Here is a 72,089-nt window from a genome sequence, read left to right as displayed (position 1 = left end):
ATGTACGTATCCCGTGCCACTTGTCCTCATAAACACTCCATAACAACCTACAGATAAGTAGTAAGTTAAGATAGACACAATATCAATGTCACTTACATTCTAGCCAATAGACTAGCGTTTCTCAGGCCTCCGACACTTACCACCACCTGGGGGAAACCATCAATATAAATGTTATACGACAATTCCACGCAGTTTCCTGGGCCCTCCATGATGTGATCACCCATCCCATCAGGCCTGTTACTACTAAGCACAATGGCAGTGATACCAGTACTAAATTAAAGGAGGAAAGCTCCTTATAAGGCTACTAATAAGTTGGATCAAGCCTTAGATCGATATGGACGAATACTAAGTGAAAGACTACCTATAATAGATCACTTAGGCTTCCTTTAAGCTGTATGAAGGACAGAGACACTTTCTGTAGGCTCCATACAAGTGAGGGATCTTTTATAAGACTGATACATTACACAGATATAAGTACAAGCTTATAACAAGACATGAGAGCTTACCATTTGAGCGACGGGAGTCTTTGTCTCTTTATTTCTTCGAAGATCCTTCCTAGGTGCCAAGCAATCCAGCTACATAGCTATACTAGCTAGCTAGAGAGTCCTAGAACGCCTAGCCTTCATCTAACTAACTTGTCTTCTCCAGAACATCTTTTACTAAGCTTTATGAGTATACGGAGGATCAGTAACGGTGTTCGCCTCCAACTTTTAATTGCTTCCGGAAGCAGGGGCGTAGCTTCATTGCATACTGTAGCTAAGTGACCTTTGACCTGCCCTTATTTGTAGAAAAAAATTAATGATACTGGCTGAAGAAAACAGATGATACTGGATGGATAAACTGATCCAAAACTGGGATGATACTGATAATAAGAAAAGTGATGTTTCTGGATGTGAAAACAAGGGAAAGTGATATGATACTGATGTTCCTGGATGGATGAAAACAATGAAGAGTTAATTAATCGAGTGAATAATACAATCATGATTGATGGATGGACAGACAGATAGATGATTTTGGCTTAGACTGGATACTGCATGTGTGGCAATGTCAGCCATTACTTGGGTAAAGGCAGCTTGTTTTGATTGAGGGGTTGACAGTCGCTCTCTCCACATGAACTCGTCAAGGTATGATGGCAACTGTTGTTCTGTCACCCCCCACATCCTCTTCAGCTTGATCTTAATTCTATTCCAATAGCTCTCAATGTTTTGTGTGTGTACCCCTGTGACGCTGTTCACAAACTCAATACTGTGGTTGACGGTGCCATGGGATCCAACATTTGGCAACGATGCTACATTATTGTAAGCGGCCCAACAGTCGGAATGTATCACTGTGCCTGGTTGAACATGTGCCTGTATTATAGGCAAGAGTGTGACTGCTCTTCTATCTGCCACTAACTGGACAAAGCCAGTGGCAGGGGTTGTTGACATGTCAGCCAACCCAAACACCCACAAGTCACTCCTGGGTCGCCTACCCCGTCCACCCTATTGTGTTTAAGTGTTTACAATATTATTGTGAGCACAATTTTACCTTAGGTTTGTGTCGGAACAGACTTTCATCGATCTGAACAATAACACCAGCTCCTCCAAGACGGATAACAGTTGCGATCAGCTTTGCTGAGCATACCTCTCTGAGCCATTGGTATATATCACACCCCGTGGATGGTCTCACCTCAGCCTCCATTGCCATGTCTGTCACAGGGTATTCTCTGGACCACCACAAAATGGCTACCAACCACTGTTGGAGAGTAATCCTACTCTTAGAGAAGAAACTGAGGTGTCTGATGCTCCTGGTGGTCTTACATTGTGGGAAGGACCAACAGACGCCATCCGAGCCTGCTGAAGACCTTCGCCATTCGATCATTGGAATAGCACACCTATTTTTGTTTATTATTTTGATCACACCTATTTTTCCTAATTATGCTTATTATGGATATCCCTTATTATAATATAAGATACCTACCTTGTACAGTCGCAGGTAGTTGCAAGCAGTCCTTTACCCCTAAGATAAATACCCCCTGTCCCACCTCCCACCACTGTTGACATGCTCAAGATAGACATACTGATAGTGGATGGATGGATAGATGTACTTAGAAATGCCATGTGTGAGCAAATATCCCGGCAGTAACGCACCAAGGTCAAAGGTCATTTAGCTACTACGGTTAGTGGAGTATGCAATGAAGCTACGCCCCCGCTTCCCGAAGCAATTAAAAGTTGGAGGCGAACACCGTTACTGATCCTATACGGAAGTGCCCGGAAGCCAATAATTGAACTTCAATTATCATGACGTTTGAGTGTCATTTACTCAAGAGGGCGTTGCAATACCTTCGTAGCGTTCCCTCGAACATATCTCCGGAAAGAAAGTAGCTAGGAGGTCGATCTTGGTATCATTTTGAAGCTTAAAGGACGCCCTATCTGATTCAACAATAAAAACTGATTCGAAAATGCCCGCGTTAAGGTCCCTTTTCATTGGCACTGTCACATATTACCAATAGGGAAAACAACACAGTTGTTGTGCTACGACATCAAGACAGAGAAGACGCTCGTGCAATTCCACAAATGGCTGCAGACAATTGACGGGAGGAGCAAGAAAGAGACAACAGCCACACAAGAGGCTCGAGATGTCAGCAAGTTCCTCCACCAAGCTCTAGACTGGGACATCATAACAGATCGAACCAAACTAAGTAACTATGTAGACACTTTGAAGAAGTGCAACCTCCAGCCATCAGGTATCATACAAAAGCTCGAGTATTTCGAGGATGGCTTAAAGTTTTATAGGATACACCTCGTTAAACCAGAGTCAAGGAAGTTCCGAGAGGCACTGCAGACCTCAGAGGTAATACGTAACTGGAGGTCGGTTCTCAGGAAGGACAAAGGCATGCAGCATATCCATAACATGGAGATCCAATCGGATGGTGCAAGGACAAGCATCCAGGACGCCACAGAGATCCTCCACAACACCTCAGTGTGGGAGTTCTACAGGTCGGTGGTGGCAACTGCCAGTCATGGAGGTGCAGGAGTCATGGACCAAAGGACGCTGGATTCGGCCACCTACCTCCTGGCGCATGCTGTCATGGTGAACTCCACACAGAGGTCTGGTGCCGTAATAAGCATGACAGTCGACGAGTTCGAGAACGCCAATAAGGAGACGTGTTTGGAGGGAGATGTGTGGGTAGTCCGGAGCCACAAGCACAAGACCCAGGCACAGGGCTCGGCCACTCTTATATTCACAGCCAACCTCTACAAGTACACGAAGGACTACCAGCAATTCATAAGGCCGCATCAACTGGGCACCAAGGAAACGCACACGTTTTTCTTGACACATGGAGGGAAGGAGATGGACCACATGGCCAGAAAGGAGAAGGTCGAGGCAAAGAAACACAACTTCCAGTTTGTCAACTCCACCGAGATGAGAAAAGCGGTGGCCACCGAGGCCACAAAACACCTGGATCCGGAACAGAGGAACATTATCGCTCAACAAATGTCTCACAGCAGGTACACAGAGGACTTGCACTATAACAAAGATATTCATACGACAAAGTCGGCTGTCGAGGCATACCAGTTGGTCAAGGCGGCTGGAGAAGCATCTGGAGAAGCATCTAACACCCCTGCCCCTGCCCCTCCTTCCCGGAAGACTAACAAGACTAAAACTACACAGAAAAGGCGATCCTTCACTGCCCGAGAAACAAAATTGGTTGAAGACTGCTTTAGCCAGAGAATCCAAAAAGGTCAAACACTATCCTTCAACAAGACGCAGTGAAGTTCTTGAGTGAACACCCAGAAATCGACCGGAATGCGAAACAAATCGTAGACAAGGTCCGAAACCTCAGTCATTATTATCAATGACCGTTAACTTAACTCTCTTGACTATTTACTAACTTACCAATGGTTGTAACATTTCTTATACCTAACCCTATATCATACATTGTTTTGTGTTAAGGTTATTATGTTAATTGCGTTATTATGACTGGTTTTGTCTGCTATTAACATTACTAGCACTGCATGAGTCAATCATTAATATAAACAGTACAGAACACACTGGGGATTGCTAATCTGGAGTAATCCTGGCCCAGGACAAAATTCATGGTTTGTCGGGGAAATTCTGTGGCCCTGGGACATATGTCATGGTTAAAAGGGCCAGGGACACTTTGGGGGTCATTGGGGGGCACCAAGGGACACTTTGGGGGACATTGGGGGGCACCAAGGGACACTTTGGGGGACATTGGGGGATACCAAGGGACATTTTGGAGGACACGAAGGGACATTTTTGGAGGGTAAAAGGGACATTTTGGGCATTGAGGGCCCGGAACATTGGTCATGGTTAAAAGGGCCAGGGCCACTTTGGGGACCAAGGGACACTTTTAGGGACACTTTCGACAAAAAGGGACACTTTGGACCCAAAAAGGCCAAAAAAGGGCCATTCGTCATGGCCTGACCCTGACCCCCTAGCCACCTTATGCCCTATAACCCTATCCCTATAACCTAACTAACCCTACCGTTACCAAACCTCTTATATTTATAACCGCCCGACACTATGCACATTATATGCATAATATGCATACACAATTAAGTATACCTGTAGCCACAAATTTGACATTATGCACAATTAAAATAATTATTTGACATTATGCACATTATGCAGCTCAATTATACATCAAATATAAAATTTGACGTTATGCATATTATACACCACTTACTAAAATGTGACATTATGCACATTATACATTTTTATATCAACATTATATGTTACATGTATAATGGGGGGATGTTATGCAATTATACATATAATGTCATGCTAATGACACCAATCCTGCACACTTATGCAGATCACAGCCAATCCAGTAAGCGATTCGGGCATCATCTTGTAGATCCGGTATATCTTCCTAGCCTAACTTGCACAATCAAAAGTCGAAGCGCTTTCGAGTTACGAGCAGTTTTCTAAGAACTAACTTTTTGCATTTTTTAAAAATTAATATGGCCGTGTTACGTCGGCGTATAATCGGATATAGAGGTTCTTACCTTCAAAGACACCTTCAAAGAAAATGTTCCTTCAATTCCAGTATCGAGTAAAAATGTACAAACTTGTCTGGTGCTGAACGTTTCAGATGGTAGGCCCCACCTAGGAGCTGGGCTCCCCAGCATATATAAACCAGTTCGTCTCGGATAAAGTGAAGCAATGGACGGATGAACTAAAGACCCTATCAATAATCAGTAGCTCAACCCCATGCCGCCTTAACCCATGGTATGTCTAGTAAATGGTCCTATCTCTCACGAACCACCCCATGCATTGGCCAATACCTCGAGAAGCTAGACAACATTTTGCAGTGCCATCTGATTCTAAACCTCACTGGCAGACCACCACCGAACGAAACAGAGAGAGATCTGTTTGGGAGGCTAGGTGGTTTAGGCATTATTATTCCCTCACAACAGTCGGATCAAGAGTTCAAGTCCTCCATGCTGGTCACTGCTCCACTCAGGGAGCTAATCCACTCACAAGACCATGCATATGCTCTAACAAACCAGATATCAGCTAAAGCAGAGATCCAGCGAGAAAGACGCCAAAACGCAGATTTGAATGCCAATCGCCTCAGAGAGGTGCTAACACCTACTCTCAAGAAAGCCATGGATCTAGCAAAGGAAATGGGCTCTTCAAGCTGATTGACGACGTTGCCTCTGGAGGAGCATGGCGCGTTTGTAGACGCTCTGGCCCTGAGATATGGATGGTGTCCGCCAAACACTGCTACAAACTGTGTCTGTGGTGCAAATTTCACTATCGAACATGCTCTCTCCTGCCCAAGAGGTGGATTCCCGTCAATACGCCACAACGATCTAACTTGCCACCCTAATGACGGAAGACGTGTGTGTGGAACCGGATCACTCTCCTCGGAGACCATGGCAAGACGCACCGCCATTACCACCGATAACGCCCGACTAGACATCGGGGCAAACGGCTTCTGGGGAGGAAGACTGGAGAGAACCTTTGTAGATGTCAGAGTGTTTAACCCCCACGCACCATCGAACAGGAACACGAGCCTGCCTGGAGCAGTGCGGGTGTTAACATACGTGCCTTGTTAGATACGCTGGATTTTTTCAGTGTATGCATGACATCTTGGAAGGCGCTCTTCCATTAGAAGTCAAGCTCATGCTTAAGGTATGTACATAATTATGTAAACTGGATCATACTTATATGAGCGTTGTGTAACCTCTTGGTATTTTCATCCAATAGGTCAATATAGGTTCATGAGTATAAATTTTTTAAACAAAATATGCTCTACCCTGTTCAAATAGCTTGACCTTGACCTTGAGCTGCGAGCAGTAACAAGTGTTACCAATCTAGAGTAAAATTTGTTTTTTTAAGTGTTCTAATGTCCAAAAAAACTGCACCTCGTCATGGGAGGGTCCCTACACAACATTTTCTTGAGTTTGCCATCTTTGTCGTAAAATGCATTAGCTAAAATGCATTAGCTAAATCTTCTTTTTCCAATACCATCTTGAAATCTGAGGCTGGGCTGCTTTTAATTACAACACCAGCGCAAAGGTGTTTTATGTTTTAGTTCTTGGAGGTCATCTCCTAGTACTACCGGGTGTCACCAAGTGTCTAGGCGGTAACCTGATGTATTTACTATTGTCATGTTGGTACTATTGTCATGTTGGAGCAGCTGAATATAGTCTAAACCTTGGACCGTCTGGATTGAACCTTAGTTGAAATCCTTTACGTGCACGTCTTGATGTTACCCCTTTATAACGCATAGCAGAGACACAAAGTTGGACAACTGTGCCATATGAAAATTTGGTCTTGTATTCCTTTTCCAGATGATTCTTTATTGACATACCGTATATGCTCGATCAGAGGCCGCTCTTCCGCTCTTGTATAAAGGCCGCACTCAAATAGTAGCCTCCCTTGCTAGCAGCCGCTCTCAAATAGTAGCCTCAGTGAACTTTGACTCTAGCATGTGGCAGCCAAAAAAATTATTACTAGCAGCTAGCTACATGTACGTAGCTATGTTGTTAGTACTTCACAAAGACTTTCTCATGGCAGAGTTCAAGTTTATGCAGGACTTTTGATGACAAACTAAAGCGTATTTTAGTACAGTATCACCAGTCTGTGGACTACACCAGAGGATAAGAAAATGTTGAAGTCGTTACTTAAACTGTGTGAATCTGATCGTGAGCACTTAGGTATGCAAGTCCTCTGGATTATCTTGACGTTGAGAGTGCTGTATTTATCAAGAAATGGAAAAACTAGCCAGAACGAAAGAAAAAGCTACTACGAGAATTCTTCAGAGTCAGAAAAATGCCATTGAAGAAAAAACTGCACCATTAGATTTTAATTACTTTCAAATTTGCAGCAGATGTGGTTCTGAATACATAGCAACGTGTGTACAGGACCTTCAACTTGATCAGAAAGAGGAAAGACAAATTAATACAGATATTCAATACAACTCTTGGTCTAAACAGCGACAGGTAAATAGTCACAGAAAGCGCAGATGCAATATTTTTGATGATTCTTTAAAAGTGTATGTCCATTCAGAGGCAAGTACGTCGCAGATTAGCTGAGCAAAAGTATTTGCAGAAAAAGCAGCCACAAATTGAACAGTTTCCTAACATTGGAACCACAATTGAAACTTTTGTGAAAAGTAACAATGTAGGGGCAGAAGCAGACCTAACGTTCGATGGAAACGTTCGATGGAAATATCAAAGATACAAAAAAAGTTACGTACCGTATATGCTTGCTGGCTACAATTCAAGAGGGGCCACAGTTCAAGAGCGTGCCACAGTTCAAGAGCGGCGTTTATTAGCTACATTCTGCATTTCCATTGAAATGCATTCGTAGACGTGCGTGATGTGGGTTGTAGTTTTTCAAGTCAAAATTCGATTGGAAGACCGATTATACAGACCGATTATACGCCGCAGACGCATAAATGCGTCATGTCACTATGACGCATTTTTGCGGCAGCTGTAGTTGAACGCCTTCTTTTTGCAAGATCTCGAAAGGAGGAGGCCTCAGCACTGCAAACGGCCGAGCTGTAGACTAAGCATTGCATGGGGGTAACACATAAAAATTTTGCACAAAAACGGTTTTTTAAATACAACAAAATACATGTAAATTAATTCAAACTATCTAAAACTTGACCAACGAGGAGGTACTTGGCGATATCTTGTCCGATGATGAATCTTGATGAGGAGGACCCAGAAGAACCTAAGGTAGCGACTATGAATTTTCAGACCTTGAGTCGGACAACGACGAATAATCATATTGATACAATCATAGAAGCACTGTTCTTATTATTTAGATGACTCAGGCCTAGACCCACCACCCCAACCTCAACCACCACACCAGCCACCCCCTCCCTCTCAACCACCACCACCGCCTCCAGGTAAAATAACATCAGAAGAGGCTCATAACAAATAATATTATATAAAAACAGGCAATGGTCCAATGGTCTGAGACTGTCACCTTTACATCCCTGACCGGTCCGAGATCTCTGATTGCCCGCTACACACTACACATTTTTCACCTCTTAACCCTTTAACCGCCACGGGCCACGATCGACTTTTTAGCGAAATTCTAATTCTGCGATACTTAGGAAGTAGCTCGAACTACGCACATCCCTGTATAGACATCCCTGTATAGAGGAAGAGCTGTAGAATCACGTGCAATTTAGTCTAGAATTTTCCAAGCCACGTTGCTATGTTAAAATTTCATTAGCATCTTACCGCACGAAGTTTATAGCTATGGCTAGATTGTTTACTTGTGCCGATGTGCTTGAACAGCTTGAGGACAGCAATGGCGATGTCTCCTCTGGTGATGACAGAGATAGTAGGATACCTCCCAAAGGCTACCAGCTTTATGCCAGACGCTGATGAACATGCATGACATGGACCTAGACGCTAGCTATGGACCAGGACGGTGAAAGACCAGGAGAGGGCTCACTGTGTGACTCTAGTAAGTAGTATAGTATAAAGTAGTATAGTATAGCTAGAATATCAGTAGTGTAAGTATAGTATAGCTAAAATAGAGTCTTTATGTGAGCTTGTAAATTTCATAGATCGTTCATCGAGCCCCACCTTCTCTCTGATGTCAAGATATGTCTTAGCACTTCATATGATGTGAAAATCAAGCTTAGTCAGCATATGTGACAGGGCGGCCAATGAAAACGGACCTTAACGCGGCAATAATTAAATTAAGCTATAGGCCAATTTAGTAGAAATGAAAAACATGGGCAAAAAATTTTTTTTTTCACAGGTGCTAACTTCAACCCTTCCTCTACCTACCTGTAAAAATTTGGGTCTCTACGAAGCTTTAAACAGGTCAAGCGCGGACGTTGAAGAAACTCACCGAACGTTCATTTTTTACAATGAAATTTACTGTCTACGTGAGGGGAAATTCCCTGGGAATTTCCCTATTATTGTTAATTATTTTTAACAAATAAAAGATGACAACTTGTACAGGACTATTTCATCAGCCCAGTACTTACAATCATCAAGAGGAGCCAGGTATATTATAGCTCCACTTCTTAACAAACATAATTTAGCAACAGAAATAGATTAGAAAGAGCAGCTATCTAGCTAGCTAGCTTGGCGTAGATCCACTCTTGTTTCTTTAGATGTACGTATCCCGTGCCACTTGTCCTCATAAACACTCCATAACAACCTACAGATAAGTAGTAAGTTAAGATAGACACAATATCAATGTCACTTACATTCTAGCCAATAGACAAGCGTTTCTCAGGCCTCCGACACTTACCACCACCTGGGGGAACCATCAATATAAATGTTATACGACAATTCCACGCAGTTTCCTGGGCCCTCCATGATGTGATCACCCATCCCATCAGGCCTGTTACTACTAAGCACAATGGCAGTGATACCAGTACTAAATTAAAGGAGGAAAGCTTCTTATAAGGCTACTAATAAGTTGGATCAAGCCTTAGATCGATACGGATGAATACTAAGTGAAAGACTACCTATAATAGATCACTTAGGCTTCCTTTAAGCTGTATGAAGGACAGAGACACTTTCTGTAGGCTCCATACAAGTGAGGGATCTTTTATAAGACTGATACATTACACAGATAATAAGTACAAGCTTATAATATAACAAGACATGAGAGCTTACCATTTGAGCGACGGGAGTTTTTGTCTCTTTATTTCTTCGAAGATCCTTCCTAGGTGCCAAGCAATCCAGCTACATAGCTATACTAGCTAGCTAGAGAGTCCTAGAACGCCTAGCCTTCATCTAACTAACTTGTCTTATCCAGAACATCTTTTACTAAGCTTTATGAGTATACGGAAGTGCCCGGAAGCCAATAATTGAACTTCAATTATCATGACGTTTGAGCGTCATTTACTCAAGAGGGCGTTGCAATACCTTTGTAGCGTTCCCTCGAACATATCTCCGGAAAGAAAGTAGCTAGGAGGTCGATCTTGGTATCATTTTGAAGCTTAAAGGACGCCCTATCCGATTCAACAATAAAAACTGATTCGAAAATGCCCGCGTTAAGGTCTGTTTTCATTGGCCCTGTCACATATGATAGGCAGATCCATGAAAAAAAATTTTTGGATTGTATCTCACCGCATTTAAAATGATAAAAACGGGTGGGCGCAATAACCGTGGTTGCTATGGCAACACCATTTTATTCCTTGTTGTATGGGCATTCTATTGGTATATAGTTGCTAGTTGCTCTGGAAACTGGAAACCCGATAGAGACATTTCACTTCACTGTTAATTAAGAATCCGACGGTTAAAGGGTTAATGGCTGAGAGCAATAGATACGCCAGGGAGAGATGACAAGTACGATAAATGGAAGACTGAAGAATTGGAAGCTTATTGGAGTTTTTGTATTCTTGTATTCTATTGTCCACTTACCATCTCTGAACAACTATTGGAGTAGAGACCCTCTTACGCACTACGCCCCCATCACGACAAGGAGGCGCTTCAGGGAAATCTCTCGGTTGATCGGCTGGGTACAGGTCGGTCCACTCTCAAGCAGTATATGCCGATATGGGTACTGGGACCCAATGGGTACTTCAGTCGTGAAGCAGGAAATAACACGTAGTGAAGAAATTGACAAGCGGGTTCACCACGTCTACTTTGACAACTTCTTCACCAACTTCTTCACCAACGTCAATGGGAAAAATTTTCCTCCTGCATTGAAAAAAGCTTCCCCAAAATAATTACACACACACCCACATACACTCACACACCCATGCAAAAACAAACTCACACACCTACACTCACACACCCATGCAACATGCACACTCACACAACCACTAATAATGCTACGTTACCTTTACACAGAGGGACAGTCCAGAAGGGCCCCCGTGACAGCAACCGCCTGGAAAGATAAAATCGTGAATTTCCTCTCCATGACAACACAGCCCACAGCTATAGGTTCCGCTGATGTGCCGTCGTACAACCAGCACATGGGTGGAGTTGACAGGGGTGACCAGCTCAGGGGCTACTACAGAAAGTTTCTTTTTGTTAGCTTTGTTTGATGTAGCCACCCAAAATTAAATATCAAAGAGTTCCGCGGCCTAGAATCTTCATATTGCAGTCGGAGGTCATTACGGTGGTGCGATTGTTCCTCTCCAACTTCCCCGTAAAAGATTCGAGTGGTCCATGTCCGTCAATACATAGGACCGAACTGACACGACATGGTTTTGCCAAGAATGTGGAGTGTGCTTTTTCCTATGGCATAAGAACAGAGAACAGTAGTCGTACTTGTGTACCCGTGTACCCGTATTTGGCTCAGTAGAGTCACGTCAACATACAGGCTCAGCCGCTGCCTTTGTTCACTGTCATTCACTGTCACACTGTACACATGATAATTATACATACATGTACACAGACACAGAGAGCAACTAATATCTACCATAAGCCACTTCTAGCGAATCTAAAAAGACTCCTAGCAAAGTACTGTACACAACTATGTGCTCTTTTTACATAATCAAAGTGTACAATGAATGATACAGGATAATGAATGATACAGGGCCTCTAAACATTAACATCCTCTAAACATTAACATATAAACTGCGCTCACACGAGGCTGCATCTGGTGATCAGCCACACCTCACAAGCTACTTCTCAGCACTACAAACTCTACAGCTATATACTTACTACAATAAGTATTAGACAGTATAAAGGTTCTAGCGAAATCTAAAGAGCCATGTAACAAAGCAGTATTATACGCAACTACTACTTACCTTACCGCTTGACAGAAGCAGATCACAGCCAAACCTTCGAGATAGTAAGCGATTCAGGCTTTGACTGGTATATCTTCCTAGCCTAACTTGTACCATCAAAAGTCTTGTACCATCAAAGTCGAAGCGTTTTACTGTTTTCTACGGATTTTGTGCATTTTTTTGAAAATTAATATGGCGGTCATGGCATCATTTTCTAACCATTTTCTAACACTAACTGTTCACACTCATTACATGGATGGCAGTGATTTTTCGAGTTTCCTCCCTCGTTAAATACAGTTAAATACACACCATTACATAGGGTTATAATAATCTGATAATTGAAATCTTGCCCGAAGTGAGGGGGGACCGGAAAAATACGATTCACTATCAATCAAGCAAGCAAACCGAGTTCCGATACTATCGAGCTTTCTTGAGTTTAGCTATTTCTGAAACGAGCCTATATGGCGCATAAGAAAAAAATGGCGACTGTTTGCGAGTCTTTACAAAACCGTCTGACAAACCCTACTTATGCAGAAATACGCCCCTTTTTGGGCAGCTAGGACAAGACTTAGTTGGCTAATCGTAGAAAACGACCGTTTTGACTTGAAACAAGCAAATTGACAACCTTTCTCTGACGCTGTAGAAGAGACACTAGCTAGTGCTGATGACCTTCTTGAGAGACAATCCTTTTACCTAGTTATATAGTCCTGTTCTATCAGGGATGTACATGATGATCAGACCTTGTTCATCACTGAGAAGCGCTGCATTTGATGACAGGGCTGCTCGGAGTGTTTGGTGCTCGGAGTGCTCGGAGTGTTTGAGTGTTTGGTTCGAAGTTGGCGACTGGACTCTGTGATTCAGGTAGTTTGTTTTAGCTTGTTTACACCTATTAGAAAGGGTCATCAGAGTCACTGCCGGCACCAGACTCTCGCGTGTTTGGAGGAAGTTGGCCGCACCATCACTATACTGATTAATTACTCTTTCACTTGTGCTGGGATCATTCCATCCCAGTACATACATCGTTCGCTGGACTGGGCACAGTTGGTCATGCTTACATCCGGAGAGGTATATATGACTTTCTCTTTCATAACAACAGCTACCTAGAGATTGTGGTCCATGCAGTCGGCTGTAGAGGAAGTCAAGGCAGTACGTTGTTGTACCGACGCTAGGCATGATTCCACGGCCAATGCGCATCATATGACTGTGCCTTGCCTAGCCTAGCGACAGTACGTGCCAATGAAAACGGACCTTAACGCGGAATCAGTTTTTATTGTTGAATCGGATAGAGCGTCCTTTAAGCTTCAAAATGATACCAAGATCGACCTCCTAGCTCCGGAGATATGTAGGCCATAATTTAAGTCAATTATTGGCACTTCCGTATATTCCGTATACTCATAAAGCGATGTTCTGGAGAAGACAAGTTAGTTATATGAAGGCTAGGCGTTCTAGGACCTAGCAGCTATGTAGCTGGATTGCTTGGCACCGAAATAAAGAGACAAAGACTCCCGTCGCTCGAATGGTAAGCTCTCATGTCTTGCTCATGTCTTGTTATAAGTTATTATCTGTGTAATGTATCAGAGATCCCTCACTTGTATGGAGCCTACAGAAAGTGTCCCTGTTCAGCTTTAAGTGATCACTTAGTATTTGTCTGTATTGATCTAAGGCTGATTTAGTAGCCTTATAAGAAACTTTCCTCCTTTAATTTAGTACTGTACTCTGTACTGGTATCACTACCATTGTGCTTAGTCCTGATGGGATGGGTGATCACAGCCCAGGAAACTGCGTCGTATAACATTTATTTATATTGATGGTTCCCACAGGTGGTGGTAGGCCTGTGAAACGCTAGTCTATTGGCTAGAATGTAAGTGACATTGATATTGTGTCTATCTTAACTTACTACTTATCTGTAGGTTGTTATGGAGTGTTTATGAGCACGGGATACGTACATCTAAAGAAACAAGAGTGGATCTACGCCAAGCGCTCATGTTTGTTAAGAAGTGGACTGTTCCTGTACAAGTTAAAAATAATTAACAATAATAGGGAAATTCCCAGAGAATTTCCCCTCACGTCAGTAAATTTCATTGTAAAAAATGGTAAAAAATGGACGTTCGGTGAGTTTCTTCAACGTCCACGCTTGACCTGTTTAAAGCTTTATAGAGGACCCACATTTTTACAGGTAGGTAGAGGAAGGGTTGAACCTATGAAAAAAAATGTTTGCCCTAAATTAAAATTATTGCCGCGTTAAGGTCCGTTTTCATTGGCACTGGCACTGTCACATATCTTTCTTTGTCGAGCAAAAGCTAAGAATCTTGAATAAGCTTGTGACTAGGTCTGCTTACCTGGATGTTTTAGCACTGCGTTTACAGCATGAGTAGCCTCCACACAACAAGTTAGTACTGATAGTGGCAGCTTTCGGTGTTAAAGCTTCTTTGTCTAATAAAAGCGAGCAAAATGTAGAACTTGCACATGCGTTACACTAAAGTAGAAAGCTGTATACCAGGAACAATGGAACAGGGTCACTAAAGTAGAAGCTTGAATTATAGCTAGCGCTCTTGCTGCTGACTGGGACTGGGATCCTACTCCCATACTTCTCTGACTCCAGACTGTGATCCTAATCCACAGTGCATATATCACTACCTGTTCTCAAATGAAATGTTTCAGCATGCCTCCAGTCTGGTTTAGTTTGTGCAAGTCATACATGACAACAACATCACTATTTATAATCATGTCACCAGCCGAGGGTTTAGTGATAGAGACTGCGTTGCCTAGATTCTCTTTACTTTTATGATCAGCATGCTGACTATAAATATAATCCTTCTTCCCAATCACCTTCCTTGCTTGCTTGTAATAAATGCAAACAGACTGTGATCCTAATCCACAGTGCATATATCACTACCTGTTCTCAAATGTTTCAGCATGCCTCCAGTCTGGTTTAGTTTGTGCAAGTCATACATGACAACAACATTACTATTTATAATCATGTCACCAGCCGAGGGTTTGCACTCTAGTTTGTTTAGTGATAGAGACTGCGTTGCTTAGTCTACCTAGATTCTCTTTACTTTTATGATCTCTTTACTTTTATGATCAGCATGCTGACTATAAATATAATCCTTCTTCCCAATCACCTTCCTTGCTTGCTTGTAATAAATGCAAAGTTGTGCCGCTCTGCAAGGCTCGGCAAGGCATTTAAGCGAATTTGTGTTGGCCAGTGTTGGCCAGCCCCTCACGTATCTCAGACCTGAGATTACCAATGCTTGGAGGCAATTGTCTCAAGAAGAAGCCGTCCAGCTGCAACCTCAATACGATTTACTTAAACGATTTGGTGCGAAAATCGTCCGAGAACGTAATGCTGTAGCATGCGTATGCTTTCAAGAGATACAAGCAAACAGCAAACACCACAAGCAAACACCCCAAACTCAGCGTAAAAAAGGTGTTGCAAAACAAATGCAAATGGATGGACAAAGAGGGTTAAGGGTTAGTTGGGATAATATCGACGAACTAATGGACTTACCACAACACCCAACCCTCAACCCTTAACTGTGCATCAAATTCTTCCATACCTAGTGCAGTCAACTGCTCAGTGAAGCAAGGCAATGGCCAGAGAATGGCCAGAGAATGGTCAGAGAATGCAAGTGAATATGGGTCAAGTTCAGGAATTGAAATTGCTCCAGCAAAAATTCAGAGCACATTCCAGGTACCTCAGTGTCTATGCCAATGCCTCCACCTGCAAATGTAGCAACGCATGAATAGATCAAATGGCACCAGATCAGTTGGAAACTACTACGAAGTTTTCAGCAAGGAAAGTTCCACTATTACATATCAAATAGCTACGGGTAAATGAAGCACAATTGTGGATCTGAGAAGCTGACAATGCTATCGAGGAAAATAAATTTGAAACTTTGGTATGATCAATTGCAGGGCTTTTTAACTCGTATTGCTCAAGAGTGTATGAAAGGTATTCGCTTTTTCCACGGTCCGTGGACATAAGCTCTATTCGACTGCTACCTCTCCAGTGCTACCTCTCCAGCGCGTATTTCCAGCTAGAATGTTTGGACGGTACGTACCGATCAGTACCCTTACTGCAGCGTCCTTTACAAGAAAGGATGTTCAACCAGCTAAAATCAATTACAACCCCACACACATTTTAACAAACCTAGATCACTCCCACAACGTGGATCCTGTCACTAATCCTGTTGTTCTTGTTCCAAGGTCCAATACCTAATTCGGCAGAGTGAAGAAACCGCACACCTTTCGTGCGTCACACATAGCAAGCAATGCACGCACAGGTCGTCTTCACTGTACTAAAGCTGAAGCAACTCGGGGTTGAAGCTTTGAATTGATATCATGCTTTGGCTCACGGGGGCCAATCAATAACACATTATTTTTCTCGTCTAAAACTCACATCACGGGGTAAGTTTATAAATAGCACCAATGCATAAATAGCACCAATGCACATGTTTGGATGGTTTTAACCAATCTATGTTCAGGTTCAGTAAGAAAAGGTTTTCCGTCGAATGTCTTGAACTCATTCAATACCATTGTATACCATTGTAGACCCCGGGCTTACGTGTTAAAAGTATCTGTCACGCGTTTTAATAAGGGGGTGTCTGGCTATGACTACGCATTTCCGTTATACCAACCACTGTCAGAATGTTCACAAGCTTTACAAAGTTTTCGTAAGATGAAACTAGCTGATGGAGTTTGTATATAGTAGGTGGGAATTGATTCGAAATAACAGAGAGCTGAGGTGCTGTTTTGGGCAAGAAATAAGAAATGGCGGATGTAATGCGTACCATAAAATAACAAACCCAAACTACCACCGGGTTTGACAGATCTTGACAGATCTTCGAACTTCATCTTCCCAAACTTCGACCTCATCATTATGTTAAAATGATGATAAATAGGAGTAGAGATTCACAGACTTACTTATTCCTTTATCACAAGGATCTTCTGAGCTCCGCAGCAGATATACATACAGGATACATTGTATTAAGATTATTCAACGCCGTAAAATTGTTTACATGTTTACATGTGCACTACACTAAAGTAGCTAATAATATTTACCGTATATAACTTGCTATTATGATGCCAAACACTCCGAATGCGAGTGTATAAACCAAGAACCAACCTGTATCAAAGTTCACAAGTGGTGGTGGTGGAGTGGTGTTTCATCAAAGTCATCTATAAAATTATTGTCAAGATGATTGTCTGCTATAATTATTGGCTCAGGTATATTAAGGACTGGGACCTTCAATTATTGCTGAATCAGCTAAAACGCAGCCACGCCCACGATTTTTAATATGTTTTGTGTGTAAAAATTTTGTGCAGCTACTTATCTTTTTTAGTTCTAAAAACGGTGTTCTAAACCTTCCTTTTAGTTCTTTTAGCTCTTAATTCTTAGTGTAGTAGGTAGTTCAAAGGCTTAAGCAGACATATCCGCTGGGAGAGAGCATTATGTTCTATTTAGAGTAAGTTATTAGCCTATAAAAATAAAAATGTCACTTATTGTCAGCTGTAAGGCTGTAAGACTAAGTTTTGTGCAAAATCTCACCTTTGGCCAAAGAAGTGGCTCTCTCCCAGCAGATACGTCTGCTTAAGCCTTTGAACTACCTACTACACTAAGAATTAAGAGCTAAAAGGAAGGTTTAGAACACCGTTTTTAGAACTAAAAAAGATCAGTAGCTGCACAAAATTTTTACACACAAAACATATTAAAAATCGTGGGCGTGGCTGCGTTTTAGCTGATTCAGCAATAATTGAAGGTCCCAGTCCTTAATATACCTATATACCTGAGTGCTAGATGTATTTCTTTTCTTTACCCAGGTGTCACTGTCTTCGTTATAGTATAAAAAAGTGGATCGAAACGAGAAAGTACTGAAGGAGGCTTAGGTTGTAATGAATATCAAAAATAAATGTGACTATGACCTTCACTAGTATGAAGGTACTAATGGACGTTGCACCTACCGAGTCACTAGCGTCTGGTGTACTGGTGTGGGTGTACGGTGTACTGCTAATTATTATTATTATTATTATTATTATTAAGACTTTACAGCCTGTAACGTGAATGATATAAAAACAAGTGATTGTTGTAGCAAAGACTATAGCTGACAGACTGTGCCGCTTTACATGTGAAGCTAGCTATAATTACGTGTGTAGCATCTGTTGCACATGTAGCATCTGTTGCATGGGCACATTAAGTGGTAGGTACATGGGATGTCAGAGACAAAGTTTGTTTGAAGTGCTCCCAGAAGTAATGGTGGAGTGTATTCTTTGTTGAAGTTAGTGGTGCGCTGATATCCATCAGCATAGTGGGCATCAAGTTCCATAACCTTGTGATACGATTGAGGTAGAAGTGTCTGCTTGCGCTGTAGTGATTGGCTTGTACAGTGAGTTTGTTGTTGCAACTGAAGCGGGTGCGACCAGTAACGAATTTGATGTGATCTCTTATGTTGAAGTTGTCCGAGGGTTCCTTTAGTGACTTTACTAGAAACATTATGTCCTGTATTTCAAACCAGTACATTAGAGGTAGTAGCTTCAAATCGGACAGCCTTGATCTGTATGAGCTTGAGTAATCATTGAGTATGAATTTGGTGGCTCTCCTCTGGATTCTTTCTAGTTTTTGAATGTCCTTGATCAAATTTGGTCTCCAGACTTGGGAGCAGTAGGTGACCTGGGATCTAACTAGGGTTATATATAACGATTTTTTTGTGCTGGTTTCTGATTTCATTGAAATCGTCCGTCGGATGAGGTTAAGAGCTCGGTAGGCCTCAGACGATATGAGGTTATAATGCAGTGACCAGGAGAGGTTGTTGGCTATGCACAAGCCTAGGTCTTTTTCTTTTGTAGCAAAGTTAAGGTGAGAATTGTGGATTGAGTAGAGTGTATTAGGGTTGTCTTCGTGCCAGCTAGGATGAGTTATGCGCAGCACATTACATTTTCCTTCATTGAGTTGCATGTTCCAAGTAGTGCACCAGGATGACAACTGGTTGATGTCTGTTTGTAATTCCAATTGGTCTTCCGTAGAAGTGATGCACTTTACTAGCTTTGTGTCGTCCGCAAATAGAAATGGATTGATGGATTGGCAGATGAGATGCACTCCGGTAGGTCATTGATAAAAATAATAAATAACAGTGGGCCTAGGATGCTTCCTTGCGGAACTCCTGACATAACTGGTAAGTAGTTGGATGGAGTATTAATAACACTTGTGAAGTGTATCCTGTCATGTAGGTACGATTTAAACCACAGCCAAAGAGGGCTTGTGATGCCTGTCTTCCAAAGCTTTAGCAACAGCTCATTGTGTGGGACCGTGTCGAAAGCTTTCTTAAAATCTAGGTAGATGACATCTGTAGGTTTTCGGTTTTCTATGTTGTCAAAAACTTGGGAAAAGAATAGGATTAATTGAGAAAGACATGATCGGTTTCTTAGGAACCCGAATTGTTGGCATGTTATCTTTGGTCTCACGAATGTAATAATTTTCTTGTAGATGATAGTTTCAAAGACTTTGGATATAATTGGGAGAAGAGAGATGGGCCGAAAGTTTTCTACAAGATGGGGGTCGCCCTTCTTTGGGATTGGGCAGATTTTGTGGACCTTCCAGTGGGGTGGGAAAGTATGTGAAGATAGGCTAGAATTGAAAATGTGTGTGACTGATCTTGTGAGAGCGGTAGCACAGCATTTGAGGGTTGACGCAGTTGACGCATTTAAATTATCGTGGCCTGGTGACTTTGTTGTGTCTAGTGAGGTGAGGGTTTCGTACACCTCACTCTTCTATAGAGATAGAGCTCAGTTGATAAGTGGGGGAGGGCATTTTGTCCCATGGAGGAAGTGTATAGTCACTTCTTGTGAATGTCGAGTTAAAGTATTTGTTGAAAATTTCAGCAATCTGTCCAGTCTCTGTGATGATGGAGCCGTTGTGGATTATTGTTCTAGTTTGTGGACTTTTCTTACTTAGGTCGCGCAGATGACGGAATAGTTTACTTGGGTTGAACTTAAAGCATACTGCCAACGATTTTTCGTACTCAGATTTGGCAGTTGTCATTAGTTCCTGGAGATGAGTAGACAAGTTAGATAGCCTTAGGGATGTACTCTCAGTGGGTTTGGATTTGTTTCTGCGTGTAAGCGTTTTGCAGCGATTGATAGTATGTCTCATTTCTGTGGTATACCATTTTGGGCTTTTTGACTTCTGAGAGTTAAATTTGGGCACAAATATTTCCTGTGCTCCTGAACAGGCAGGCTTGGGTTGGCAGATAAAAAACTCAGACATGGAATTAAAATTTGCTTTTTTAAAGTTGTAGTTGCTGGCTGGTTTGTCTTTAGAGAGTAGTTTTGGTGTTTTTAAGCCATCTAGTGAGAACGTGATAAGGAAGTGATCAGACATAGGTGAACAATTAGACGAGTCAATGTGCAGGTTGAGTATCCTGTCTGGTGAATTCGTGCATACTACGTCCAGTATGTTTCCTTTTGTGTGTGTTGGAGATGCAATCAGTTGGAGAAAGTTCTGAGCGAAAAGTGAGTTACAAATAGAAACCGAGAGTGGAGTTGGAGTTTTTCCAGACAAAGATGACCAATCTACATCTGGGCAGTTTAGGTCGCCAACCAAGATGGTGTTGTGGTTTGGAAGAGACGATATGGCGTTTGCCACTTCTAAAGAAAAATGTGCTGGTGGTATGTAGATACATGCCAGGGTTGTTTTGGGAGAAACAAGCAGTTCAATTACAATTAGTTCCAGAGATTCGTGCCTGCAGATTAGTTGAGAGGGTATATCTTCGGATATCAGAATCGCTACACCACCTCCTCTCGCACTTCTGTCTCTGCGGTAAATTTTGTAGCCAACGGGAGAAATTTCATTATCATATATCAAATCAGTGAGCCAAGACTCAGTTATACATATCACATCCAGAGATAGGCTCGCTATCATTGAGTGGACAAAATTAATTTTATTTGCAATACTTCTAGAGTTCCAAACGCCAATTGAGATGTGCCTTTGGTCTAAGGCTAGTCAGTTTGAGTCTGGCTCGGAGGGTTGGTCGTCCCCCGAGTCAGATTGTATGGGCTATATGGGCTGATTGTTTTCAAGTAAGGGTTCTATGTTGTGGAATTCCATGTTTTCTACGTAACCCTGTCTTTTGTTACTGATGAGTAGACTTTTGCCACGGATCTTGATTGTTTTGCTATCTGTACCAAGGTTTATCAACCTTCTGCGTTCTTTAAGTAGAATTGATTCTATTGATCGCTCCTCCTTGGTCATATCAGGTTTTACTGATATGTCTGGTGTTGCTGCGAGCTTGAACCTGTTTGTCAAGATCAGTAGTGGGTCTCTAGCATTCGACAGTTTTACGCATTCGACAGTTTTACTAATAAGGGTCTAGGTCTGGTTCTTTTTGTGTCGTACTTTCCCAACCTTATGCAGTCTTTGATAGAATTATCACTCACATTTGGGTTTGTTGGTTTTAGGGCTGTGACTGCTGACTCAGTGTCCTTGTTTAGCCTTTCATGTCTTTTTGTTCCCTTTTCGCATTCCTTTAGACCGTAGACCACAACATTAAATTTGCGGTCCTCTGTGCTTTTGACCTTTTGACAGTAGTGGGTCTAGTTTCCTGTCTGGGAGGCTCTGTGGAGACCTGAGTTTGTAGCACTTCAGTGTATGGAATGTCTATGGCAGGGGCCGAGGTGTTGTTGAGTTTCAGTTCTGCAATTTCCAATTGTAAGGCATTTATCACTTGCATCACTTGCATCATGTTTGATAGCTGTTCCCCCTGAGTGAGAAGCTTACAGTGTGGACAGATAAAGGGCTCGCTTGAGGCTTCAAAGTGAAGAAATGCTGTAGTAGTCAATGCTGTAGTAGTCAGCCCCGCACAGTAATTGTGGATCCAGCCATCGCACATGCCCTCACAGAAGATTGAGTCTTTGGTCTTTGACTGGTCAGTGACTTCATCTTCGCAGACTTTACATACTAGTGACTTGGCCTTTTTGCTTGCTTTCTCCTTTGGAGGAGGTTTTGACCCTGACCCTTGTTTGGTGGGCATGTTTGCTTGGCTTTAGTATTTTATGTATGAGCTACTACTCTTATGAGTAGGCCAGATAAAAGATAAAGAGGGACTACTACTCTTTTGAGGCCAGGCCAAATAATAAATAAAATAAATAATAATAAAAATAAATAATAAAAATAATAAAAATTTAATAATAAATTATAACTCTCCCTCTGATCACAGCAGTCTCTCCCAGTCTCACTCACCCTAGCTTTAGATCACTCTCTTTAGTCTTCTGAATATCCCAGGACAAATGGATCTAATTTGACAACAGTATAGATCCTTGCAGGGTGAGCTCACAATAGAACTTTTTCTTCTCTGAGGGTCTAGCAACTTAAAGTCTAGTCTAGTACAAAGCTTTGAATGTGTGTTATTCAGCCTCGTGTTCAGCAGAGCTAGCTAGCTATAGATATAGCTATAGTATAATTATACTCACTTGCCTATTTCAATTCAATATTATTGGATGAACTCTCCTAGTCACAAACTCTAATAAACACTAAACACTCGGTGCAGGGCTAAAGTTTGGGTAATTATGTTATGTCATATCTATGTTAACGCTAGAATTGTCATCAACAGCACGAAGTAAAGCACAAAGTAAGGCAAATTTACAAAGTCCAGGGTATGAAACACCTCGATTGCAATCTTAAATTTTCATTGCATTAGAATGAACAAATGAAGACAGAGGTCAAAGGACAAAATCCCACGTTCAATCCAGCACTTGATATATATTTGATGCAGATGCTGCATATCGCTTTTACAAAACTAAATGCGAAGAAGACTCTTTGAAAAGATCTGGAAAAATGGAAGAGAAGAAAATTGGGAGAAAGAATAACTCGGGTAAGTAGGTAATTTTGTATTACCGGACGGACAATGTATCATTTTTTTTCAGAAGCGTAAAGAGAGGGAGAGCGCTGTTCAGAAAAATGGGAAGATGAAGTGGCTGAAAGTCATGGACAACGTATACATGTAGAAGTGGTTGTGCCCTGGAGGTCTACATGGAGGTCTACATGCGTTAATCTAATGTTCTATCGAACATTAGATTAATGCATGTAGACCTCCAGGGCAAACAGTGAACAACCATGGAATCTTTTTCTCCACTTTCTTCCGAAGACATGTATACGTTCAGTAACGAGTGGACTTTCTCTCCTTGGATTCTATTTTTAGTTTGCCTCCTTGCCTGAGGTGTGAAAAAGTCACCTCAGGCAAGGAGGCAAACTAAAAATAGAATCCAAGGAGAGAAAGTCCAATCCCTAACTCGTTACTGTCTGTTGTACAGTATAATTATTACTTGATCTCTGATTTTTTGTACCTTATTTTGTGCGGTATGATAATAAGTTGACATGACCTTCGCAGACTCAAATTGTGTATGTTGATCATCTATCAGAGATCCTGGGAAATGTGATGTTTCCCTGAACTTTCAGCTGCGCGCCCTATACTATACCACCCTGTATCAGGAGAAATTTCTGAATTTCCGACATACAACAACCACTTCCCAATTATCTAATTTCACTTTTGTTGATTGTTACTTCATCTGTGACATTTTGGTCCCGGCTTTAATTAAAAAAACACATTTTTAAAGAAAAATACATATCTCATGAACAATCACTTGCAACTATTTCCTACAGGTAGCCCATACCTACAGGTGGCCCATATCCTGGGGGTACCATGACGTCATCATCGTTACCTAGCAACTGACCACCCCCCACTAATTAACGATTTTTTTTTACACATTTCACAATTATGAACATAAACAATATTGTCTAAAGACAGGCTCTTGGCTCTCTACGAAGCTTTAAACAGGTCAAGCGCGGACGTTGAAGAAACGTTCATTTTTTAGGAATTTCCCTATTATTGTTAATTATTTTTAACAAATAAAAGATGACAACTTGTACAGGATACGTACAATCATCAAGAGGAGCCAGGTATATTATAGCTCCACTTCTTAACAAAACAGCAACAGAAATTCATAAAAAGCAGCTATCTAGCTAGCTAGCTTGGCGTAGATCCACTCTTAGATGTATGTACCTCCATAACAACCTACACCTACAGATAAGTAGTAAGTTAAGATAGACTATTGTTTCTCAGGCCTCCGACAACCTGGGGGATGTTACCTGGGGGATGTTATAGGACAATTTCCTGGGCTCTCCAAGATGTGATCACTCATCCCATCAGGCCTGCTAATACTAAGCACAATGGCAGTGATACCAATACTAAATTAAAGGAGGAAAGCTTCTTGTAAGGCTAAGTTGGATCTAGCATAATTATAGACGAATACTAAGTGAAAGGCCACCTATAATAGATCAGACAGGCTTCCTTTAAGACACTTTTTGTAGGCTCCATACAAGTGAGCGATCTATTATAAGACTGATACATGACACAGAAAGTAAGTACAAGCTGATAACAAGACGTGAAAGCTTACCATTGGAGCGACGGGAGTCTTTGTCTTTTTATTTCTTCTTCTTAGATGCCAAGCAATCCAGGAAATCTTTTACTAAGCTTTATGATCTGCATGACGTTTGAGCGTCATCTGCTCAAGAGGGCGTTGCAATACTTCGTAGCGTTCCCTCAAACATAGTCGATCTTGGTATCATTTTGAACATTTTGAAGCTTAGAGATCCAATTCAACAATAAAAATAAACTCGGGATGACGCGTGAGTGTTTGCTTGATTTCTCCAACTTTTCAGTTCTTATTTGTGCAGACCAATTGACAAGAAGCCCGATAATAAAGAATCAGAGATGGACCTAGACAAAGACTGGGCGGAGAAATTAGTTATTCCTGTTCGCTTCTCTACTTCTACTAACAAAGTCCTCGATACCCTCGAGACAGGGTATCTTACAAAGAAAGCATGCGTGGAGATCGTGTACATCGTGCACACATCCCGGCCCACTCCTAATGACCGGTATGTTGGAGACTAGTCGAGAAGCATACAATTCTGCCGGACAAAGTGGACAATGGCGCTTAAGGTGTGTGATGAACCGTTTTTTTATATATTTCTCAGAGCTGCGTCAACTTCGTACCAAGTTTAAAAATATACGTCAGCCAGATAGAGCTGTTCCTCCAAGGCAAAGATTGATACGTCTGCAGAAACCACTTTGTCGAACGTCACATTTCATTCTTGAAGCGGTCATACCTCTCAAAGAACTCTCATGGAGCAGACTGCTCACATGCATACGTAGGGAGTGGATCAAGACAGAAGGACCAACCGTAAAGCAGATCTTGGAAATGTTCTTTTGAACCCTATACAGATGATCAAGGAGTTTTGCCAAATCACTGGAGCGAATTAGTTAAGTATTCTCACACTAAAGAAGCTGTTGTCGGAATATACATCGAAAGTGAATCAGCAGGTATTATGTACTAAGTCTTGTATGCATGCGTACAATTGGCAGTAACTACATTTCAACACTTCATGGGTTTACATGAATTATACTGCATCATATACGCTTCAGCTACTTGCTGTTTTTCTTGGTCGAGGAAAGGGAAAAGATATTCTCGAGGTAGGCCTGTAATGTAAGTATGCTTAGCAGTGTGCATGTTTGATAGTAGACTGTTTGCTTCCAATTATCAAGACCTGTGATTTTTAATATAGCTCTTAACGAAACACTGTTTATGTTTATTGGTCCTGGTGGAGGATAATGTCCTGGTGATGTAACATCAATCCACGTCTGCTTTGCTACATCTCTTTTCCTACCATTCTGTTATTTTTTGAAAAGTTTGTATATAGTCTTCTGTACCCAAGTCTATAGTTAATTTCCACGACAATCTTGAGTAAATTTTATCAACAACAAACTGAACTAACTGAAAACTGAACTGTTACGCATATTTTTTTTTTTTTGTGATTTGTGATTAATTTTGTTGTTCGTGAAATTATATACTAGTAGAACTAGTGTTCAAGCTGGCGCTGTGCTAATGCCTCTCGCCATGTTTTTGCTTTCGCTGAAAAGTATTAGAGTGTTATATTAGTTTCTATAATGAATTTTATATTAAAGGTTAGCTTATCTATATAAAGTCACTGAGAAGAAAAGACTTATTTACATGCATCTATTGTTGTATTATGTGGCTTACTAGGACCTCAAGAAAGAAGAAAATTGATTCTTCCAAGATCTGTAGTTCAGTGTATATAATATCTAAGAAGAAAAGACCTGTGTACATGCATATTGTTATCTATATTGTTATATGGTAGTGTTTTGTGGCTTACCAGGCCTTCAAGACAAAGATGATTCTGCCAGGAGGATCTGGATCTGGATCTTGGATATTATTATTTTCTCACACGTGGGGAATGAGCGCGCATGCGCATTACATACACAGGAATAATTAAAGGGTGTGTCCAAAGAGATCAATTTCACAAATGGCTACTGCTAGCTAGCTGTTTTAACAGATATTTTCTGAGTATTGTAGCTAACAAAAAGCTAGCGCTTTAGTGCAAGGCTAACTCATATGTTGAATAGAAAGTTTGTGCGGACAGATGATGCTATGAAAGATTCTGAAGAGACTGCAACAGCCTTCAATGTGAGTCAAACTAGCCATAACTCGAGAAAGAAGCTTTAGTTTGCAAATCCACGAATCAAAATCCAAGAGAACGTGGCTAGAAGCCTATAGAAGCTGTTAGTTTTCGTCGCATTGCAACCGTTGAGCAGTTACAGCTGGAACAGACACACAGACACACACACACACACAGTCAGCTTTACCGTATCCCTCGTGCGGCTACGCCTCGAGGCATAATAACCTGGTGCATGCTATAGTGTTATGGCAGCACCTGCCTTGACACCGGGTGTCAATAACTTGACACCCTTGATAGGGTGTCAGTATGGCATTGACACCCTATTTTGGTTTTACTGTGACACCCCTTTTTTTACAGTGTAAGCTAAGAATTCACTGCATGTAAAAGCAAATAAACGAGATAAAGTATTACGGAACATATTATTAGTAATTTACGGTAAGGATGCTTTCACAATTAAATATTCTGTGCCACTTCATAGTGTTCATTTGATTTGTGTCAGATGGTTGTGTCAGATGGATGGTAAAGTCAGATGGATGGTAAAGCTGGATGGATGGTAAAGCTGGATGGTAAAGCATGGTCCAGACGGCCAGATGGATGTGATATCTAAATTTGGCCAGTGATCTACAACTTCATCAAAGAAGCTATTGTCACGACATACCCACCGTCAAGACTTTCTTCCCAGGTACACAAAGTTTTTTGTGTGTGCTCAATGCAGCCTCTTTGATAACAAAACTATACATCGCCATCTTCAGAAATGAAGGCACAATGAAACCACAAGTTTGGCAAGTTCCTTCTTTCTGAGAAAGTGCGAACCAGGCTTCTGTGTTCGGTTTTTTGTTTTTGTTTTCGAGCTCTTTCTTCAACAATGCAACATTCCTCTCATAATTATGATTGCAAATTATGATTGCATGTCGTAGGCGATTGGTGTTTTGGCATCGAGTATAACCCTGCCAACCTCTCTAGATACAAAGGAATAATTACGTTTAATGAATCAGTAAAAAAATTAGATATAGTTATGTAGGAGTACAGTAGAACCTCGATTATCCGGACACCTTGGTTCCAGAAGCAGGCCGGATAAGTGAATATGCCGGATAATCGAATAGATGAACCACGCTTTGATCCACCCACTTTATTGATGAACAGCAGTGCCACATGGTTGTCTGCGCATGCGCAAAAGAAAAGCAGGCATGTCTCCATGGTAACAGCTGCAACGCGCATGCGCATTTGAGGGACACGCCCATTGGACACGCCCATTTTCTAAATTATGTAAAAAGAAAACTGCCAAGCCGGATAATCGAGGTTCCGGATAATCGAGGTTCTACTGTAACCCCTGTATCTGTCACAAGACCAATCCAACACAAGACCAATCCAAGCGTGGTTGAGAAAAGTACATGCTACGTTCAAAACTATCTATCTAGTACCAAAGAAACCCATGTCAAATGAAACCCATGTCGATTCATAGCTACAAAACCAGAACCAGATTAAAGAGTGGGACCGGGATACCGGAAGTTTAATGCAAGCAGCGAAACAATACTACACACACACACTGTACCAGAGTATACTCTCCAAGAAAAGGGTACTTCAGAGTCAATGCCTTTGCTCATTGTTATTGATAGCACCCTGATCATATAATTATTTGCGATCGTTCCGTCGTATACTTGGGTGTTACAGTATGCATGGACTGGTGGGTGCTTATTGCAGTGAACATGAACATGGACTGGTGGTATTGTTACAGTACGCATGGACTGGTGGGTGGTCGAGGTTTATTGCAGTACAAGTGAGCAATCATAGTGAGCAATCATGAACTATATAGTGGGTGGAGTTAGCATGGACTAGTGGATGTGAAGTATTGTTGCAGTTGCAGTGTGCATGGACGGTGGTCAGGTGTGTACATCAGATGTCAAGTATTGTACCATGGACTAGTGGGTGGTCAGTATTGTTACAGTGAGTATGGACTATTGTAGAGGTGGACTCTTGCTACAGTAAATACCAACTGGTGGGTGATGAAGTACACACTGCAGTGAGGCCTATATGCTAAGGATTTATGAATGACAGGTATAAAGATAAAGCAAAGGAAGTTCTACAGGAAACATTGCACTATCCTGTAGTAGTAAATGTGAAGGCAGGAAATGTGCACTAAGGCCAAGGACAGTTAACAAATCCTACAGATGTTGTGCGTCTGGACTGTTACAGGAAATTTAAATATTGCTGTGCAAGTTATACACACAGCACTGTAAAGTGTTAACAATAAAGAGCAAGCTATAATATAAACATAATTATGTTACGCTGGAGACGATTATGCGCCAATGACGCCTATTGGCGTCACTCTGGTAAGTGGCTGACACGGCCGTTGACGCCAATTGGCAGCGATCCGGCTTCTCTCTGCGGTAAAGAAACCAGGGTGAGGCTGCAGAAAAAAAAACCGTGTTCTAAATAGCTCTTAATTCTTAGTGTAGTAGGTAGTTCAAAGGCTTAAGCAGACATATCTGCTGGGAGAGAGCCACTTCTTTGGCCAAAGGTGAGATTTTGCACAAAACTTAGTCTTACAGCTGACATAAGTGACATTTTTATTTTTATAGGCTAATAACTTACTCTAAATAGAACATAATGCTCTCTCCCAGCGGATATGTCTGCTTAAGCCTTTGAACTACCTACTACACTAAGAGGTTTAGAACACCGTTTTTAGAACTAAAAAAGATAAGTAGCTGCACAAAATTTTTACACACAAAACATATTAAAAATCGTGGGCGTGGCTGCGTTTTAGCTGATTCAGCAATAATTGAAGGTCCCAGTCCTTAATATACCTGAGAATGTGTATAATATCACACTTCCTCACAACTGTACACTCAAAATAGTAGTATAATTATGCTTATTATACCACGTTATACACATGTTATACACAGTGTTATACAGTATAAAGTCAACGTATAAAGTCAACGTGTATAATATCACACTTCCTCACAACTGTACACTCATGCATGTTATGCATAATTTAGATCAACGTATATAATATCACACTTCCTCACAACTGTACACTCAAAATATCAGTATAATGTGCATAACATGCATAATTATACCACATGTTATACACAGTGTTATATACATGTTAGATATTATACAGTATAAAGTCAATGTCACACTTACCGAAGTTACGCACAAATGGGACCCAAAATACCAGTATAATGTGCATAACATAACATGCATAATTATTTACATGTTCATGTTAGACATTATACAGTATAAAGTCAACGTGTATAATGTCACACTTACCAAAGTTACGCACAACTGGGACCCAAAATACCAGTATAATGTGCATAACATGCATAATTATACCACGTTATACACATGTTATACACAGATGTCACGCCAGTGTAATGTGCATACATAATAATTTATTATTTACCCATGTTATTCCCATTACTGTTGTACACTGTGTTGTACACTGTGTTGTACACACATGCATGTGTAAAGCCATTAATTAGGTTAAAAGATTAATTAGGTTAAAAGGTCAAAATTAATGCCACATGGCTGCGTGTAATAAAGAAAATAAGATGGTGAGTATATATAAAACAGCACAGACCTATTATAGTATTGCTATAACAGTACAGGACTGAGGTTGTTATCTATATAAATAGTTTCAGGTTGGCAACTGATTCTCGATATCGGCGAGGGCAGATGAACTTGCCGAAATGTCAAATGCCGTCCAATATTTGTTGTCGCTGATATTTGCTGTCTTTAGCATTTTCCAGAGAGTCTGACAGTTTCCTCTTTCTAAATCGTGTGATTGCCCGCCGATTCGGGGTTGACACTTCAATCACCTCCCCAAAACCGAGATGAGCAGCAGTGTTCACTAGCTCTGTTGCCTTGCATGGACACAGGATAGCTAGAACCAATTTTCTCCGAAATATGTTTTTGACATACATCCGAGAGGTGGAGAATTCCGTCACCATATTTTGAGTGCATACTCAACAGACGAGCTACTTCACCATCTCCAAAGCCAAGAGCAATAGTGTGTGATGATACACATTGCTGCCTTGGGAGATACGTTTGTTCTCCAGGGTGGACACTCGTCGTCTTCAATGTCAGTGTTCACAATAGCCTGCAGTGAGCTATTCTAGCTAGGTACCCTCGTGCTTTGGGCAAAATTCCCTGCACATTCTCGTCCTTCGTCTTCTGCTTTTCCTGCACCAACCTGCACCAACTCATCGTGACACGTGCGAAACAGCTCGTATGCCTCACCTTCGAGTGTATACATCTCAGCAGATACGTGTGCCAGTCGAACTGCATTCAAAATGGGTCAGCAGGCATGGGATCGTTCAGCAGGAGCTCCCTCTCAGGAGGAAAATCAAACAACTGCCGATTGTTCAGTCCGTCGCTGTTCAGCATTTCAAATACAAACGCTGGCTGGATGAAACCAGTGATATTGAAAGCAGTTTAGCTCTTGAAATTTCTGGCCCAGGCCCAGCAATGTTATGAATGATTCAACTGCCGTTAGTAGGGGCCTAGGGGCCAAAAAATAAATTCGAGTTGTACTCCAATAGCGTCAGCATCGAGCTCCGAGCTCCAATGAGCTGTGTCATTCTCACACTTGATATTCTGTTGGACTGAGCCGTCTCAAGGAAATGAGCATTTGTGGAAAGCTTGCTGGCTGCCATTTCTGTGTAGTGTGCACATAAAGTGTTGGTGAATGTTTAAATAAAATTATTTAGCAGTACAGTAGCATGCGCATGTATGATTAACCCTTTCCCCGCTTTAGCCGACTATAGTCGGCATGGCATTTCAAAAAATCATTGTGCACGCTGCAGGTACCAGCACATGCGCATTGAGCTGCTCTTCCACGTGGTGTTTTTAATATTTTGCTTCGAGGTACGGTTCAATCAGAATAGTCGAAAGAAAAGTGACCGTTTTATAATTGCTACAAGATCTTAATTGCTACAAGATCTTCGTAGTACAACCTCAGGGAGGTTCTAGGGAAGCTAGAGAGTGAGAATAGGCTAGAGAGTGAGAACATCAATGCCTATGGCCTTGTAGAGTGAGAGGACAGTGACTGGGATCATAGCTAGGTAGGAAACTTCCTTTCCGAGGCCAAGCTAAAAAGAAAGAGCCTGAGAATCCTGCACTTGAGGTAGACCATCTTCCTGAACCTGGTAAGTCACTATAGAGTAGCATTTGTAGTCTTGATAGCTTCACTATAGGTTTGTTTAGGCTAGTTAGTACAACAGTGGACATCATGAGCCACCATTAAACTTGTAAACCTGTGTAGGTAAAGAAAATATTTCCCAGGAAAAGGGCGCCTGCCGATAGAACCTCAAATACAAGTTTCTGCAGATCCTGATTGAGTCCGAGCCATGTCACCGTGAGAACATTCTGAACACTTGTATCATGTGTTCAGTCACTTCGTAACATCATGCAATATTGTTTGTGTACATAATTGTGAATTTTTTAACAATTGTTATTTGTGGGGTAGTAGTTGGTTGCTAGGCAACAATGATGATTCCATGAATGCGACAGGTCCGGTTCTACCTGTGGAACTTTGTTACAAGTGTTTTTAATATACGATTCATGAGTTATAAATTTTTTAAACAAAATATGCGAAAGGGTTAAACAATGGAAAATAGGTAATAGGCACTTACTCGATCTTACTCGATCTCACTAGTAGAGTTGGCGAATGGCCGGGAAACAAAAGAAGTTAAGTATTCAGGGAGAGACTTGGATGTGCACTGGGGTTCTTGTCTTGCAAACAGCTAAGCAGTAAGGTTGTCTAGGGAATAGATGTGTTACTAGCCTCTAAGGCAAGAGTTCTGCTATTGCACTAGCTATTCTGGCCCTAGCAACAAATTTGTTGCACAGCTCTTCTTCTATAGGACGTCGATGAAGTCGATGAAGATACCAGTTGTAACAATTCCAACTCTAATTACAGCAGAGCTAATTACAGCAGAGAAGCACTTTCCAGCTAAGACACCTCTGAGGTGGCACCTTGTGAGCAAGTTTGTGATTAAGGGTTGTGCTGTTGGAGGCAATTCATGTCTGTATGCGATTCATGACTATTGGTGGTGATTCCTGCAATGCTGCTGCAGTTGAATTCGATGGAACTCATTCCCACTGCAAGACAGCTGCTCTGCAGCCATCCACGAACAACAGCACAGCATTGCCCCTTCGAATTCTTCATTCAAGCCACTCATTCTTGTTCCTCCCACTCAGGCATGCTGTGGTAAAGCGTTGCTAGTAAGGTGAGTATATAAAATAGACAGTTCATGGAATAATAGTTTAACGAATAATAGTTGCAGAAACAGACCATCATTCCCCATTGTATACACGATAAGCGGAACACTCGTTGCTGCACTTTTCTCGGGTTACTTTGTCGAAGCACATACCACTACAGCAAAAGAACATTTTTTCTATGCAAGTGACAGTGATGTGAAGTACTTTCAAACATCTTCGAAGACTGTTTTCGAGAAAGAGCTTCTGCGACACTTAACACTGTTTAGTGCTTGTACTTTTCAGAGCCAGGCACAGTGAAATGCATCGCAGCAGGCTGGGCATATTTTCACCTACGTTCAAACGACAAAACATAATCGGGGAGAATGACTGGAAACTGAATGCAACTCAAACTCGCCTAGAAGATAGCTGGTTTTTGTGTCAGTTGGTAGAGAAGTTCACAGAGAGTAGAACTATCCGTGAGCAGAATTTCAATATTTTCACCACAGGAAATCAACGTGACATTGAACAATTGTGCCAGTCGGTTATGCGAGGTGTTAATTCACAGACACCAGAATGGGTGCATCATGAGTGCGACGTTCCAGGTTGCAAGGAAGGCATGATTACAATGATGGAAACGAAAAGTTAAATTGAGCAATGTGTGCCGCTCCAAAAACTAAGGTAATGTGTGACGTGAGTGCAGTGTTGTGTTCGCTCACCGATATCTGGCGGTAAGCACCAGGAAGCGAGCATACATCCAGCAAAAGTTTGACGGTTTCGATCCCGATCGCATCTCTCACCAAAATCCCCTCCCCTCCCGCATCTGTTTCAGTTGTTTCCACTGGATCTGTGTTGGAATGTGGTAATTTTCAACTGCCATTCAGTCACCAGCAGCTTGGAGATCTGTCGGATGCAGACAGTGATGAGCAACTTGTTGGCTGTCGTAAGCCCCGTAATGTAAATCGGTACTTTGACAGGACTGCTGGAATTATTGCAGCTGTTCGACCCTGTGGACCCTGTGGAATTGTAGTCAATTTCACGGAAATGTACAGTCATATGTATATTTTTCTCTCCACGTTTGCTCGAGGAAACGACATAAAGCGACTGAAATACGTGGCTTATGATCGTGCATGTGATCTGCAACCTTTCCTAGCAAAACGCCAACGAAAGGATGTTTACCTACTCAGTGTTGGGATGGCTCAATTAATTATTGGGATTTATTGTGAATTTCTTGTATATGTGATTATGTCTTTTTGGATGGTTACATATAAACTGATGAAACTTTGCAATAATGTAGTCTTATAATGAAGGAACATGTTGAATGTGTTTTTAAAGTCATGTGACTTTCAGGGGTGGAGCTACAGTGAAATATATAACTTTACAATTTCCGGAATACAAACAAGTGCAGCCACACCCCCAAATTTTTTTTTGTGAAGAACTCAGTTTTACCATTTTTATGGCGCCCGGATATGATGTCTATCATTTTCGCTTGAAATACGCATATTTAAGTAGAGGGCATTAAATAGAAAATGCGACAGTTTTTTTCAAATTTTGTCTCCAAAATTTGAACTTTGTACCTTGATCTACAATGGTTGTGGTTTACTTATGTAAACTGTTACACTTATCTCAAGTGGTTTTTTGCAATTTACTATTTGCCCTAAACTGCCAAGTGAGCTGCAAAGGGCAGTAGAGGAAGGGGTTGAAGTTAGAAAAAAGCCCATGTTTTGCTTAATTTAATTATTGCCGCATTAAGGTCCCTTTTCATTTCATTGGCATTGGCACTGTCACATGTTGTCTACAATGATCTGAACAACTTCCATGCGCTCCTGGCAAGACTCCAACTGAGTAGTTGTGCATTGACAGTTATTGACAGTTGTCAGTTATCGTTTTGGGCCATCATCCTGAAAACGACAACAAGATGGAGTCAAGATGGAGTGTATTGTCATCAAACTGGATTTTCATCATTAGCGAATCATGCGAGGGGATGCAACGTTGAGATAGCCAGTTCACATCACAGCACCTGCTAGACAGTGCACGTCGTTGTATCTCGGAATGCAAAAAAAAAAGTATCGATACAAAAAATTAATATCGATACAAAAAATGGTTGTATGATTAGACTGTATGATTAGACTGGTATGATTAGACTGTATGATTAGACAATGAATTGTGGCTTAGCTGTGAGCTTAGCTGTGATCACACATTTACTATTTAGATGGAGTTTGGACAAAGCAATACAAAGGATTATTTTATTTTGTATTGTGATGCGAAAACGTTGTCCTTTGATAGTGTTGTTTGTGGACAGACGGAAGTGCTTGCCATTTTACTATCGGTGTGTCACTTTAGTTGCAACTGCATTTTAAGATGCCATGTGCTTGATCAATTTATGCAATACTAAATGAAAATTTGAACTTTTAAGGTTGAACGGTACAAGAATCAAGCGCACAGAGAGGATAGCCACTTACAAGAACACAGGTTAAGGTAAGGCTGACTATGAGTAATGTACTCTTTTAGCAGCTAGTAGCTAGCAAGCAGCTGTAGAGTGTAGAGTGTTTATTAAACTCTTGATGGTGGTACTGCACATGATATGGCTCATGATATGGCTGAAGGTGGATGTGTTGACGTTGAACTTACTGAGGATGACATTCCTGGTGAAGTTCCTGGTGCTTCACCGTTAGAACAACACAACAACCAAGCACTGAGGTACTGACAGAAAAAAGCGGAACTTGTTGAAAGGTAAATAGCAGATATAGGTAAATAGCAGATATAGGACGAATCTGTGTGTTTAGTGTAACTGTGTGTTTAGTGTAAAGTGTAACTACTCTCGGGAGCTGTAGTTATTGACGTTGACGGCTACCTTGCTGAAGGTGTTTCAGTAGCTCCACTGGACCTCCCTTCTGTACCACTTCAAGGTTGGCAGGGTGTTGATGAAGGCAACTACAAAGAGATAGCTGCGAAAATACCATGTGTTTCCTCAGCTTAAGTTCTTCGCTGTAAACTTTAATTAAAAATTTTATACAGGGTTAGTGTATTCATACTTGGCGGAAGGTACTGGAAATGTGTCTGGAAGTGGGGCCCTACAAAGAGGTTTCAGCATTTTTTCAGCATTTCCCACGTTGAAGTGAATGTTGAGCATCCTCAGTTTTGTCATGTCCTATGACCCCATCTATGAAGCCTGGTGTTTAAAATGTCTCAATTCGTGATAATGAGTTGGCACTCAGGTGAGACAATCATTTATAAGAAGAGACATTTATAAGAGACACTTCAACCTGCTGCTATACTTTTTTGATGAAATGAAACATTGACTTCCATTCTCTAAGAAAATATTAAAATGAAGCCACGCCCACTAATTTATAAGTGGGGGTGGTCCTTTTTGTCGAGGCACTATTTCACTATTTCACTTTTCTATTGAAAAATCGGCGTTTAAACACCAACTGCTGCTTAGTTCTACCTAAACTAAAAACTCACCCTAGCGCTTTGCTCTCCTGGTCTCTGAAACGGAGAAATAACAAAAAGTTGTTTGATGTAGCAGCCTCATCTTTGATAGTAGGCTTCCCAGGGATACGGTCAACAATTTTTCGACAAAGTACAAGGGCTTATGGAAGTCATCTATTATCTTACAAGCTTTACTAGAGGGTGTTTTAAACTCCGACTAAATCACTTCACTAAACTACATACTATGAACAGAATTACTGCAAAATAAAGGGGGTGTGGTACAAAAGGCAGGTATCTTATCCTTAGACACACCTCTAAATCGTTTTCAAAAGGCAGGTATCTTATCCTTAGACACACCTCTAAATCGCACCTCTAAATCGTTTTTTTTACACCTGCGCATGCACACACGTTTGTGCGCATAGCTAGTTATTCGCTGCAAAAGAGATTTTTCTGAAAAGCTTCAAGGTAAGTGGTAGTAAACAAACAAATATGAGAACTGTAATAAAAACTGTTTGTCTCTTTAATGTTCAGCTCTCAACTTGGTCAGCCACACTCACTCCAGTCCAGGCCAGCAACTGCATGTCTCACAGGTATATAAACTCTCCTTCTGAGGCGGGTCTAATTAATATTGACAAAATCATAACAAGGTTGTGGAGACCCCTCACAAGGCCAGCTCTACCCGCTCTAACGGTGTTACGCCAAGCACGTCTGCTGAAGTCCCTCTATCAGTCTCTAATGTCCCTATCCGAAGTGCGACTAATCCAGTCCACAGTACAACAGGCCTTCTGTTTCAGCCCACTTTCAATACCTTTCAGAGTGGAGAAGGAGTAAGTTCACTTATAAGCTTATAATTGTTAATCACCTGCACTGTGCCTGGTAGCAAAGCAAGTACCACAACAGAGTATTTGTGCCTGTACAGTATCAATCAGTTCCCGTTCTGTTTTATAAAATGCATGTTCAAACGATTGCGTTAAACATGCGGAGAAGCAATTGTTTGTTACTGCGGCTAGGCATAGAGCTACTGGTTATTGCAACCTTGGAGCTAGCCATTACGGCTAAGAGTATGTTGTGACTGCTAGCTACTATAATTACAAAAGCAGCATTAAAGCCAGCTGTGCAGCGACCTCGAGAACAAGCCGCTCAGGCTAGTACAAGAGCAAGACTTTTGATTATACTTTTGATTATATCCACACTAAAAACTAGGCTTGAAGTAGTGCAAGAGAAGCTTGGAGAAATCCAATTAGTGACCTTAATTAGCTATGGTCAAGTGGTTCCAGCCTCCTCTGAGCTTATTCATCAATTTTCCTGCACATGCGTGGATTAAGTGTTTCACGCAAACTTTTTATTTATGGCCTAGGAAAACCCCCCTTTAACGCGGCACTAATTAAATTAAGCTATAGGCCAATTTAGTAGAAATGAAAAACATGGCAAAAAAAATTTTTTTTCACAGGCGCCAACTTCAACCCAATTTGGGTCTCTACGAAGCTTTAAACAGGTCACTCACCGAACGTTCATTTTTTATAATGAAATTTACAAATTTACTGTCCCTGCAGTACTTTTTCTCGTTTGACGTTGACGTGTGTCAAACTGGACTTGACTATGCTGCTCTTTGTTTCTACTTTCCTCACGAGTGCAAAGTGTGGTGTGGTTTGGATATCCTACGGAAGTTTGGTCGTGTGTTACTTGTCCAGATGTCTGTTTCATACCGATAGATCATCTCAAGGCTTATTCTAAGCAAAAGGTCAACTTTGGTAGAAGGATAGGAGAAGACTCTGTTTTAATAATTTCACCCCTTTTATAGATAATAATTATGAAATTAAATGTACCTTATATATATGTCCAATAATTCATAGCATTCTTGTTAATGCACGCTATTAGGTGTTATACGTAATTTCATGTACTTTGTCCTTTCTTGTTAATGCACATTTCTTGTTAATGCACACTATTATAATTTATGATTTGATATCACGAATGAACATAACAATTATAATTATAGTACGGAACCTATTCTTCAATTCTTCAATAAGGCTTTCTGTACAATCTGCTCTTGAGGAACCTTTGCATACTTTGTTACGCCAAAAGTTCCGAACCAATTCAATCTTGTCATTTAGTTCATACACTCTTTTACGCTTCTCAGTTTGTATACGTTCGGCAAGATCCCGATAAAACTGGGCTTTCTCAAGGGCTTTTTTCGTTCTTTGACACTTGAAACAGCCACTCTATCGACCCCAGTAACATGAACATTCTTCAGAATGTCATCTGGTAGCGTGTGGTCAGTTGAGGGAACCAATTGCAAAGGAACTTTAACTTTAGACCTCTTATCAATCCATGTAACATTTCACGTACGTCATGCTTGCTAATTATTATTACAATTCAGATCAAAGTATTGTTTCTAATTATAAGAGGTATAGTAGTTTACAAGGCATTATTTCAACCTCAAGCACAATCTGAAACAATTCTTCTGGTCTTCTGGTCTCACTTTATATCAAACTTTGACTCTTTGTTCATATCATTTGAAATGTCCTTGTTGCAAATGCATACTTAAGCGTTAGCTAGTAAATATAATAGTAGTTTTGGTAGCCTGTTAAATCAGGATTGCCCTCAGCATCACTTATTTTATGTAATCATATCAAAATCTATCACTGTACATGTGACATATTGATGATTGATTGATTATGCTTACTTATATTATAATTATGCTCACTTTACTAGAGAGAGACTGGTGAACATCAGCGGCTTCAACTCGTTTTCTGGGGCTAAATCTGTAGAACAAGAGGTATTAGCAAAAGTATTCAAAGAGTACCTGCGCATCAATTCTTGGTAAAAATCACCCTGCACACCTGCACACCTGAATTCATAAGTGGCCAGTCCTGATTTTGCAGGCACGTACTATACGTGTCCGTAAAATTAGTGATGTACACACGTACATGTACGATGTCCGTGATTTTGCAGGCACGTACGTACGTAACTGTAAAACACACGTACAGTACATGGCTCTCACCTGCTGAGCAGAATAGTGAGGTGCCGAGCATAATTATGCATCTGGACATGCGGAGAAGAATGCGGTACCACCGTGACGATAGAGAGGTCGTACTGTTCGCAAGGAGTGCAAGAGAGGCTTCATGATTACCAGTGATGGTAGTAACCCAAAGGTACGGTTTGATCGCACTTAGATTTTCCATTTGGTCACACTAGAAGGAAGTAACTCATTGGTAAAGTATGAACATTTATAATTATTTGTTGTGCCTGCAAGTATTGTATTTGTGTTTGTTATTGTTTGGGGGAGCCGTAGACATTAGAGTACACGTATGTATAATGGTTGATAAAACACAAGAAAAAAACAATGTAACGTACATATAATAATTATAGTGAAACCTAAGCAGTATAATTATACCAAGTTTTGTACAAATTCACATACATAATTGAAGAACTTTCTTTGCTGAAGCACTCAGTTATATTAAGGACTGGAACCTTCAATTATTGCTTATTGCTGAATCAGCTAAAACACAGCCACGTTAATATCTTTTGTGTGTAAAAATTTTGTGCAGCTACTTATCTTTTTTAAAAACGGTGTTCTAAACCTTCCTTTTAGCTCTTAATTCTTAGTGTAGTAGGTAGTTCAAAGGCTTAAGCAGACATATCCGCTGGGAGAGAGCATCATGTTCTATTTAGAGTAAGTTATTAGCCTATAAAAATAAAAATGTCACTTATTGTCAGCTGTAATTATTGTCAGCTGTAAGACTAAGTTTTGTGCAAAATCTCACCTTTGGCCAAAGAAGTGGCTCTCCCAGCAGATAATTATGTCTGCTTAAGCCTTTGAACTACCTACTACACTAAGAATTAAGAGCTAAAAGGAAGGTTTAGAACACCGTTTTTAGAACTAAAAAAGATCAGTAGCTGCACAAAATTTTACACACAAAACATATTAAAAATCGTGGGCGTGGCTGCGTTTTAGCTGATTCAGCAATAATTGAAGGTCCCAGTCCTTAATATACCTGAGCAGTCTGACGGATACCATGCTTGTCATGGGCTCTTCATGTTTGTCTCCACATTCTTCAGCCTGGATGAATACATTTATAGGCATCATAATAATAATTAGACAGACAATTCGGACTTAGGTAATTTTTTTCACTCTATATTAAGGAACAACAGGAAATGTAAATATTTTTGGACATCCCAATCTAATTAGAACGAAAAAGAGCATGCGTAATGCGGGAGCGTGACTAGAAGGGGAGGGGCTGCTCGTTGCATAATCACAATAATCAGCAAGAGGGGGTTAGTAATGCGGGAGCGTGACTAGAAGGGGAGGGGCTGCTTGTTGCTTAGTGGAGAAAGCTCCTAGACACAATAATCAGCAAGAGGGGAGGGGGTAGGCAAAGGAACGGATCTGGATAGTCTAGTCATTCTCAACACAGTTTGCCCCTAACGTCAGCTTGGTAGAGAGCTTGGTAGAGACTCAAAACTCTACTTGAATCAAGGCCGCGTACGTACCTCATGTAATATTCGTTCTAATTAACTATGGGACACCCTAATACAAGGGACACTTCGACTTTTTCTTCAAGGTTCTTCAAGGTTCTTCAAGGGACATTGCAAGCCATAATTATTTTTAAAATTGTGTCCCGGTATTTCGGGTGAATACGGTATATGTATATATACTCACATCAAGAATTGACATTGTTCTTGGTTCTTATTCACTGGCATGGCATAGACATGTAGACAAGCTCCCTGTGTAAAAAGATATACCTCTATAGTGTATAACAAATGGCTGCTATTATCAGGACTGAGTACTCCTGGCTATATGGGGCTATATGGCTATATGTACAGCTGTCTTGCTTTGATACACTCGTGTCCTCGCCTCTTTGGGTGCTGGATTGATCTCTCTTTGACCAAAAGACCTTGGAGAACTGGTAGATACTATTATATCATTATATTATATCTAGACTAGATCAAGTTGTTGCTTCAGCTAGCTCCAACTTCTCCAAGCTGGTTCTCTTGAGTTTCAAAGAGAAACATGTGGCAGTGAAGTGAGAAAACTACAAACTAACCAATGAGATTTTAGAGCAATGTCATTGAGTAAAATTCTTTAACATTAGCACCTTGTACTTAAACTGTTACACACTGTGCAGTTGAGTGTTCTATTACACACAATCGAGTGTCAGTGAACACACACATCAGTGAACACACACACTAAAATTTAGTAGTGAAAAGTAGTGTGCTATTCAACACACTAGTGTAAGAGTCCAATATACTAGTCCTAAGTAGGAGTCCGATATAATAAGTAAGACTCCGATATAATAAGTAGGATACTAAAAAAAATTTCCCTATTATTATTAATTATTTTTAACAAATAAAATTCCATCCCACGTGGAACGGAATTATGCTGAATCAGCAGGCATAAAAAAGAAATGGCATCTGGGCCTGGGCCTGTCAATGATTATGAAGTAACCATTGCAGATGGAACTAGAGCACTAAAGTGCAAACCCTCGGCTGGTGACATGATTAAAAAGCAACCAGAAATATAATGCAGTGCATATAGTGATGTTGTTATCATGTACATGTATTTATCATGTACATGTATGACTTGCACAGCAACTCAGGAGCAACTCAGGAGCAATAAAACAAAACTCAAAACTAAAGTAACAACGTGCACATGGACTGGGATCACAGCAAAGAAGCCTGGAGTCTTAGACTAAGAGAAGTATGGCTCCTTCCAGGCTGGAGTACGTATAGGATCCAGAGTCAGTCAACAACCTTAGTCACACAATTCTACTTTTTCTTGACAGTATTCAATTGTTCCTGGTACGGGATCACTTCAGCTGAAAATACATAATCAAGCCTTGACTAGATATTTTTAGCTGAAGTGATCCCGTACCTTGACTCAAGGCCACGTGGCAAGTTTAAGCTTCTTAGCTTTTGCTCGCTTTTACTCGACAAAGAAGCTTTAACATCAAAATCTGCCACTATTTAAACCAAGATATTGTTGTGTGAAGACTACCTATGCTGCAAACGCAGTGCTATGGCATCCAGGTGAGTAGATATACTCGTTACAAACAAACAAACAGACAGACTACTATAAACGCGCCTCGGATTAATGAGTCTGTCAGTGTTGGACCTGAGTGTGGATTTTATGTACACCATACCGAGTTTCTCGGTAATTCACGTCTCTCTCAGGCAAGGACGTTTTTATTCACTCTCACCATAGCCTTCCAAAACACCACCACTCCATTCTGCTAGCTATAGTGTATAAATCTATAATTATTGTACCTTGTACCGGCTTTTATTATACTACAGGTCGAGGAATTCTGTAAGGTTGTATACGCGAGGCACCTGAGAAGTGTTCCAGAGAAAGGATTGTTTGGGAGTGGGAGTGGACAAGCCACTCGGAGGATGAAGATGACAATGACTATGATGGTGATGACAGTCAAAGCTCTAATGAAGAAACACCCCCCCAAAGTTGTGTAAATGCATTGGTGTTACCCGAGATCCAGTGTACCAGACCATTCTTGGCGATGTACGAGATAAGATGCAGTCAGGTGATACTGTACCAGTGAAGCTATTTCCAGAGCCAGAAAATCTCTATGATGCTAGTGCAATTGCTTTTAAATGTTTTCATGACAGTGAATGGTCTCGGAGATTTGTAAGGACGTTCAAGCTGCAATCGACAATGATGTTGTTTTGTCAGTCGATTTTGCATGGGTTAAGTACAAAATCTTGAGGAAGTTTTATGCAACAAAAACTGGAGAAAGTAAGAGAAGCAAGAAGTACATTTTCATAGCAATACATAGTCGTGTATATTCACACGTAGTCACACCCAATTGAACCGTTAACAGATAGCAATTAATGACTGTTCGGCTACTATAATTATGAAAGTTCAAATGTTTTAACAGATAACAATAAATGACTGTTCAGCTACTATAATTTGAGAGTCTGAACGGTAGGAATGTTCAGTGACGTTAATAGGAACACTGGATTGTGGAACCTTGCTCTCACATCTCTTGCTCTCACATCTCTACCACTTCGGCTCCTGCTTCCACGACTGGCAGTCGTTGGCCCTTCTTCTGCCTTGCTGGTTGATCGTCGAAAGAAGGTCTCTCACCCTCATAGTAGAATGGTAAGTCGGGGTTGCAACATATCTTCCTCCACCCGATCTGGGCCTGTTTGAGGGTAAAATTCTTGCCCACAAGATCTCTTGTGACGCTGAAAAAGCACTCCACATCATCTTGCACGAGGATGTTCTGCTGGCAATCCTTCCAGAAGCTCAATTCGTCTGAATTCAATAGTTTCGCAATCAAAACTTGTCGTGTAAATCCTCAAATACCAGTGATACTCCTACATATGGGCAAAAAAATGCTTTAGTAATGTAAATTACATAATTAAAATTATGCTGGTGTGAAAACTTACTTGTTGACCTCTAGGTTGGAATGCCACGGCATTAACTTGCAGACTTGAAAGCCCTCTTTCATCAGCAGCCCTCCTCCAACCATTGACGGCATAGATGTATTTAGCCTCTTCAGTGTAACCTTTCCGGTCCATGAACTCAGCTAGAGGCAAAGAAAACATCCTCTCCGCATCTCCGCATCTTGCACATGCTTGCGAAGCCCAACAAGAGCGGGGTAGGTGAGGCCAGTTTTTCTTGGATTGCCTCGACATATCGTTCAAACTTGACGGTTTTAGGTCCACCCTGTCTAGTACAATTCGCCATTCTCTTAATACAATGCATGTGCACGTACAACAGACAAACCTTCTCCACATGACCTGGATCTTCCCTCTCATACCAAGTGTGACCTGTGTCCGGATGTGTTTCTGGGACATGTAAGCACCTTTCTAGTCATAGTCACGGATAGTCTGGGTAAACTCCAGTTGGGCCAAAATAGACCTGAGTTTGTCAACATTCTCTTCACATTCAATCTTTTGTCCTGCGTATACATAATAGGTACGTACATTCCTGTACATGTATATTAATAATTATATTGCATGGTTGTGCATGTATACTGTGCATGTATACTGTTACAGGACGTTAAAAAGGTATATACTAATCATCGTCTTTCCAAGCATGATTTCCAAGCATGATAGACGTATCCACTTGGAACTGTTCGTGAACGAAGACGTGAAACAATGTCATCCCAGGAAAGAGACTGAACAGATCGCCACAGTAGCAATTCACAGAGCAATGATGGTGGTACCACTGAGTTTGGTTTCTCAGCTACAATCAGTTGACTTGCACATACTGGAAAGTAACAACGGTAAGCATGGCCAGCATGGTACTTTCGGACAGACGAGCATATTTAGCTCTAATTTTGGGACGGAGATGGGCCTTGTATATCCTCGATTCCTCATAGAGTTGAACTGCTACCACATCCTACAGGGTGTTAGGCTAACATTTATTTACATTTATTTACACTTACCAACGACTTTCATTCCTTCATGACTTTCAGTACTGCACGAACTATGATACGCATGGTATCCTCGTTGATTGGAGAAGCTGGATAGGGATAGCATATGGCTTGACCCGTCTTTGCTCGCTGCTAATCATTAAGACGTAAACATTACTAGCAGCTGTTCTCTTGTGTCGGGAAAGAGAGCGAATGAAATCTGTCAACTGTTGACGGATATTGGTCAAATTTCGAGCAGCGTTGCTGGTGTCTTCATTTTCAAGCAGGGTCGATAATTCAACAATTTTTGCAACTGTCCATCCTGTTGACATTGCGCGCGAGATTGGCGCCTAAAAATGTCTAGAAGATCGCTGTGGAAATTGTCACTACCTCACTAGAAGCAGGCATGTCTTCTTGCCATGAAAGGTCTACTAAGGCAAGGCATGCAGCACAACTCATATTGGACAAGCAGAAACTGAAAGAGCCAGAAATACTGGCAAGTTCAGCTCAGAACTCGTAAATTACTTCCAATCTGAAATAAAGTCTTCCACTGCAAGACTACAATCATTGAGCTCTAAGAAGGAAAGGCTATGGTCTCTATTTCATAGAATGAAAGACTGCCTGATGTGGGAAACATTGGCAACCAAACTTAATGTGAGTGATAACGACCCTCTATTAAAGCAGTCGCTTTGAAAAGGTGTATGAAAAATGCTTGTATACATACTTTGCTAAATATCGTTGTGCACTCACTGACGATAACGTTGAACTCACTACACATGAAGCTAACGTTGTTCGATAATTATGTTGGTGGTTATGTTGCCCGCACATTGCTCAAAAGACATGAAAAGAAAGATGGTGATGTAGAGTCTCAGTATATACAGTGTTTAGGTCAAAGAAGGAGAAGGAAGATGATCCTATACGCTAGAACAAACTAATAGAGGTGGTCTTTTCCCAATCAATGATACATTGTTTGCTCACATAGAAACTTGTGTTCGTTCTTTGCTCCCTACATATCTACATATCTACGTACCACATGTGATAAAGACAAATTTCAAGAGAATGTTCTCAAGAAAATATTGGAAAACGAAGAGTTGCAGTTTTACTGGGCTCTGTTAAGCCTAGATATTAGTAATCTTGAAGACAGTGAACAGCTTACAGCTTTGGATAACAATTCGTGGTTTCTCAATTGTGGCAACATGTGTATAAGACAGATCAAAAGAGAAACACCCAAAAATCAACAGGACTACGAAAGTCTGTCAGTGGGACTTCAAGTTCTAGTAGCTAGGTAATCACAAAAACTAATACTGTGATAAAATTAATTATTGAAAATACTGTGATTCTTTTGTGCATGGAATGATAATATTTTATAATGCTATTTCTTGTTCCGTTTGCGTTTAGGAAGCGTTTAGGAAGGGGAGTATCATCATGTAATGCTCTTTTGCGACCAGTATTACCCCTTACAGGGTTTAGAGCCTGGGATTTTTGCACTCTAACACACTGTTGCACTGTAGGATTCTCATTCCTTCCTCCTCCTCTCGCGAAAAGATTATTCAAACAGTTACATTAGTATTACCAGTTACATTAGTATTATTAGTATTAGATGGTTGTATTTGTTCCCAATGAACCTAAGACTTGTGTTTTCTTAATTTTGGTTCCAATTGTTCCAATTGCATGACGCAGTACAAGCATGAGCATTATCGTAGTGGACCTAGCTCTGCCTCTTCCTCTCCTACCTCTGTGCAAATAAATTATTTATTTCAGTAGTAGTACAAGCATGAGCATTACCTAGCTCTGCCTCTTCTTCTCCTACCTCTGTGCAAATAAATTATTGATTTCGTTGTAAAAGTAGTAGTACCAGTAGTAGTACAAGCATCAGAAGCATCAGCATTAGCATTACCTTGTAGTAGTACTAGACTAGTAGCACCGCAATATTAGTACACTTGCTTTTACCTTGGTCACTGGGTCACTGACAGCTTGAACTAGCTGTTGAACTAGCTGAATGTGGAGGGGGTGAGAAAGAGGATGTGTCTGGTGAAAAGATGTGTCTGGTGAAAGATAGTTTCTCGCACGAGGTCGCTCTCGTGATCCCGTCACCACTAATTAAATCACAAAAATGAATAATTAAACCACACATTACATAAGCTAACATAATAACACACTTTAAATTGACTGTTGTGAATACCCCTCTTCCTCATGCGGTCCATACCATCGTCGCTCACCATGGGGTCGTTACAGTATTCTCCTCTTTGTCACTGTAGCACTGTAGTTCACTGTAGCACTGTAGAAAATGTAGCACTGATTTTATTGTGATGTCTGAATATTAAATTTTTCCTCACTCTAAAATATCAGCTTATTTTTGATCTAACCTGTGGTGATTGGTGATGGGTGTATGTACGGCTTCTAATGACCTTGGGTGCTAGCTTACCACAACTGAGCTAATAGTGGAGTACTATGCAAGTGGAGTACTATGCAGCTGCCGCAATATTGCGTCAACCGCGGCTATCAGCTTATTCCGTAATGACGCAAATTTGCGTCAACTGCAGTTAATGAAGCAGACTTTCCCTAAGCCAAAAAGGTTTTCTCCGCACAAAATCTTACCAATAAAGCATAGACGAGGAGAATTGAATAACCTGAAAAATTGAATAACCTGAAGAAACAGAACTACACTACACAGGAGGAAACAAGGGAGTTCGTGTGAAGTGGGTCTGCTCCGCTCCACGGTTTCCATTCTTGATAAAGACGTTTCCAATCCTCCTAGTTCCTGTATTTTTATGTACCATGCACTGCATATATACTTGCAGCTGCTACATGGGGGCTATGCTGACACGGAAAAGAGTGTATACGACCAACTCTGATGTGCCAAGCTTCAAGGAAGAAAAGGCAGTACTCCTAAGAATGTGACAATTGAAGGAAGTATCGTGATGTTAGAGGTGATGTTAGAGGGAGTTACATATCCGTACTATCGCTACCGCCCCGAGTAGTTCGGCGGTAGAGTAGTTCGTTAGTTTGTTTGTTTCTGTGTGACATGTGAGTCTACAACAAGTTATTTAATAGTGGCCTTTAAAGTGAGCAAAAGCTAACTTGATAGTAAGACTATGCACCATATAAATTGGTTATTATCTCACTACGTCACAAATACTTGTAGTAGTGTAAACTGTGGTTGTACACATGACCATGTATGGCTGCGTGGTATGGCTGCGTAGGCTCAGTAGGCTGCGCCCTCGGCATTGGTTGGTTATAAGCCATAATTACTAGTCACTTAGAAATTGTCAACAAAAAATTGTCAACAAGTGCAGGCTAGGCTGAAACTATTATACAAGAGTACTCTTTAGATCGCACCTGACGAAGAGTCCATATATGTACAGTGTACAGGCACGGTACAGTGTTAATTGCCAATAAGCATGCATGCATGCAGAATATAACTTACTGAAGAATTAACCTTGGCAATTTGGGTTTGGGTGTGATGGAAGCGTGGATACAGATGCTTGAATTCATTGTGATGATCCGCTATCATTGAAGCTAGGGTGACAGCTTCATCCTCAGTAAACTCAGGTGCAATCAGGTGCAAGGTAAACTCAGGTGCAAGTAGTAGATCTACGAGATCCAAAAAATTTCATCGTCAGCAGGTACTACACATTTGAAGCTGCAGAATAAATAATCACACATTACACACATTAAACAAGTACGATGTAGTTTTCACTCAATACCTTTTTGTTTCAACTTGTGGTCTACACCATCAACAAGTGTGGTAGAGGTAACAGTGGATGGGCGATTTTTTGCCTCCATGTAGCCAAGGTCCAATGCTGCTATTTTTTTGTTGAAGAGAGTAATACCCTTCCAGTAACTCCAGTCCTTTGTTTCGTATCAAGAACACCTATATGCACATGTTAAATATTTTAGCCTCAAGACCAGGCCGATTAAAATACGGCCTGGTACCTATTGCATGGGTCTCCCAGAATATGGGGATTCGTTTACCTTAGTAAACTATCGTAAACTGATACTGTACTAGACTTCTATGCAACGGCGTCAACCGAGTTTTATCAAGCTGTGTGTTGGTCAAGAAGGCCTCACACTAAGAAGGCGCAAGAAGAGGCTCTCATCCACCTCTCGGGATGTGTTTGCTTGGTTCCCTACAGGCTATGGCTCTGTTTCCAACTTCTGCCCTTCAGGCGTTGAGAGAAGTGTATACCAGGCCAGGGGTGTCTCTGCTCTCTGGCAACAAAGGTAAACAGCCATAATACTCAGAGGCTCTAGGATCTAAAAGATAGCTCCCCATGATGTCAGTACAGGAGTGAAACATCCCGAACATTCTGTTGTCACTGATCTGTTCAGCTCCTGGAGGGCCAGCATCCTTAGGGGTAGTGAAGGTGCTCGTACAACTCGCACACATGTTTAACGACTGGCAGTAGATAACTATGCGTCGAGCCTTGATGTTCCATCGATGTCTTACCCTCATAACAGATGTTGGGCTTGGGCTTGTTGGGAGACTCAGATACCATGTAGTAGCCGAGCTTCTGATCACAGTGGCAGTCGCAGGTGTATCGAGAGGCACAAATGCTCGCAGGTCACAGAGACGATCAAAGGCAGCACATGTATGGTACCCGTTAAACGTAAATTGTACATGTATGTATATGCATGGTATATACAATACATGTAATTATGTGTATGTACATGTACATTATTCTGATGTGTGCGTGTATTAAAACTTAAAGGCAGTAACACTGTATTGTACATGTGTATTTAAATGACTCTTACCACTTGTACACACAGTGTGCTTCGTCAACCGTTACAATCCATGCTTCTTTGTCCTCGGGAGCACTATAACCCGAGGAAACGTCACTCACACTAGCCAAGAGATCCTTCTCGACATCTATGAACAACACAAGCAATTACATCTACAGACTGGACAGACTGGACATGTACATGCTACGGTGTTCATATCGGTGCTATTGGTATGGGGGTGGACTTCGTGGACTTCAGAACACTACTTTCAAAGCGGCCGAGCTGGTAGAGAGCTCCAGTATATACCGATCTGACTATCTCAAGGAATTTGGAGTTACGAGCTGTAGTTACGAGCTGTGAGAGAGTAAGTATTTTGATCCAGCTGTTGCTCGTGACAAGAGGTGGTGCTGCGACAATTGTCAATCCGTTGCTAGGTATGTAATGTACAGGGTATTAGAATTAGCGGCCTCAATATCACAAATATCTGAGGCCACTATACACGTCCGCATCCTCGGTGTCTGAGTCAAAAATCAAGTCCGTGCGTGGCTCCGTACGTGGCACCATACACGTCGGTGTCTGAGTCAGCATTCTTTAGCCTTCCTCTTGACCCATGTGCTCACCCATGTGCTCATTTTTTCTCTTGCTGGCAGTCTTCGTAAAGTTGGCACCCATGTTTGAGATGATGTTCTTGTTTATGTGCTCAGATCACATGGGATGTCAGATCACATGGGATGTTCCGTCCTAGGCCGCCATGAGTGTTGATGAAGCGGCCCCAGGTCATATTTCGTCTTTTTCTCAGCATGAAAGTGGAAAGTGGAGCATTACGCTCACCATCCACAAACAGCAGCACTAAGGAGGTGAAATGACATAGCACTTGTGACAGGGCCTAGGAAAACCCCCCTTAACGCGGCACTAATTATAGGCCAATTTAGTAGAAATGAAAAACATGGGCAAAAAATTTTTTTTTCACAGGTGCTAACTTTAACCCTTCCTCTACCTACCTGTAAAAATTTGGGTCAGCTTTAAACAGGTCAAGCGCGGACGTTGAAGAAACTCACCAAACGTTCATTTTTTATAATGAAATTTACTGTCTACGTGAGGGCAGGGAATTTAACAATAATAGGGAAATTCCCAGTGAATTTCCCTATTATTGTTAATTATTTTTAACAAATAAAAGATGACAACTTGTACAGGACTATTTCATCACTGAACAAACATAATTTAGCAACAGAAATAGATTAGAAAGAGCAGCTATCTAGCTAGCTAGCTTGGCGTAGATCCACTCTTGTTTCTTTAGATGCCCGTGCCACTTGTCCTCATAAACACTCCATAACAACCTACAGATAAGTAGTAAGTTAAGATAGACACAATATCAATGTCACTTACATTCTAGCCAATAGACTAGCGTTTCTACCACCACCTGGGGGAACTATCAATATAAATGTTATACGACAATTCCACGCCGGCCCTCCATGATGTGATCACCCCATCCCATCAGGCCTGTTACTACTAAGCACAATGGCAGTGATCCAGTACTAAATTAAACTTCTTATAAGGCTACTAATCCTTAGATCGATACGGACGAATACTAAGTGAAAGACTACCTATAATAGATCACTTACAGTGCAACAACCAAAGAGAGTAGATTTTTTTTTATATTATTTTTTTTCACATTTTGTGGCATATCTTCTGAAGTAAAAGTGATATGATCTATTTGAGTGCAGGTACTGAAAGTTCAATTATTGGCGCTTCCATTGGACCACCACCTGTTACATCATATGACATCATCACTATGAAATGGCTGTCTGAAGATGTGTACCTCCGAAAATATGTTAGGAATAGAAGTAGCTTATTTGTTTGAGTTAAGATCTGAAATTTATTGTGTATGTACCTGACTATATTGCTCATCTTTTGAGCTTCAACGGAAGTCTGGGCTGCTAGTAAGTTCTGAGAAATACTGAATTTTGTTGTTTTTTGGTGGCAAATATGTTAGGAATACAACTTTCGATTTTATGCTAGTTAAGGTCTGATTTTTGAGGAGCATGTACTACAATAGCATAGAATTCATCTGTACTAACTTACAGGAGCTAGACAAGTCTCATCTTTGCTAGAGCAGCCCTTCTTGTCAAAAATGGTGATTTTGCTCCGTTTTGCTACTTTTGCTGACGTATGCAATGATATTCATTGATTTGTGACATCACAAATCATCTTGTTGTTATTTGCTACATCCAAAGGTCATGTGATGTCTACCTGCAAATACACAGTTGGTGTTGGTCATTCTGTGTCACAGGGGCGTGGTAATTGAGCTTACTACGTAGCCAAATTGCCCCAAAAGTCATAAAAAGCACTGTTTTTGACAAGATGGGCCGCTCTAGCAAAGAAGAGGCTAGCCTAACTCCTGTAAGTTAGTACAGATGAAAAGTACACTATTGTAGTACATGCTGCTCAAAAATCAGACCTTAACTAATATAAAATCGAAAGTTGTATTCCTAACATATTTGCCACCAAAAAACAACAAAATGCAGTATTTCTCAGAACTTACTAGTAGCCCAGACTTCCGTTGAAGCTCAAAAGATGAGCAATATACTCAGGTACATGCACAACAAATTTCAGATCTTAACTCAAACAAATAAGCTACTTCTATTCCTAACATATTTTCGGAAGTACACATCTTCAGACAGCCATTTTATACTGATGATGTCATGTGATGTAACAGGTGGTGGTCCAATGGAAGCGCCAATAGTTGAACTTTCAGTACCTGCACTCAAATAGATCATATCACTTTTACTTTAGAAGATATGCCACAAAATGTAAAAAATGTGTACCAAAAAAAAAAATCTACTCTCTTTGGTTGTTGCACTGTAGGCTTCGTTTAAGCTGAATGAAGGACAGAAACACAGGCTCCATACAAGTGAGGGATCTTTTATAAGACTGATACATTACACAGTACAAGCTTATAACAAGACATGAGAGCTTACCATTTGAGCGACGGGAGTCTTTGCCTCTATATTTCTTCGAAGATCCTTCCTAGGTGCCAAGCAATCCAGCTACATAGCTATACTAGCTAGTCCTAGAACGTCATTCATCTAACTAACTTGTCTTCTCCAGAACCTTAATTAGAACTCTTAGAACTCTGAAAATATTAGAAAAAATGGGCGTGGTATTAATTTCTGACGTATTAATTTCTGAACTTCCTGTTTTGGACTTTTTTTGACTTGAATTATTTTTATTTTCCTGTTGCATAGAAACGTTTTTGTGATGTAATCATGTTTTGTCTACGTCACTGTTGAGACTGCGCACACAAATTAACAACAACGTGGTTTTGCGTAGGCCAAACATACCTCGTGGTTGGTTTGTTTATCAAAACAATCATACTATAAGTGGTTGTAGTAAAGACTTTGTAGTGGAAAGGCAGACCAATTCCTGGAATTGAGTCTACTATCATCTTATAGAGGAAGAGTTGCACTACTGTGTTAGATAATTTGCTAGCAGTGAGATATGCAACTCACTGCAACATTAAAGATTGATTAAAATGTACAATGATATAGATGTAAAATATAGGTAAACTATACATTACAATTCACAGGAATGAGCCTTAGAGAAACTATGGCCTTAGAGAAACTATGTAGAGTGTGTGGGAGAAGTCTCTTAGTCAGCGAACTATCGGACACATTCGGTATTGATATAAGCTCTGATAATCTCTCCATCCATCCTCAATGCTATTGTCATCCCTGCAAAAATATTATATATTTTACCCAGCGTGCAAAAGCCAACAAAACGGAGTACAACCCCGAGTGGGTTGATCACAACGAGCTGTGTTCAGTGTGTACGGCTAAACTGAAATCAGGGAGACGAAAGAAACCCTTCAAAGCTGGCAGACCACCCAACATCTCTCCACAGGCTAACCACATAAAACTGTACCATCAAGCTATAGCTAGCTTAGATTTATGCATTCATACTAAATGATGAAATTATTGTTGGCTAAAACAAGTTGTTTTCCCTATAGCAGTGGCGGATCCAGGGGGTGGACTGAAGCCCCCCTCCTTTTGAAAAAACTACCTATGTATTTCTACCTATGTATTTCTAGTCTGATAATTTTGCCACCAACCTATGCATCTGCATGTAGACTCACAGTCATACTGTACTAGCTAGCTAGCTAGCTACTAATAAAGTGCATAGGTTTGCTGTTGCTGAGTCAGCTCGCCTCGATCATATCCCAGGCCTCTCTTCCTAGGCGCTGCAACACAGAGCAGATCTCAGACTTTTTCAGCTAGTTGCAAGGAAACGGCACTCTCAGTGCAGTTCTGGTAGGCATTTATTTCTGGTAGGCATTTATGATAATAGAAAGAAAGGCATCAGAAACTAGAAGAGCAAAGAAAGGTATACGTAAAGGCATGGTTGACGACAGATGTGGTTGCTGTGGAAAGGAGGAAATATAAAAATGGATTGCTTGCGATCATTGGGACCTGTGTAGGACAACTATTGATACTTGACAGGGCCTGGGCCTAGCTAGGAAAACACCGCGGCACTAACACTAATTAAATTAACCTTTAGGTCACAAAGGTTGAAAGTGAAGTCAACAAATTTTTTCGCTTGAAGCGGAGGCCTTCCTGTACCTGCCTGTGAGTAGGTAGCGAGGTAGCGAGCAGTTTAAAGAGAGGAATCTGTGAACCCCCACGTGAAGGCCAATGCGCAGGCAAAACCTTGCAGGTGCTTTATTCTTGAAGAGCTAACAGAGCTAACAGAGCACAGCGTGCAGCAACTGCACCTGCACTTGCACTTGTTGAGGACCTCACAGCACCCAGTTCGAGGCGGAGGGAGATGAGGCCTCAACAGTGGAGGATTTGGAGGAGAGCTTATAGCGCAGATACCTATACTACATAGACCTTCTCGGCCACCATCACCCCCCCCCCCCCGACAGTCCCACGCTGTAATTATGTTAACAAAAACATCATTATAACTTATTCATTATAACTTCTTATTCATTATAACTTATTCAATGTAGATGGCAGTGGTTTGGACTCAGATGGCCCTCCACACGCACCTCGAGTGCCATGTACTGTGGAGTCAGCGGGCAGGAAAGAAACTGAAGAAATCTCAAAATTCATGATAGATGGGTGTACCTGCGGTAGAGTCACACTTCTTCAGCGAGATGCAAGTGACAGATTCTTGACGAGACTGTTCCGAGCTAGGAGCTGGATATGGTACTGTCCCACGCCAGTGAGAAACAATTCACTGTTACTGTTACTCACATAACAAAGATGAGAATGGCAACTTTCACACGAGGAACTCGACATGGGACAACTGCACTAAATCGTAGCGATGGTGTGGTGGACACGTAGCGCTGTTCGTTGCTACAGTCCACCAGGGGATACACGGTTTTTCAGATTTATCCATTTTGTAGGTACGTTTCGTACCTGTAAATTACACGTGTACTAAAAATACTTGTGTGTATTTGCATATATTTGCGTATGTATTTCTTGATTAGGTATTGTGCATTTATTTTTAACACATCAAGAAATCCACACGCAAACACGAAAAGCGTATTTTTGTGTATGAATTTCATGATGTGTACTCCCGCTAAAAATAATACAGGTACGCTTACATGGGTACACATATGGGTACACATAAAGAACTGACAAAATTTTAGGGATTTACAAGGAAGATGGACTGTACACAGCTAACACAGCTAACACTGCGAGTGCCAAAAACTGATGATCACCTTTGTGCTGAACTATGCTGCTACTCGGTAGAGTCCCTGGAGACGTTGCTACCCTTAAAGAGGCAAGGGGCATATGGAGCAATGGGCTACTCTACATTTTGCAAATGTGACGAAGCCTATGACTGATCTGTGCTGGACCTGCCAGCAGAACAGCTGCGCCACTTGCTGAGAAGAGTGCGACCCATCTGGACAAAGTTCGGAAGGAGAAAAGTAAGTTCGGAAGGAGAGATCATACTATAAGACAGTTGCGACCACGAGCAAGACGGAGAATTCACCCCCACCGCCGCTGTCTTCAATCTTTGGATATCGAGACTCAACAGGTAGTGTATAGTGTGTCTACTGTTTTTTATGGTATCACAGGTACACTATCCCAGCAATCCCCAGCAACCATCTTCTCTGGCGGGAAACTGTGGCAAGGGGGCAAACGTTGTGGTTAGCCAGCTTCACTACTACTTTGAGCATCATGGACACACATATCAATACACACATCCAATAATTTTACCAGGCTACAGAACACAGTATATGTAGAAGTTAGCTCTACAAGATGAGGCTGCCCTTGTCAAAAGGACCTGCAAAGCTATCCCAGATCCTGGACAACTCACCTCTATTGTAGTAGTATTAGAGGTTCTGCTCCATTTGGACCAGCTCAATACGGAACTCATTGTCTGCTGTAATTTGAAACACTCGACTAGGTCGAACAGTGAGAGTGGGAGCACATTGAGTGGGAGCACATTGAGTTTGATAAGGCGAGTCTTGTAGTCTGTAGTTCTGCTGTAGCTACAGTTCTACTGTAATTATCCGAGGATAAAATTGGTTGCCCTTGCCCTTCTAGTTTGGATAGTGCCAGGGTTGGCTGTCAATTTTGGCTATTGCATGTATTGAACTAAGGGAAAATTCGACATTGGCGCTCGTGCCCCTGTGAAACATGCACACACAAATTAGTATGGTTTAGTCACTCTGTCAGTAGATCACAACCTTGCAACATTGTCATGTCATTCTCAAATACACTAGACTAGACTACTGCTCAATAATGCCTCAAGCCAAAGACAGACCTTTAGTCTTCAGACTTCACGCCTGTCAGGATCCGCCCATCTACTGAAAGCCCACGCTCATTTTCACTGTGCCACCATCACGCTCTCCTTTTTCTTGGATTCTTTCTTTCTTTTATCTTATTGACCGTGTGACAATGTGACAATAACAGAACAGAAAAAGGAGAGGCGGCTATGTATTCATTATGTTACCTTTTTACATGTAGCTCATCTGGCAGAAACTGCACAAGGACAGTAATCTCGGCAGTCGCGAAGAAACCGAAGAATGACATGCACACATGTCAAGCTGCCAGTCTTCAAGGTGACAGCAGGCTGCTTACACAGCATACCGAATACTTACACCATAGGTGACAAAGAGGTAAGTAAACCAATCTCTGCTGAGTAGTGTGGTGGTGAAGGAGTTCACAGTGATAAAGTGTGACAGGGCCTAGGAAACAGGGCCTAGGAAAACACCCCTTAACGCGGGTATACCCGTTTTTGTTTTTTTGTTTTTGTTGAATCGGATAAAGCGTTCTCTAAGCTTCAAAATGATACCAAGATCGACCTTCTAGCTCCGGAGATATGTTCAAGGGAACGCTACGAAGGATAATTAAAGTTCAATTATTGCTTTCCGGGCACTCACAGGAGTTTCGATCAATGATATTGAAGGCCACTTAGTTTTAACAGGAAGTGGGCGTGCTCATTGCATTTTTTTCATACCTCAGTACACTTCCGGTAAGGCATTAAATTTCCTGGTTGTTTCAACAGGAACCTTGTGGTTGCACCTATCTACTGCAGGAAGCACTGCAAAGGAAGTACATTCCATTACCTCTTGCAACTTGCAAAAAAAACGAAGCACCCCAGCAAAAGTTACACCTACTTTCGATAAACCGCATGTAGCAGCCCTGATTGTACACACTAAGTTTAAAGAGCTCAATGTGGAAAATTTTCTGTGTTTGGTGTGTTTGGAATAAAGACTGAATTATATGGTAAGCGTAGTTCTAATTGTATAAATCTCATTATGCGCTAACTTTTTCTATAGTAGATATGAGCATTGGTTTGTAGACAATTTTTATCAGAAAATGATCATCTTTTTTTTATGACTGGCTTTAGTGAGAAGTTTAGTGGAGCAACATTTATAAAATGGTTCTTCATTTTGCTGTGAAGCTTCTCCACACTGTCACTCATGCTGCAGAATTTGTGCCCCTCTCTGTTGAACCAGTTGTGGATGCTTTCGGCTCCCTGTTCCCCCATGAGTCCAAAAGCCACACCAGGACCCCACTCTCTCAGCCATGGGATTGTGTGCTTCTCTAGCATGTGAAGTTTGGGAGTGATGGATGCCGTAGGGAACGTTTCCCGGTAATACTTCATGAAAGAAGCAATGTTGTTCTCTGAAAATCAAAAATGCTGTTAGTAAAGATTATCGTAGTTATCATTATAACTTACCGAGTGTATCTACTTCAACAGGTGTTATGTAGCGCTGGTCGTACATACTATGGCATCTTGAAAAGAGATTGAAAACAGAAAACTTCCTGGATGTTTCTGCTGCTTTCTGGGAAACTAGAAACGAATGCCAAGGTAACGAATCGACTCGCATAAGGTTTTCGTGTTCGTGTTCTCCTCCTATAATCATTTGGTATACTATAAAGTCAAAAGTTTTATTATTTCAGTTTTTTATTTCACCTTCAGTGTTCGATGAACGTGGTTCCCAACGAATGTTCCACTGTAGTAAGCTTGCCGACGTACATTAAAGGAAGCCAGAGCTGTATCGAGTTCCTTAACAAAAGGCCCGTCGTAAAGCTTCAGCTAGGTGGAACTCTTTTGTCTGAAGTAAGTACATTGTAGTTTAATGCATAACAACATGTAATAATTATGTTTACGTTTACGTATGCTTTTTTGTTCATAGCATTTGCCTCAATGAACAAATCCACGATTTGTGGATCCTCTTCAGGGTTGTCTTCCTCGGAAAGAGTGAAGAGACTGGTTAGTGAGTTCATCTGACAACCTGATATGTTTTAATTTACCGACCTTCTCCAATGCTTGTGCGTAGTGACCATAACTCGCTCCACCTTTCTCTGCGCAGTCTTCACTAGCCACCATTATAGCCACCATTATAGCCACATCTCATGGCATTCATTCTCAAGGAGCCGGTAGAAAATCCCGAGGGAAATGTGCAGACCAGGTGGGCATACCTACATGCATGTGTCATAATTATACATGTATCCACTATTGTAATTGTAACCTGTAATTTACATTGGTGAGTGGTATCCCAGGAAAGAAGGGTTGTCGAACAACATTATTATGCTGTTTTGCCTTCTTCAGATCTGCTCCAGCTGCAGTGAAACTCCAGCTGCAGTGAAACTCTTAAAGTCATCACAAATGCTCTGTGTGCTTCTGGCAGGAACACTCTGGGGTGGGTCTCGGAGCTGATCAGAAGTAACCAGGCACCCTGTTTTCAGAAGTAACATTGAAGCCTGTACATGTAACTATTGTAAATAATTATAGTACCTGATGCTCCTGACAGGCCATACATATGGCACAAAAATTCATAGTGGCCGCTCAAGAATGTTCTAATCTTCTTCCCTCTGCAATATGTTGTGTGTATCACCTGGTCGCTGTACCTCTCGAGTGCTATTCTGAGGTGTCAGACGCTTCAAAGATACAAAACAAGATACAAAACACGCAGGTGTTATTGGACGCATTAGGATTCTTGACGTTGACAATCTGTACAAGTGAATTTTCAATCCAGAAAATGTTTAGTTTCTAGACTGAAACACTAACAGTTTCCGGAGTATTATAGCAGTGTCCCAGTAGATGGGCACGCCCATCTACTGGGACACTGCATCTAGTGTCCATCTAGTGTCCCAGGGGTGATTTGAGATGTCCACGTTTGCGAAATTTTAGTTTCGAAACCACACCCCTTTAACCAATTAAGCCCGTGACGTCACCTAATGGGGACACTCCCACAGCCATTATTATTAATTGTCGTAGGTGTGGCTGATCATTTCTCAGGTGAAAATTACCTTACAACTTTGACCTTTGCTACATGTGACAAGCTAGCTAGCTAGCTATCTATTTACTTCTATTCAGCCAGGCTAGCTATAAAAAAGCAGTCGACAACTTGCTTTACAGTTCTTTGAGCAAAGGTATGTATGATGTTTTAGTACTCTGATATGTTGGGCTTTGTCCTGCCAGTCTGATGTGTTGGGCTTTATGGACACTTGTCTGTTGGGCTTTGTGGGCACTTGTATGTTGGGCTTTGTGGGCACTTGTCTGTCAGCCTGATATATATGTTGGGCTTTGTGGACACTTGTCTGTCAGTCTGATATGTTGGGCTTTGTGGGCACTTGTCTGTCAGCCTGATATGTTGGGCTTTGTGGGCACTTGTCTGTCAGTCTGATATGTTGGGCTTTGTGGGCACTTGTCTGTCAGTCTGATATGTTGGGCCGTGTGGGCACTATATCTGTTGGACTGGTGGAAGTGCATAAACAGAAGACAATTAATTGATCGCTTAGGTGACTATGGCTAAGGGATCCTTCAGTATATCGAAACTATTCCAAAAGAGAGAGAAATTCTGAAGAATACTGGGATGGCCAGTTGTGAGGAGCATATATAATAGTATCCAAAAATCGCCGCATAAGTTGAACGGAAATATTTCGATTCACGCAAACGCACACACACTCACACACACACGCACCTCACACACACACGCACACACAGTGGGCACACATATACTCACACACTCACTCACACACTCACACAAACGCACACACACACACACGCACACACACACGCAAACGCACACACACACACGCACGCACCTCACACACACACACGCACACACAGGGGGCACACATATACTCACGCGCACACACACACCACACACAGCACACGCACACACACTCACACTCACACCACACACTCACACCGCACACACACTCACACACGCACCACACTCACACACGCACACACAGGGGGCACACATATACTCACACACTCACGCGCGCACACACACACACACACACGCACACGAGGCACGCGTGCACACACGCGGGGCACACATACTCACACACACACACACACACGTACGCGTGCACATGCAAACGCACACACACTCACACACGCACACACAGGGGGCACACATATACTCACACACTCACGCGCACACACACACACACACATACGCACACACACACACGCACACGAGGCACGCGTGCACACACTCACACACACACACACACGCGGGCACACATATACTCACACACACACAGGGGGCACACATATACACATATACTCACACACACGCACACACAGGGGGCACACATATACTCACACACTCACGCGCACACACACACACACGCACGCACACACACGCACGCACACACACACACATACGCACACACACACACGCACACGAGGCACGCGTGCACACACTCACACACACACGCAGGGGCACCCACACACACACACATACGCACACACACACACGCACGCGTGCACACACACACACGCGGGGCACACATATACTCATATACTCACACACTCACACACACACACTCACACGCAGGGGCACACCACACGCGCATGCACACACACGCACCCACACACAGGGGTACACGCACACACAGGGTACACGCACACACACACACACAACACAGGAGGCACACACACGCACACAACACACACACGCACACAACCACACGCACACAGGTGGCACACACACACACACAAGTGGCACACACACACACACAGGTGGCACACACACATGCACACAGGAGGCACACACACACGCACACACAGGGGGCACACACACACGCAGCACACACAACAAAGGGGGCACACACACACGGCCTACAACACACACACACAAACACAAACATAGGATTGTACATAAAGATGATACACCAAATCACATGCGCCTAAACATAATCGTCATGGTACTCATGGTACTAAAAACTGCTAACAAAGGGAAAAGAAAAGAAAGAAATTGACGTTGTCACGTGGGTTACATTTTGCTCTCTTTTACATAACAATTTACATTTTGCTATCTTACATAACAATTTACATTTTGCTATCTTTTACATAACGATTTACATACAATAATTATAAGGTACTTCCTAAACAAAAATATTTGTTTAGCTTTTCAACTGCATGTTTTGTGGTCTATGGTTTGACAGCCACACCCAGACTCCGCATGTATGGGAGTGGTCCCGCCTTTCCTTGAGCAAGTCAGGAAATTAAAGGGACCGAAACTTGTGGACTGGTAATGACGGGTCTGGTGCTCATAATAAAACTCAAATGTGCATTCCGTTTGAGTCAATTTTATGCCGAGGTTCCATCCAACCCAGTTAGCACACACGTACTTGATACGGGCCTGGCTTGCCAGGCGGGTGAGTTCTTTTCCTCGACAGTACCTCGACAGTACCTTGGATCTAACGATCATCCCAGCATGTCAGAGGTCTATGTCGCGTATGTCAGCTGTAAAACCCCAAGAATCTATTGTTAAAATGCACAAAATAATTGATAGTGAGAATAAATCCTAAATAGTATCTGCATTCTGTCCCAATTCATAGGACAACAAATTAAGAAATACAACATAACAAAAAAACTGCTAAGAAAAACCATACAACAACAGTTTATTCAAGGAGGCCATATTCAAGGAGGCCAACCACTCATGTTTCGTCATTCAGGTATCGTCCCATTGCCCATTGACCATCAGACGACATGTCGTCCATAATTCTCACTGCCTCGGCACACAACTTCTGAGTGTGTAGCAGCTGGAGACATATCTACCTCCTTCATGGGTCCATTCCTCTTATACATTTGTACACGAGTCACTCTAATACCCGCCGCCTGAGTGAAAACAATAAAATTATATCAGAGGCACGAGGCACAATATTACACAATATTTATGCTGACACTTTTTATACGGAAGTTTGAACAAGTAGAGGGGTGTGTCGTCGGCTAATGAGCGTGCCCCCCCCCCTTGGCCTAGACCTGGCTGTTCCGGAGTGTACTTGGCAAAATCGATTGCGATCTGCAAAATTCAGATCAAAACGTCAAAACTGCATGCTCAGCAAATCGATCTGCAAAGTAAATCAAAACTGCACTCAGCAAATCGAAACAGCTAATTAATTCTGACAAAAAACATTCAGTGTATTAACTTGACAGTGTATTAACTTGACCAAGAAATTAAATAAATATATCTACAGTGGCAGTGTCCGTAAATTTTTTCCAAGTGAGTGTCATTGATAAACGAAGGGACTCTGATCATCTGAACTCTCGTCCTATACACACAACACTCCTATACACACAACACGATATTTTGTACCGTCCAGAATTATAGCATTCCATGCATCCAAAGCACGAGCTGAGCTTAGTGGATAATGTGACGACAAATGCAGAAAGTGAACGGTTAATGAGAGGAACGTAATGAAATGTAAACACAATAGGTGCATTGATCATCGCAAGATCATTGTAATCAAGATGATAAAACAAATGATACCAGTGAACACATCCCTCAAAAACCCCTCCAAAACCTTGGATACTGCCTCTTCCTGTTCCGCATAATTATGAAGCACATTTTCTCCACCCCTATCACACCGGACCCAAGTTCTTGCATGCATGGCCTGCATATATATATATACACGAAGCACGTCATGTATTTATAATTTTTTATTATATCATGCATGTCGAATGATAATACACAGCAAAAACTGATATGTAAAAATGACGTCATACTGTTACCAAATGTCAAAACGACAATTTAACCAAAAAATCCAACTGTATGTTAATAAATTATGACAATGTGTATGTTCAATGTACGTTCAATGTACATTTCGCTACCGGGTCAAAGTCTGAATACCAAAATGAAGTTCAATTATGCCCATAAATGGTGATGACCACTTTTAGTAAATGACCACTTTTAGTAAGAAAACTGCAAAAAGCGGATACCTCATACCACCCTCAATCCAACGGAATGGTTGAACGTTTTCATCGGCAACTCAAAGCCGCTCTCAAGGCCCAATCTCAACCAACGGCTTGGATGGATACTCATACTTCTAGGTATTCGGACTGCACTGAAAGAAGACATCTCCGCCACCACAGACCACCACACACCACAGACCACCACAGCTGAGATGGTCTATGGGACCACTGCCCGGTGAATTTTTTTCTCCTTCACCAACTCCTTCACCAACTAACTCTCTGCCAGATCCCTCCGAATTTATCAACCAGCTCAAAACACACTTTCGGAATCTACCTACCCGTTCCACCAATAGACACTCTCACATTCCTGACGGACTAGCGTCAGCCACACACGTGTTTGTTCGCCATGATGCTGTTCGGAAACCACTCCAACCACCTTACGACGGACCATTCCGTATTATCAAACGAACTGATAAACGAACTGATAAACATTTCACCCTAGACCTTAACGGTCGCCACACCTTAACGGTCGCCACACCTTAACGGTTGCCACGACACAGTCTCCATCGACCGCCTCAAACCAGCCCACATCGAATATCGATCCTCAACTACCCTCATAAACAATACCAATACGACTACATCCACACCAACCGCTAATTTGAACACTCAGTCTCCGTCTCAAACCCCACCACCCACCACTCGCTCTCCGACATACCTTTCTCATTCCGTGTCCTAATGCACTGGGAGGGGAGTGGTGTAGTGAACACTGGTGTAGTGAACACTTTACTTTATTGTATTAACGATCTTTACCATTATTGATTTCTGTAGTCACCTTTACCAGTTTTTCGTTATTATATCATGTTACGTAATACGCAATAAAATTTAATCACGCAATGCGCTACTACTTATTCATTTCTTTGTAGTCCTACCGCATTGCCTCTTTTTGTGATTCTTACTATTCTTTTGTTAGCCTCTGCACTTAGACGCACACACCCTGTTTCTGTCTCATCATTCACTTCACTTTATGTTTGTGGACAAGAATTTAGAATGAAATATTATTAGTAACTAAACTACTAAAAATTCTAGATCCAACTAATATCTACCATGTACAGTAAGTACCAAACTTATAACTTCTAAAAAGACTCCTAGCAAAGTACTGTACACAACTATCAATGGCTTATTACTATGATTATGCGTACTTTATAGGCTGCTCTTTTTACATAATCAAAGTGATAGAGTTAACATAATAAACTCTTGGCTAATTGCCACTGTTCTTTGTTCTTTAGGACTACACGAGGCTGCATCTGGTGATCAGCCACACCTAGTACCTAGGCACAAAAAAAGGCTAAATAACGCTTCTCAGCACTACAAACTCCTATATACTTACTACAATGAGTATTAGACTGAATCTAAAGAGCCAGTAACAAAGCAGTATTATACACGCACTACTACTTACCGCTTGACAGAAGCAGATCACAGCCAATCCTTCGAGCATCATCTTGTAGATTTTTGACTGGTATATCTTCCTAGCCTAACTTGTACTATCAAAAGTCGAAGCGCTTTCGAGTTACGCACTGTTTTCTACAACTAATAAATTTTGTGCATTTTTTGAAAATTAATGTGGCTGTGGGGGTGTCCCCACAACGTTACGTCATGGCGTATAATCGGTTAATAATTGCTTTGTGCTAGAAGAAGGGTTGGTGCATCCCTTTAACCGTAATTAACAGTGAAGTGAAATGTGTTTCCAGAGCAATAAAATGCCTAGCAACCCAAGGAATAAAATGGTGCAACATGTGTTGCCATAACAACCACGGTTATTACGCTCACCCGTTTTTATCATTTTAAATGCTCGGCCAGCGGTGAGATAAAATCCAAAAATTTGTTTTTATGGATCAGCCTATCATCGGTAGATTATCGGTCCCAAAGGTGCTTCACGAGTAATTGGCAAAGGTGCCAACGTTTCAGCAGTGTAAGATTTTGATGCCTAAATTCGGGATTGGCCAAGGCCACCAACGGTCGGCCAATTAAAAAATGACCAGGTGTCAATACTTGAATACCATCATCATCGTCACACGGAAGACGAGTTAGGGGTCTGCTGTTGAGACATGCTTCTATTTGGGTTAGCACAGTGGTCATTTCCTCAAAGGTGAGTTTAATTGTACCGACAATGCGCCTCAAATGGTTCTTGAGGCTCTTAACGGCTGCTTCCCACAGTCCACCAAAGTGTGGTGCTCTCTCTGGAATAAATTCCCATTTGATTTTTTGGGTAGTACAAAAATCCGACACGAGCTCTGAAGTCTTGGTTTGGCTTAGAAAGTCGTATAATTCCTTGATCTGTCTAGCAGCTCCAACAAAATTTGTGCCATGATCACTCCACCATAAGGGTTGGTTTCCGTCTTAGACAGGCAATAAATAATTCAGATGTCAGATCCGATACGAGTTCGATATGTACGGCTTTAACGGAGAGAGACACGAAAACATAAATGTACGCTTTGATTACCACTGGTTTGCGTACATAGCCGTGTTTTACGTATACTGGCCCAGCGTAGTCTAGTCCAACTCTATCAAACACGGAGTCAGGAGTGACTCGTTCCTTGGGTAACTGCCCCATCAATGGGGATTCAGTTCTCAGAGATGTACGTCGACAAATGACACAGCTACGAGTGATCGATCTGATAGACTTCTTATAGTGCAGTTCAGCTTAAACTTCCAAAATTGTATCTGCACACCCAAAGGATGAATTTCTAAAAAAAGTAGATAGAAATGCTTATCATTGTTACTTATAACCCCATCATTAATTTCATAGCAATTGATTGAGGGGTTCAAGAGTTTTGGAGTTGCCCACAAAAATTTGCAAAATTTTGCAAAAAATGTGTGGGCAGTGACATCATCGATGACGCTATAGCGATGTGTTGCCATGGTAATATAATCTCTTTCTAGTCCCTCTCTGACAGTTTAGAGTATAGTAATGCCTAAAATCTCTAAGAGAAGGAGTCAGAGCAAGGCTGCAAGTGCAAGTAGTGCCAAGAAACGGAAGAAGATTCGCTCACCACCTGCCCCTGCAACTCCAACCTCATCTGAACCAGTTTCACCCTCCACCACTCTCAATGAATCTGTCACTACAACTGAAGCTGAAGCTGAGGCATCAGCTACAACTCCTACACAGAATTCAAGCTCTGAAGATAGTTCTGATGATGATAGTGATGAAGACGATACACGAACAACTGCCGAGATTCTGGAGGACTTCAGTTATGAATGGCTAGTGGATGGCTAGTGGAGCTCGATAGAGATAACAGGCTATCACTAGCCCTTTTTCTATGTAATGTTTTCACAACAAAGATTGGCATGCAGGCAACAGCAGCAGCTGAGCTAACAGCTGAAATTGTTGGGAAGTCTGACAGAAGCGTTAGGCAGTAGAGAACAGACGTAATCAAGAATAAAGGAAGGCTTCCGAAGACCAAACAAGGATGTCATGAGAGAAAGGGTGTGTTGTGGCAAAATGAAGAACTGTCAAAGATGGCGAAGAAGTATGTACAAGAACAATTCTGCCGATGGGTGAACACATTCTTACTTCCAAACCTAACCCTTGAACCAGGTTTCCCTCGGAAGGTGTCTGTATCGACTTATCGAAGATGGTTGCAGGCCATGGGGTTAAAGGTATATTTATTGACGAACACGAACGGCCAGATGTAGTGGAAGCACGCACCGCTTTCTTGAGAAGAATGGTGAAAGTTGGTTTTTTAAACTTGTTGAAAGCCCCTACTGATGAAGCAAGGAACGCGATACCACAAGACATTGAACCACCAATTGCTGAGAAACGTGAGAAAACTGTTTTCATATTTCACGATGAGAGTACCTTTAATGCAAATGACGATCAAAATAATGAAGAAAAAAAGCAGAGGAGCTGGAATTATGGTCTCAGATTTCATCGAGGAAAAGAATGGGTTTTTAGCCTTGAATGATGCGGAATATGAGATTGCCAAAACGAACAATCCTGCCTGCAGAAAATATGCCCGCGAGTTTCTCGAATATGGTGAAAATAAAGAAGGATATTAGATTATGGTTAAATTCTTGGCACAATTGAAACGAGCTGTTGAAATAGCTGATATAAAATATCCAAAGGCTGACGGCTGGAGATGTTGCTGGGTTTTTGACAACAGTAGCTGTCATAATGCCATGGCAGATAACGCATTGAATGTAAACCGCATGAATGTGAATCCTGGTGGAGCACAGAAGATATTGAGAGACACTGTCTACAATGGAAGAAGCCAGATCATGTACACTATAGTAAGAGGACAAAAGGTTGCCAAAGGCATGAAAAGAGTGCTTGAAGAACGTGGATGAAACTTACTCCGTCACAACATGTTAATTTTAAATTTGAAAAGTCTGAAATAGAAAAGCACTTAAGAATGGTCATATTCCCACCTTCCTACCGAAGTTCCACCCTGAACTCAACCCAATCGAGAGGGTGTGGCAAAGCGTTATACACGAGCCCACTGTAACTACTCCATTCAGTCACTTCGACGAAACATACCCTCTGCGTTTGATACCATCACTCAAGATAGCATCGAAAACTACTTTAGAAAAGTTCGGCACTATATGTTTGGATATTTGGAGGATTTGGAGGGTTTGGAGGGTCTTATTCCTGGTACAGAACTTGATGAAAGGCTTAAAAAGTATAAGGATTGGACCGAATGAATAGACCACGCCCACTTTTGAATAACGTAGAACTCATTCCCTGTATGCCTTGCTCCTGTATGCCTTGCTCACATCCATTTATAGTACTGTATATGAAGTGTTGAATTGAATTCTACATGTGTACAGTGATTGACTTGATTCCTTTTATGGGAAGACACCCCAAAAGTGATTTGTTTACACTACACAATAGATTATCAAAATTCATGAGCGTAGAATGGTTGGCAATGGAATGTAAAGCATGCATACAAAATTTGGGTATAAAATTGAACAGGGGAGGAGTTGAATCACTTTGAAGCAAAATCAATTAATCCAGTATTGGTCAAAGGTTAATTGTATTCATGAAAATTGAACCCGTACAAAATGTAGGCCCACCACCTCTTAGCTGGCCTGCAAAGTAGAATTGTGCCCTTAATGAATCATTGCTGAGTTAGATGTAAACTATAAAAAACACCAAATCGGAAGTTAAAGCTGAACTGCACTATACCACCAATAGGCTACTAAGTGATGCAGCAACTAGCAAAGGACCAGCATGTAGCAGACGTATGTGCTCTCTGCGAATGAGCAGTTTGCTGATCGGATGACTTCCGTGAAGGATCACCGGATGCCGTGTGTCATAAGATGACGGTGCATTTTCTTGACGACCGCCCACACAAAGAGATATCAAACGACTAGATTTGAGAAGATGAGCTTTCTTCTTGAGGGCTTGAGGGCTTCAATCTCCGAGCTGAATGACGTAGCCAGTACACCTCTGCTTGTTCCAATTCAATCACGCTGAGGGGGCCAATTTTTGGTGCCAGTTTTTTCACTTTGGCTTGGAAATTGTTCACAAATCTTTTCACCGAAGCGGTGACTCTTGTTAGCCTTGTGAAACTCGAGAATTGGTCACGGGGTATGATCGGATCAGAGATTATTAAGACATGAGAGCAAATTTCTTCAACTTCCTCTGAGGGTTGATTACATGGTAGCATGTAGTTGAGGGGCCATTGCTGGATGCCATAACTAAGCCATTCGGGGCCTTCCCACCACAGCTTGTGCGAGAGCAGTTCTGAAGGTAGGATACCGCGAGAGGCACAGTCTGCTGGGTTCTCAATTCCCTCGACATGATTCCAACGGTTAGACAGGATGAGTTCCACAATGCTCGATACTCGATTGGCTACGTAAGTTAAATCGGCGAGGATTTCCTGACATCCAATTCAAAACTATTGTACTGTCTGTCCAGGCAAAAACGTCCTCTAGAGAAAATTTGAATACCTTTTTACAATGATGGAGAAGTTGTGCAAGTAGTCTTGCTCCACAGAGTTCAAGTCGAGGAATCGTCAGCCTTTTGATAGGGGCAACTTTGGTTTTTGCTATCACAAAAGATGTGTGTATGCGTCAGATAAACTACACCTGCATATGCCCTTTCTGAAGCATCAGAGCATCCATGTAGTTGCTTGAACGCAATCTTGAATTCTTTCGGGAATGTAACAGTGCTAAGATATATCAATATGAAGTACAATACGTACATGTATACAAGCTCACATAAAGACTGTTCATTACTGCTAATTCTATTTTAGCTATACTATACTTACTACTGATATTCTAGCTATACTATACTACTTGCCAGAGTCACACAGTGAGCCCTCTCCTGGTCTTTCACCGTCCTGGTCCATAGCGCTAGCGTCTAGGTCCATGTCATGCATATCCCAGTCCCAGACAGTTCATCAGCGTCTGCTGGTAGCCTTTGGGAGGTATCCTACTATCCCCTCTCCTTCATAGGCACTGTCGTCCTCAAGCTACATCGGGTAAGATGCTAATGAAATTTTAACATAGCAAATGGCTTGGAAATTTCTAGACTAAATTGCACGTGATTCTACAGCTGTGCGTAGTTCGAGCTACTTCCGAATTTCGCGGGCCACGATCGTGGCCTGTGGCCTGTGGCGGTTAAAGGGTTAACCCATCATTCTCGGCCGAGCATCTGTTTGCTTCTTCTGTATGCTGTTTGTTTTTTTTTGTTCTTTCGTTTTTTATTTTTTTCTGGTAAATCCTTGTCGTAAATACACTTAATTAGTATCAGATTTAAATTAAGCGAGCATGAGCTAGTAATAATTATTATTATGAGCAGTGGAACACGCACACACACAGGGCACACAACACAGCTCTGCGCAGTTAAGGCCTGGGTCAGGCACTGATAAGATTAATTTTATTCATTGCCAACATTTTATGTAGATCATGTAGATCATGTAGTGTTAATGAGATTCATAATGTTTATTAATGTTATTCATTGCATGTGACGTCATAAGGTCAATGTATTTGCTTAGCTAGCTGCTAGAACTATTATAGATTATCTTTGGCAACAAATACGGCGGACCTAAAAAAGATAGAGTATATTGTTATGATTATGTTTCCTTGATAGGAAGTAAAAATGTCCAAAACTTTCTTAGCTATGCTAGCTTTTTTAGCTCTGACAGCCCAGCCACTCTAGAGGTAGGCTATTTTGTGTATCTCAAGAATACAATAACTCCTACTCTTCCCATCAAGGATACTAGTACCTAGCTATGAGATGTTCATCTAGCCTTGTTTTTGAAGCTTGATCTTGGCATCTTCAACGCCGTATTTGCACTTCTCTTTCTGAAAGTGCCATGACGTCATCACCATTTATGGGACTAATTAGCATAATTGAATTAAGCTAATTAGTTTTTTGGAAAAAGAAAACATTGAGCTTCATTTTGGATCATTTTGATGCAGCATACACTGTATATTGCAAATAATACAGCAGTATGAACATAGTGTAAATTTTGGTGTTGATATCTGGACCCGGGCCTTAAGTGCGCAGAGAGGGGGTACACACACAGCACACACGTGCGCACGCACACACACACAAACACACACAGGGGGCACACACACGTCCACGTCCACCACCCAACACTAGACCCTCTTACTGGATTTCTCAAACGCCTTCAACGATTTTGATCGTCAATCTCCCCAGTCTATCAGCTTGGGTTGAGTCATGCTACTCTGGTCAACCCCTACTGCACTTTGGCAAAGACACCATACTTGAGGTCTACCGCATTAAGCCCCTCCCTCTCTCTGAACGCGTGGTATCTGGATGACGGCACACTGATCGGACCACCCGAGGCCAGCACTCAAAATCAGATGGTCCCACAGTCGGCCTCCGATGATATCCCTACCAATTGGTCCACCTGCCTACTGTGATTCGGTGCTACAAGCTTGAGATCTTGCCTGGCACTACCCAAACTCCTGCCCCCCAGATCACATCACCCATGCAACTCTTAATTGTATGTACATGTACACGTACACTGTGGTATAATTATGTAATAAATATGATTGTAAATGCCATGTCTTTACAGACTTATATCGTCACAAAAGGACAGCTGCAACGCATGTTCTGGCTGTTATGATTAGTCCTGATGACCGGAGAAGGAAGCCATATGCATTGCCTGTACAGTGTATTCCTTATGTTTCGCTCAGTCATCTTCAAATCAGATCGATAGTGACAAATGTTGCGAAGGCAATGAAAGAGAAAGGAATGAATGTTGTTGGTGAGCTTGAAAAATGTATGTTTATCCGTATCTCACCCTAAAATATTGACAGGTTTTGTGGCTAACGGTGAGTTTAATTCATTGCGAAGTATGGGTTACTCTCGGCCATTGTCAGTGCTCAAGCTAAAATCAAACGCACGGGCAAAATATGCTCAGATGGGGAAAGCAAAGATGATGCGAATGTTGAATGTTGTCTCCTACTTGTGAGTACATATGTTACATACCGTATAGCGCGAAATTTTCGAGGAACTTATATTTCGTGGAATGGCCTCTAAAAGCATTTCGTTGCACAATGTTCGCGGAATGACTGCTTACCGGAAGCCACGCCTTTAAATCTTTGCACGTTATAGTAATTAAAGAACAATTTTCGTGGACTTAATTTTCGTGTAGGATTGCTAACCCACGAAATCCATGAAAATAAGCCCCTCGAAAATTTCACGCTATACAGTACATAATACATAATGCTATACAGTCATGCACATACATGTACATGACTGTATAGTATTATGTATTGTCTTACAGTGTGTACGTGTCTTAGTTTAACCTTTCTAGGCACAAGTACTGGTGATGTTGTAGGAGAGGAACACAACTGCGTTGTCCCGAGGGAGGTGCTTTGTGAGGTGTTACTTCTCAAAAGAAATGGAATGACAATGGAGGATATTGTCAGCCGGCTTAGATGTAGAACTGTGCCATCTGGATACCCTATACATAGCTGGAGAACCTTGTCAGGTATACATGTC

General features: G+C 41.5%; 3 protein-coding genes, 6 long non-coding RNA genes and 1 pseudogene across 17 annotated transcripts in view; 6 read left to right on the top strand and 4 right to left on the bottom strand.

Annotated features, from left to right (window-relative positions):
- The window catches only part of LOC135337260 (uncharacterized), a 7,657-nt gene extending 5,649 nt beyond the window's left edge, over positions 1–2,008 (top strand). For all 5 annotated transcript variants that reach the window (XR_010395034.1, XR_010395033.1, XR_010395032.1 and 2 more), the window contains one exon: positions 1–2,008. This exon is cut by the window's left edge. The gene's annotated coding sequence lies outside the window, so the exon portion shown is untranslated.
- Positions 1,896–3,963, top strand: LOC135337261 (uncharacterized). The gene has a single exon (XM_064533156.1). It carries the CDS (start codon positions 2,875–2,877, stop codon positions 3,754–3,756), a length of 882 nt encoding a protein of 293 aa, XP_064389226.1. The 5' UTR covers positions 1,896–2,874; the 3' UTR covers positions 3,757–3,963.
- A 5,355-nt stretch (positions 3,964–9,318) lies between these two features.
- Positions 9,319–10,475, bottom strand: LOC135336837 (uncharacterized). Its single transcript, XR_010394949.1, has 3 exons — positions 10,116–10,475; positions 9,701–9,750; positions 9,319–9,651 (listed from the first exon to the last, which is right to left on the bottom strand). It is a non-coding gene; the product is annotated as an uncharacterized LOC135336837 (long non-coding RNA).
- A 13,636-nt stretch (positions 10,476–24,111) lies between these two features.
- LOC135337255 (uncharacterized) lies at positions 24,112–25,372 on the top strand (annotated as a pseudogene).
- A 62-nt stretch (positions 25,373–25,434) lies between these two features.
- On the top strand, positions 25,435–26,079 carry LOC135336921 (uncharacterized). The gene is made up of 3 exons (XR_010394978.1): positions 25,435–25,554; positions 25,657–25,704; positions 25,797–26,079. It is a non-coding gene; the product is annotated as an uncharacterized LOC135336921 (long non-coding RNA).
- Positions 26,080–35,001: 8,922 nt separating this feature from the next.
- LOC135337931 (uncharacterized) lies at positions 35,002–38,062 on the top strand. Of its 2 annotated transcripts, XR_010395375.1 has the most exons (5): positions 35,002–35,384; positions 35,513–35,639; positions 36,870–36,928; positions 36,986–37,165; positions 37,892–38,062. It is a non-coding gene; the product is annotated as an uncharacterized LOC135337931 (long non-coding RNA). The 2 variants fall into 2 exon arrangements; XR_010395376.1 differs by lacking the exons at positions 35,002–35,384; positions 35,513–35,639 and adding an exon at positions 36,609–36,803.
- Positions 37,010–46,235, bottom strand: LOC135337930 (uncharacterized). 2 transcript variants are annotated; one of them, XR_010395374.1, is made up of 7 exons: positions 43,740–46,235; positions 40,999–43,667; positions 40,334–40,398; positions 39,340–39,529; positions 39,043–39,100; positions 37,201–38,597; positions 37,014–37,146 (listed from the first exon to the last, which is right to left on the bottom strand). It is a non-coding gene; the product is annotated as an uncharacterized LOC135337930 (long non-coding RNA). The 2 variants fall into 2 exon arrangements; XR_010395373.1 differs by lacking the exon at positions 37,201–38,597 and having other exon boundaries at positions 37,010–37,146.
- Positions 46,236–46,666: 431 nt separating this feature from the next.
- On the bottom strand, positions 46,667–48,339 carry LOC135337929 (uncharacterized). Its single transcript, XR_010395372.1, has 3 exons — positions 48,138–48,339; positions 46,870–46,970; positions 46,667–46,806 (listed from the first exon to the last, which is right to left on the bottom strand). It is a non-coding gene; the product is annotated as an uncharacterized LOC135337929 (long non-coding RNA).
- A 9,107-nt stretch (positions 48,340–57,446) lies between these two features.
- LOC135337560 (uncharacterized) lies at positions 57,447–58,824 on the bottom strand. 2 transcript variants are annotated; one of them, XR_010395176.1, is made up of 7 exons: positions 58,691–58,824; positions 58,436–58,631; positions 58,211–58,374; positions 58,063–58,162; positions 57,866–58,007; positions 57,629–57,805; positions 57,447–57,573 (listed from the first exon to the last, which is right to left on the bottom strand). It is a non-coding gene; the product is annotated as an uncharacterized LOC135337560 (long non-coding RNA). The 2 variants fall into 2 exon arrangements; XR_010395175.1 differs by having other exon boundaries at positions 58,063–58,374.
- Positions 58,825–71,165: 12,341 nt separating this feature from the next.
- Positions 71,166–72,089, top strand: part of LOC135337544 (uncharacterized) — a 1,986-nt gene continuing 1,062 nt past the window's right edge. The window contains exons 1-3 of one of the 2 annotated variants that reach the window (XM_064533477.1): positions 71,166–71,349; positions 71,402–71,552; positions 71,902–72,078. In XM_064533477.1, coding sequence (XP_064389547.1) covers positions 71,537–71,552; positions 71,902–72,078 — 193 coding nt within the window. In that variant the 5' untranslated portion in view covers positions 71,166–71,349; positions 71,402–71,536. The other variant, XM_064533476.1, reaches the window with a different exon arrangement.

Source organism: Halichondria panicea, chromosome 6 (assembly GCF_963675165.1).
Source record: "Halichondria panicea chromosome 6, odHalPani1.1, whole genome shotgun sequence".
NCBI classification, from domain to species: domain Eukaryota; kingdom Metazoa; phylum Porifera; class Demospongiae; order Suberitida; family Halichondriidae; genus Halichondria; species Halichondria panicea.
Note: the sequence above shows the minus strand (reverse complement) of the source record. Positions and strands in the feature narration are given on the sequence as shown.

Excerpts from the sequence above, each read along its gene's own strand:
- LOC135337261 (XM_064533156.1), top strand. The coding sequence starts at position 2,875 with ATGCAGCATATCCATAACATGGAGATCCAATCGGATGGTGCAAGGACA.